Below are 64,905 nucleotides of genomic sequence, written 5' to 3'. Positions count from 1 at the left end.
CAGTGTTAGATTTTCCCAGAGGGAAGTTTTTCTAGCCTGTTACATCCAGATGATTACAATAGAATGAAATACTGCATGCTTATTATCATTCTAAACAGACAAGGAAAATTTGATTTAAAAAAAAAAAAAAATCATGTTATCAACTTTCTCAGGCAAAGCAGCACTCCTGATTTATCTGGAAAGTTTTTATACTAAAAGGCTAAAACTGTAAGAAAGGACTGTGATAATCTTTAATCTTTGTATCATTTTATAAACTAAAAAGAATACAAAGAAAAAAGCAACCTGTAAGCCACTCTAAAAGTTCTGCTAAAGCTTTGAATGCCCTTACTCAGGCTGACCTGAAGCATCATTTTCCTTACTTTAGGTATTTAACTTCCTATTCTAAGACACTGGTAGTGTTTCTCCCAATTCATTAATGCCAAAATAAGCACAATTGTTAAAGCAAAACATGTTTTGCAACAGCCATCGTTTGACACAGTTCAGTTCTCTTACATTCTCCTCTGCGCTGAAATGGAAGGTGCTGCTGGGTCAATCCATTTCCTACAGCTCTGCTCCCTGCTGGACACTCCCGTCCTCACACAGCTATGGACAAAGCGCAAGTCAAAAGCGATTTTTGCTCTCAGCACAAATCATTACACTGAAACAACACAAGCAGCAGGGCTGGCTGTTTCTTGAAGGAGACGCAGAGCCGAGTCAGGGGAGGAAGCAAGCTGGGAAGGTGGAAGGCAGCAGGAGCATCTAGAGAGGAAGGCACCACCTCATGCCCCTTTGGTGCTTTTTCCACTCTTGCACCTCCCGACTCCATGGCCCCCACATCACTGCTGACCTCCCACGACACAGCGGCTGCCTGCTCTGCCACCCCTCCTTGCCCCTTAGTGCTAGGGGAAGGGAAAGGGGAAGATGAAGAAAGCAAGCAGTGAAATCGGTGCACTTCTGGCAGGGGCAGGCCTGTCTGCCTGTCTTAAACCTGACCTGGGTCTGAGGCCACCTCAGATCCTCACCCCTCCAAGATGAGGGATCAGGCCCAGGGGCAACACTCAGTACAAGTGTACAGCTTCTTTCTGCAGGGCACCCTCTCTCCCTGCCAAAGTCCTACCAGCCACAGCATCCGCTGCTCCGCCACCTTCTCCCAGCAGCTCTGAAGCAGCGGGTCAGCTGGACATCTCCCTCTGTGTTTACAGGTCTCAAGTAAGAATGAGAGTGGCAGAGGGGAAGAAGGGAAGAAAGTTAAAAATGTTGGAAAATCAGAGACTTACTGGCTTCTATATTGACTAAAATTCTCTGAATTAAACGCTTCCCAAATTCTGCTTAAGCACATCTTTTGTATATCTGAAGATAATTTCATGAATGGCTGAAAAGCACCTTGAAAACATAATGCACTAAGCATTCTTATTTTTACAATGTGTGTTTTGAAAAATTGGCCAGACTCATATTAGTCTAGTAGATGGCAACTTTCCAGCCTGATAGTATTATAATGGGTATCTTGGCCTTTCAAGAGTCTTTTTTTAATCCCTCAGAGAATATATATCTGCAATTGCATGGAACTATCAGCCTCGGGAAGGAGGAAATCCCTCATTATATTTTGCTGCTAGCAAACTTCTTGTAATGAACGCACCAGGATCTTCATCCTCCCCATTCTGATTTTTCAGGGAAGTATTTTTGACAGGAGGCATGAAGAATCACCTCTGATTTTGTGTGTATTTTGCTCTCATAGTTTTGGAGGAAGTTAAAACACATGAAGAAAGAGATGCAACATTTCTTCTTTTGATAACAAGAAGGAAATCCAAATATTAACAGTTATCCATCAATGTAGCTTTCGTAATAGTTCTGGAATGACTTCCACTTGCATTCCACATGGAATAACTTTCACAAGCTAAATCCAAGCTTCAAAAGACAAAATTTTGCAGACTGTAATAGTGCACAAAGTCAACTTCAGTTTCTCTTTTACATGAGTTCTCCTACGGTGCGCTAGCAGCGCTGCACTAACAGATGACTCGAATGAGCTACGTTGTAGCAATTAGGGATTTCTCAAGCTTCGTTCCATACGAATCCTCCAAATAATCACTAAATACTTCTGTCATACTCCAAGCATGACTGCCAATAATTTTGACAGCGTCATCAGCAAGAAACAGCGTCACATATCTGCTAATCGGTAGTGCCAAACTTCAGCATCGCATGAATGAAGATATAGGTGTTCATATGGAGAGGACCAGAAACTTCATACTAGGCTGAAGCCCTTTGCTGATCTTCACATGTATTCCTCAGTGCAGTATACTGCAATGATCTAGGTGGAAGGGACCACAGGGATAGGCATGAAAGCTGTGTGAAGAACAGAGCTTTGGTTTCACAAAAGGTTCCGAGCTTTCAAACCTTCAGCTTTGTTCCAAATCTGAATGGAAATTCATGAGAGTTTCCCATAAAATTACTACAACTCAAACACAATGTCCGTTTTTCACTTCAGTTATATGCTATACATGAGAGAAAAATTAAAGCTTTAAAATGAAAAGCTGCTTTCAAATTAAAAACAAAAAAACCCCACACCTTTCAATTCCCAAAAGGTGAAATGGGAATAGCATCATCAGAATTTTTTTCCCCAATTTTCTTCCAAAACAATTTCCCAGCTAAATCAACCTAACTTGGCATGACATTTTGGTTCCTATGAATGAAAATGTTTTTTTAATCCCAGAAAAACATGCTTCTGTCAGAGTTTCAGACTAGCTTTGGCAGGCCTACCACTCCCCAGAAAGAAAGGATGATACACTACATTGAAAAATAGCACAGCTGTCAGTTACCAGATAGAAGAAACCATGTGAGCTGCATAAATCCAAACGAGCAGAAAGGAAGTAAAACAAGATCCTTCATCTAGAAGTTCAGTCCAGATATGATCACTGGCTGTGTAGCCCTGCCTTCTGACAGGGAAGCTTCTAACCACCTCAGTAAGAGGCAAAGAGACCTTGTTGTCCCAGGAACTATGCAATATTCAAGAATGCTGTAACATAAGGGCGTATCTCAGAAGAATAAAAACTTACTATGACCCTCAAAACTAATATTTTTGGCCCTGATCTTCTACTTAGAGATGGACTACAGCCTCTGATACTGTATGACCAAACCATTATCATTTTTCCCATCAGATATACAATAGGCACAATCTAGTTACTGTTTCCTGTTTCACCACATGAGGCAGAGAGTCTATCAAACTGTTGCTTAACAAAGGTCCCTGCCCTTTAGCTCACAAATACCAGCTTTCTAGAAACTGCTGCCAACTACGAAAGCACGTCAGATTGGCATCAACAGAGAAAAAGTATTCCCCCTCAGGATAGTGTTCTCAAACGCTCCCACCAAAAGCCTTTTTCTTCTGAAGGCTTCCTCTTAGGATGGAACAAGTCCTGTGCTTTGTCCCCTTTGAGCTGGCATTTAGCGCAAGACCAAATGAGCTCATATGAGGAGTTCTTTGATTACAGAAGAACAGTTGCAGTGCAGTCAGCATGGCACATGTGACCTTGCATATGCCTTGAGTAAGAAGGGAGCAACAGATGTGAGGTGAAGATCACTGCAAAATGGAAACAACCCTGTTTCTAGTCTGAATGTTCAGAAGGTGTCACAGTGCAGCTGTACACAGAGCTGGAAGAAAATTTTAAGTAAAATGTCTTTGTCATAAAGGATATTACTCCCCTGCAGTGCCAGATGGGTCCGGGGACATGCAATTTATCCAATATCAGAAGGTGAATATGGGGTTAGCAAAACCATTTTCTTGCTTTTGCTATCCCAAGCTAAGGCTCATGATTTCAGGGTTTTCCAGTACTGCAAGAATTTAAATCCTGAGCACGGGACAAGAAGGGAGGAACGACGTATGCTGAAGGATACTAACCGGAACTAGTGTTCTATTTTCAAAATAGAATCGTTAAGCAGAGCCCCTCTGCAAACACTCTTAGTGAAAACTAACATGGTATTAATTTACTTGGGAAGGGAACTCGAACAAATTTTAACCCTTTAATTCTGAGTAAATGACTAGATATGCATAAGCTGAACAGCACACAACTAGCAGCCAGCAAGGTGATGAAAGAGCATCCAGGGGAAGTGGGGGAGGCTTGTTTAGACACAGGGAGGAAGGCTTTATTTAGGACATGGCACACTCCTGCTCTCCGTGGAAGGAGTCCGTACCACTCAGTTTGCCTAGAGGAATCTAGCAACTCTAGGAGCACAGCAATAGGCATCTAGAGAGAATAGAGCTGCTGCTGATTGCCAACTGTCCCCTAAGACTCTGGTATCCAGTGCCTTCAGCTGAAACCATAAGCAGACATCTTATTCAGGTGTGAAAGAAAAAGATCCAGATGGGTTGTTTAAGCCAGCCAACATTACAGAATTGTGACCCACTCCTCAGGGCACAAAAACTGGCCATATCCTCTGCTTTGGGTGATTTAGGAAGACAGTGGGAGTTTGGAAACCTTCATGACAGTCAGAACTAGTAATTGAAGACCAGATCTCTGATCAAGTGGGACCCCTTCCTTAGCCAGACAATCCCCTCTCTATTATGTGATACAGTAGGTACAATTCCTTTACTGGAGTTTGTTTTGTCCAACTCAAGGGTTTATTATTTTCCAGAATTTGCAGAGGACAGAACACCCCATTTATGGGGAAGCATGAAGTGTCCACAGTATCAAAGTAAAGAACCTACACTCATCTGCAAGAAGAAAACACACTGAACATGGATCACATCAAGAACAGGGAAGAGAAGAGGAAAGAGACTTTCCCAGGACTTCCAGTATGGCAACACCACCACATCACCTACATTCCTCCTAGCCCAGCTCACTTTCCTGGCTCCTGAGAACCAAGTAGCTCAGCACCTTTTGCAAGCCCAAGAGTAATAGTCCTCCCCGTCCTGAACACGCTTCTAGAAGGTTAAGAGGAAAAAGTAAAACTTTCTGTCAGTTTGCAAACCGCCATACCTAAGAAAATCTACAAGCAGCAGCAGAGAAAACTTGGGAAGAGACTGCTGGGCCAGGCTGAGATTCTGCCCTCACCTGGAAGGTGATTCTGCAGGTCTAAGGAACAGATTTGTGTTGTTACAGAAAACATATTCAGTGCAAGTCAATGGCACTCATCCTAATAAATTTCCTACTTCTTGTTGATGGACAAAGTGTGTTTACCCCTAGTTATATTTCCTTTGTATCCCTGCAATTTTGGAAGAGCGGTAAGGATTTGGTTAACAGCAGGTTCAAGGCACGGTGCTCACAGATAGTCAGAAGAACTTCAGCAGTCTCCTGCCTAACCCAGTCCAGTTTTGTCAGCCACCACAGATACCTAATAAGTGCAAGGCCACATGCTATGGCTGGCCTTCCCCCCTTCTCTTCACCAATGGATATACTGCTCACGTACAGTAACAACACAAGGAGAAAGGCCAGAAAAAAAGGAGATAGCTAGGAGCAGGCTATCCCAGCTAAAGAGCCACTTCTTTTGCCTACAGACCGTTTCCAAGTTATCCTGGGAAACTAGCCAGATTAATTACCCCGGTGGACCACACACAGCCCATGGGTAAGCAGCTTTTGCCTTGAAGAACTGACTTGAATTATGAAACTCTCTTTCTTAAAAGCACTGTCAAAGATGCCAGGCTTGAAAAGTAATACTACACAACCCTACCCTTATTCAGATGCTGTATTTTGAGTTGTACTAGCTTAGCATTCAGCCTATTGCACCATGTTAGTAGACTGCTGTTTGGAGGGGGAGGGCAGGGCTGTAGGAGGGGAATTACTAAACTAACCAGATTCTAGCCTGTCAGCTGGAGGACTTCCAGAACACAGAGTCTGTTTTAATCACAGACACATGTATGCATTTCCCACTGTTTTTCAAATCTCCCTGCCAGAGCCACTCTTTTTTTTTTTTTTTTTTTTTTTTTTAAATCAATGAGTAAGGTATCAAAGCCAGCAAGAATCCTGCTTTCACAAGGTCCAGAAATGCAGGATCCTTGTGAATCTCAGATCCTGCCAGGTAAGAGAAGCCAAGGGACCACACAACGCACAGTAGATGGGGGCTGAGATCACTACCAACTCAATAGGCTGCAGCAGAGCCAAGCTTTTGTCAGTCACACATTTCAACGTTTCTTTGAGGAAGTAGCCTTTGAATTTCAGGCAAAAAGGACTGCAATTTGACTGCAATGCAAAGTCATACTTTCTTTGGGTTCCCAAAGTGCTAAAGGACCTTGCAAGTATCCAAAGTAGCCCAGCTGTGCTAGTGGGGCCTGCTGAGTGCCATGCTATTGCAGTGATCCTATGTCATAGGGCCACACTGGTTATACGCACCAACTGATTTGGTGAGCGCTGGAGCTGCTTTAAGGTGGACCTTACTGTTCCAACCCTCTTCTGACGGTACAGCTCACCGAAAAGCGCACACACCTTTGCCTGAAACACACTGACATGGATTAGCTTAATTTAAAAGTGCATTTGTTCTGTGCAAAAGAGAGGTGGTGTTCCATTACGCCAGCTCTGCTGCAGGGAAGGCAACCTCTAACAGAGGGACAGTGGCAGATCCCTGCAGGGTAATGCCATCTTAAACTGCTGTGGCCCTCTGTTCAGCGCACAGAAGTCAGAGCCGTTAGCCTTACCTGCACAAAGAGCAGTGGGGCTGATGACTCGGCAGTGGGCACTCAGGCCACAGAGCAAGACTGAATCCAGCCACCCTAAGAAAGATAAGTATTAAACAAAGCCAGGGGAATTTAGGGTCCAAGAAGCAGCTTGGATGAGAGCAGGAGATGTAGTCCAAGGCAGTACCCTGTGAGCCTGCATAACAGGAGGACTTAAGCATCTTCCAAGGTTCCCTTCTCAGACGTGGAAAATGCTTGCAGTCGGGGCTACTTGGACCACTTCCCGTCTTTGTCTTCCACAGCTTTCTGGAATGTTTGTCCTTTGTCTATCTGGAACTATTTTCACAAAGTAGCTGACAGCCTGACATAAGCCTGATATACTTTGTTTAGTTATTGCTAATTACACAACACCTCAGCAATAGATAGCACAGTACTCAAATAAATCCAGCAGGAATTTATCTCAGTACATAACTGTTTGAAGCAAGCCAATGAGTGAAACTCTAAATCAATGCTTATAATGCTTTTCTCACCACTAGTAACTATGCCTGTGAATTTAAGACTAACTTGTCACAACCAGAGCAATATCCACTGCCAAAAAGGAAGCTGAAAGGCAGGTGGAAAAAGGAGCTTTGTATATAAAAATGGCAGTAAGTGGTCTCCTGGCTAAGTACTATCAGAGGGTAGATGCTGGTTTAGTGGGACAAATACAAACTTCCTAGGAAGAGGTTTATAAAAAAGCAAAACCTTTTTGCATCTGCCTAGAAATCTTACTTAATAAACCGCTAATGTAGAGAAAGTCCCTACATCCTTCCTGAAGGGCAAAGTCATAAGTCATCAGGGAGAATCACCAGAAAACAGACTGCAGTAACTCTCAAGTGTCAAGACTTGAGTTTATATAGCTCTCTTCCACCTCAGAACTCGAGTAAAGGTTGAGAAAAATCTGTGCAAGTGGCAATCTGGCCAATACAGATCCTCTCTGGAATAAGACAAAGGAAAAAAATAAATGAACAAGAGAACTCAAAAAAAAAAAAAACCAAAAGCCAAAAAATCACTACCATATTAGAGAAGCCAAGCTAAGCAAGATGGCTCTGCTTCAACCCTAACAACAGCCAGACACAACTACTATCAACGCTGCACACCATGAACAATAACTGAAACAGTTGGCATCAACCTACCATGCAAGCAGCCCACTTCAACTGACCATAAGTGGAAACTCCAGAAGTAACAAAAAATATATACATATGTTTCTTGAACCTTCAGCCACAGACAAGACGAAGGCTATCATCTAAAGAAACCCAGTAAAAGGACCACTGAGGACAACAGTTCCAAAATAAGCTAAAGATACAGAATCATCTGGGTTGTTTGTAGAAGAACCTTTTTAAGAACAGAACAAGTCTTGATACTCAGAAATCTCCATCACATAAAAGCCTTTTTCTTGAAGTTTTTATATATGTGTGTACATATATATTGATAGAGAGAGAGATAGTCAGTCATACAGAGAGAAAGAGAGGCAGGCGAATTTATGTCTCATGCTGGATAATTTAGAAATAGGAAAGTCAATCAGAAATACATACAAGAAATCCTAATAGAAAGTGCACCTTAGAGTGATTAAGGGATGCCCAAAATACAGATCGGACAATGCAACATGTAACTTGAGAGTTCCTTACAAGGCTTTGCATGAGCACAACCACTGACTGTCTGCATCACATTGCAGGATAAAGGCTTATTTTAAGATTCCTAAGCAAAATACCCTGTAACAATTTCAGTCAGAAGTGAGATCAAACCAAATCTAGATTTGAATACTTTTAATACTTTTCTAGGCAGAGAAAAAGTCAGGACTCGGTTACTGCTCCAGACACAAGATATATTCGTACACACTAATGAAGTGAAAATGTGGTACATATCATGCCTCAGCTCCAGAATTGTAATCTCACAGTTAACATCTGAATCCACATTTCCAGTCTGAAATCACCTCTAATTACATACTGTTTGGAAGGATAAAGCCACCTTAGATCATTTTGGAGACTGACACCAGCAGTGAGTACAAATAGTTCCCTAGATTGCTTAGGCATCGATAGTTAATCTCTACTTCCTTCCTTTTTTCCCTTTCATTCTCTCAAATTTGGATGGACTTCAGAGGACACAAATGAGTCATTTAACAGGCTTTGGTGCCGTTCTCTCCACATCACATTAAAATAATAGTGTGTCAAGAAGTTAAAAGGAAATGTACAACAGAAAAAGAATGTTTATGCTTTACTGCTACATGTTCTCTTTCATGAGAAAGAGTGAACAGAAAAACACCTGCTGGGTAATCAGGTCTTTCCGCCCAGGTCAGAATTACTATTCACCAAATATTCTATTGATACAGCATTAGAGGTTATTCACCAAAGAGTCAACACTGTTTATAAAACACTGTAAATTTAGCTGGTGTTTCCAAATAAGAGAACACTGTAACATGCTTCTAAGTAAATGATGGTGCAATTGTAGTGCTCTGTATGTAGCATTTCAGAGGGACAATTTCAAACATGCAAGAGAAAACAGACCACCATTTACATTGCTTGTTACTTAGCTCACTGCCAAGCAGGCTAGCGCTTTCAACGCAAAAACAGCACAAAAGCTTTACAGCTGGTTTCCCCTGCCTGGGCGCTCAAGTCCCCCCAACCACAGGTCAGTTTAGGGCTTTTTAAACTTAGGTAAGACCTTGTAACAGAGTCAGACTATTTCTCAAACATATGCATCTACTATTTAGATAACTGAACGCACTAGTACCACTTCGCTCTTTGGTTCACCACTACAAAAGAAAGAAACTTGTCCATACGGCTAATGTAAACATTTACATAAGACACACTCTGTGGACAACAGAAACTGAACAAAATAATTCTCTGATACACAACTCATCAAGTCTGCATATGCTTTCAGAACAGGAGTCTATAGAGTATATGATGTTTTTGCTAGATTTAAAGAAACCAACAGCCATTCAACTATTACAATTTATATTACAAAGGAAAGGAAATGCAAACAAAGGAGAAGAATTACTTACCAGTACTACTGATCGCTTCTGCCTTAAAAATGAATGACCTTTAGGACCCAGAAAGGGTATCAGGCAAGTTTTGGCATGTATTCCACTGCATTAACTGGAATTAGCAATACTTAAACATCCACACCAAGAGCCAAATGGTTTTTTCCTTAAAGGTGAAATGTACCATTTAAACAAAACGCAACCCTATTTGACGTAACAGTACCGCTGCTGCTATTTCTGACACGAGTTTTTATCAGTTCTTACCCACTTACACCTAAAAGAATCCATAAGGTGACAGCAAGCTATGCGCTCCCTGGACATGTAATTAATAATGCCCTGGTGTTAGTTCATCTAAGTTACACATACAGATTGTAGAGGAAAAGAGAGAGAGAGAAAGTCAGAAAGAGAGAGAAAATTATAAATGCATCTAATTTGGCTATAATACAAGCTGCATATGTGAACTGAGAAGAGTCTGTGGCCCACAGTGTGTAAGCTGTCACCAAACTGCATTTTACTAATAATTCATATCTGCAGCCAACAAATTAAGTCAGCCAAACTGCCACCTACCCAGGTAGCTATGCCGACTATGTTTAGATATCAGTTAAACATCTACTGTTTGCTTTTGCTTAATATGGTTTCTCTTGAAATTTTGACAGCTGGCTCTAGTAGTTTTTAGCCAAATTATTGCAAGGTTTCAATTTCCATCTTAAACCCTGCAGATAGGCATGTAATCATATTATGCTAGCAAATAACCAGTGCTTTCAAGGTTAACAGAGGAAAGGGATCTAAAAATTGTACAAATCAAAAATATAAAGAAAAGTCTTAAGCATGTACTTAGCTCTAATTTATTTCACAATGATGCTCAACACTGTTGAGCAAATAAATGCTAGTTTGCTTTCATTTCTGCCATTCATTTTGATATCCTGAGGTACTGTCACCAGCAGGAGGAGAACATTAGTTGTGATTGAATATTTGCTTTCCAGAAACTCTTAAATTCCTCAGATAACTTGACTGCATATTTGGGTACATAATGGTAGATATATACTACCTGGAGTAAACAGAAACCTCAGGAAAACATCAGCTGATTTACATGCACAATCTTACTGCCTATTCATGCAAGCTGATTACTTGAGGGGGGAAAAAAAAATTTAAGAGCACCTGGCTGTGATTATTTGACTTTCAGAGTATTATGGCAACAAGTATCATTTACACGCATAGATTGCTACATCCATAATGACCTAGACTTAAATATTTTAGATTTTATCATGTCCCTCCAAAACTTCACACAACATCAGAGTATACTTCCCTCTGCGCTGCAAACGCACAGGACCTATCACTTCAGTTAAAAGTAGATGGTCTCGCTGTTGGAGTCTGACGTATAAAAGCAGTGCAAGATTCCACGCAAGAGAGGATAGCAATATTCCACACCAGTCAGCTGTGCTACCTGTGTGAATCCAGTGTGGTTAAACAGTCTAAGTTTTGTACTATATAGGCAAAAAAAGCATATCTACAAGTGTTCATGAGCATAGTTGCTGATTAATAACCACTCTGTTTGCACCTGAGATTCATCTGCAGTTGGATACTGCTACCAAGCATCTGGATCTACATTGGCAGCTGTAAGATTAGGAGCTGAAGGTTGCCAGGACTTGGTTGGTAAAATTTTCTCTCATGAAGTATTTTAATTATAGCATATCAAATTCAGTGCTGGAGAAGGAAACCAAAATTTGGTTCTTGAATGCCTGAATCTGAGCATCTTTTTGATGTACTACGTACATTTTATCTCTATCAAATATGTGTGTGTGTATGCACACATGCCTAAGTATATAGGCCTATCTATCATCTGAATTGCACACTGCAATTGTAAATACCCCAGTAGGAACAAAGAATGAGCATGTGATGGCAGCCAGCTCTAGGGAGTTAGGGTTACATCACTGATAAATCCACCTGGACTTCAACAGATGCCATCTCTCTGTCAAAGCTATTAGAGAACATTTGATCATTTTTTCCAGCTTTGTCTGTCATGTACAGCCTAGTTAAGAAGATGACTTCTCAAGTAACACCCATCTTTAGACCTTACAATTTTTCTGCCCCTACACAGAGCACCATCACTGTCCCCATTTTCAAGGCACAGAAATGGGAGGGATTTGCTAAACTCGCCCAACAGGGCATTACAGATCTTCAATATAGCAAACTCATTCCCTCTTCTGAAACCCACAGCGCAGTAAGTACAGTTACAAAAATACTCACCATACACTGTTGCTTTACCTGTTTTAAGTCTCTATTCCCACCACTGGATTTTAAAGACATTCTTAGCATGACTGCTCAACAAGATCAGGCTGTAGATCTTAACACACTCATTCTGCATGAATACCAGCTGAACAGAAACTGCGGTCAGAGCACTCAGTCAACCATGGATCTTCCCATCGCGCTGAGAGCTTGCTAGGTTAAAAAAGACAAGATTGCAATAACCTTGGGCCTTTCATACAACAAATACTAATCAACACATGACACCAGCAAGTCTTGCTTTCTAGTACAGCACTTTCATTTTAATATGTGTCATCTTGAGAGTCACCACTCTATTCCTATCATCATATTTTTAATTGCTTCATACACTGCAATGATGGTGCCCAGGACCCTTATCTTGATCTTGTAAATCAGTGGGGTCTTGTTATGCAATAATGGCATGAGGAGACACTTCTAACCATGGCTGAACACTATCTGCAGTACACCTGTCAGACGGGAAGATCATTTCAAATTTGTACACGAAGCAGGAACAAATTTATTGGGAAAAAGAGAAACGGTAGCACTTTATTGCTTCCGTAATCATTTTCAATTATCGGATTCTCTCCTTTTTTGTCTGCACACACAACTGTCTATAAACATTAAAGGGAAGTACATGACAACGGATGGAAAAATATAACCTTTGCTGATCTCCCCAATAGCTTTTAAAATATCCCTTCCTCGGCCTTAATTTTGGATGATCTGTGTGGACATAAGTTATTTGAAAACAGCTGTAGCCTTTACAGCGTCCTTCCAGCAAAGGACACTACTTAAACAGGTACAAAAATACATTGCTTAAATTAATTGATCTGAATCTCACAGGCCTCTGGTCTTCACCCCAACTTACCAACACCTTCCAACCTCATTTAACTAGTTTTCAGACCAATATGTGTTGATACCAGCAAACATAATAAAGAGGGCTGATGAAGCAATCAGTGACATTAATAGGACTTAGGGAATCATACTAAAACACAAAGAAAGCATGCTTGCTGATTCTATGATCAACAGTTTGCACCTAACCAAGAACACCTGGGTAAGAGATTTGCTCAACCCTGGAAAAAAAACAGACCACCAACAAAAAACAGCAGCATAAAAAACAGGGCAGATATTCTACGTATGTATTAGACAGTTTGACTTTTGCTTATCACAAGACACCAGACAAAGGTGGCATCAAAAATACATTAAAGTGTAGTCAGAAAAGGAAGGTGGTTGGCCTGTGTCACACACGTGCATGAGCAGTCAGACACTAGCTATGGAAGATGAAATTAAACACAGGACATTTGGAAAAAGCACACAGCTCACAGATGATACTCTACAGGCATCAGCATTACTGGGAGAATTATTGCCCAGTAGGTACCATTTCAGACTGGCAATATAGACGGCTATAAACCTCTCTCAAAACTAGATTTATCTTTTACTTCTCAATTCCAACACAAATAAAAATTACAGTGTTTTCTGTCACTGATGTGGATTTCACACAGGTCTAACGCTCCACGAGATGTGACAAAGTGGTGAACGTATCACTTTATGAATATTTTGCATAGCTCCATTTGATTGATTGAGACAGATAACTTGCCACAGGTAAGATCAAAGAGGGGTATTGGAAGAATCAGGCAGGAAAGAAAAACGAAGACTTAGATGAAGAGCATCCCAGCAAACATTCAAACTACAACAGACAGGCTATTAGCTGTGAAGAAATAGCCTGCCTGCAGCCAGAAAAGTTATATGGCTGCTTTTCCAAAGCTAAGGGGAGAGATAAAGGATAAATAAATAAAAAGTATAACAAAACATTGGCCTGTTAAAGGAAAGGATGAGCAGGGCCAACACACTAATACTTTCAGAGCGTGCTGCAGTCAGCAGCCAATCCACCCTGCAAGAGCCAGTCAAGTGGCATGCAAACACCACAAAGAAAGGTCAAAGATGTAGCAAGACTCACAGAAGCTCTTCCTTGGGTTACTTGGCACACTGTTTACTTTTGAGCAAAAGAATAAGCAAATACTTTAGGCTTTCCATGGAGAAATAACTTGTCTCACCCCCAACTGGGAACTGCTCGAGCAGTTGATCGACCACCAAATAGCACTTCAGCTAGGGATATGAGAAAGGTAGTCTTTGATACACCTTAAGCACATCAGCATTACAGATAGCATCATAAGGGAGCATTAGCAACCAGGCTTGAGACCTAGAGTCAGTCCAACCTGCAGGACTCAGCCAGAGCCAGCTAACATTACTTAGAAATACCGCCCTCCTCTGCTCCAAGACTAGACTGCGAACGCCAGTCGAAACCAGAGCATGTTCCACAAAAATCAGTCAGGAAGCAAACTGACCATGGGCATCCAGTTTGGTCCTTGTGTGTCTCTGCATACCAGCTGGAATAGTAAAGGGAGAGCAACATTCATCCCATTTCTTATCCACCTCCATGGAGGTGGCAAAAAGCATAGAGGTAGGGCTTTTATGCAAGGACCACTTTATGCCTCCCTTGGCACAGAAGCAACGTGATGTAATGATTGTGATCTGACCAACACTATCAGTCAAATATGTCCTTAAAATGCCCAGAGTGCCTCTCAGTGCAGTACAGATTGATTCTGCCCAGGACAGTCAAACGTTTGGCCAGTTGTATTTGTGTAGAAGCTTGCATAATACAACGTCTATAAAATGAGGATTTTTTTGCCCTCCCCAAGATATATGAAGCTCTACTGGAAGCACACATTCTTTGTCATGTACCTCCCTTACCGTGCTCTTTGCTGCTGGGCCCAGGACCAGAACAGGTCTGCTTTCCAGATTCCAGTCTTGCTTTCCTCCAGGTGAATACTGAAGTGAGTACACTGGCAAACACAGTGAAACTCTCTTTAGGAGGGATGAAGGTCATAGTATTGTGTGGCAGCAAGTTTCCTGTGCTGCCAGCGGTAGGAACAGCACTATGACATGTTCTGTATAGATAACAATTTCAGTTTATGTTCACATACTCAAGGTTGCAAACACTGCCCTGGTAACACGATGCAGCTCCTCTCAATGAGCTACACTTTGAAAGTTGTCTTCTCTGAGCAGCTGGAGGAATGTTGGTCTCCCAGTCCTCAGGCAGGCCGTAAAATTTAAGAACTACTGACAGCCTAATACAGGTACTACGCAACAGATGTAACTTCTTACAAGCCATTCCTAGCCCCATGTTGCAGAGAGATTTTTATGCTACCAACTTAATAACCCAATAAAAGGCAAAGGACAGCTTTAGTTGTAAGTATCAAAATATAAAATTTCATCACAGATAGTGCCAGGAAGATAAAGTCTACGCTCATAGACTAGAAGTGACAGCTTTGCATTAGAAAGTGGCAGTAGATACTCAAAAGCTCCAGGAAAACCTGGAGTAAAGGCACCAAAAATCAAAGTGCAGCTGCTCTTTTTACTGTTTAAATCATTATATATTAGCAACAAATCTTGTTGTTGGCCAACACTCAGAAATGGCATATGGCCAATAAAAGGTTCAGTGGAGTTTTCCATCTGTCACTGAAATCATCTATGGCTCCAGCTCATACATAGTAAGTTTAGTGTCATAATTTGTGTACTAGACGTCAACCATTCACTCTAACATAATCATTTGATTACATAATTTGCTAAATATACTACCCAATCGAAACACTGTTTAACCATGTATCTGAAATGCATGGATTGAGTTTCAGGATACAACGAATACACTTATACCATAGCACTAGCACTAACAAGAGGTGCGCATGTGAATAGAGCATGATCTCTTGCCACAAGGAGTTATGCAAATAGAAATACACCAAAGTATCCCCTGTGCGACAAATACAGTAAGAGGTAACTGTGTTTTTATTAAAACCAAAGATAAGTCAAAATTATGCAAGACAAGAAGTTGGTGAGCGGTCACCACATCCTTTTTTGCCTGCTTGTTCATTATGAATACTAAATGCATGGATTTACTTTGCAGTCTTTACTGTTCTGCCAGGGCAAGAAAGCGGACAGACAAAAGCTTTAAACTATTCCATTTCACTCGCTTCAGTAAATACCTTAGTAATAGGGTTCTTTGCATTTCTTTAAATTCTTCCCACAGTGTTTTCCATGAGTTTTTAGTACTGTCAAGCAATAACAACGATAATCTTTTCCCCTTCCTCCACAGCACTCCAGTATTACAAATACCGCACTGTTAGGTCTTTAGGACTGTGTTTCTACCTGGATCTCCACATACCTGGATTTGTGCTTCAATCGGCCAAGAGCCGCAGATCGTTTGGGCCCAGGTTTGGGTACAGACACAGCACCTTTCTATTTTCTGTTTCAATCAGAAGAACGCCTAACATTACCAAATGCAGAACTTTGTCAAAGTAAAAAGTTTTCAACTGTGCTAGAAGTCAAAGCAAGGGCAGAAAAATACTGGTTTATAGTTTGTTTGTGTGCGTTCACAACATTACTCTTTCTCTTCCTTGAGCCTCGCTGCTCTGCATCCGCTACGAGGGAACTGCCAGAGAACTTCAGAGCTACTGGATCAGGCTTGTGACTGGTTCTCAGTATAGGACACCTGTGTGGTGAGGAGCATAGGTAAAGAGGGATGCAGGAATTCACCAAAACGTTTTTAAATATTAAATGATCCCTTTGTGGTTTGGTCTGAGCTGGCACAACTTCCTAGCAATGAGCTGATTTGCACAGAAATGGGCTTATGACTCCAACAGATTATAGCAATTCACAGGGACAGTCTTCTGCTGCAAACAGGGTCCTATACATAATGTTCTTTTGCTTATCAGAAGAGGGAGGAAAGTGGGAACAGATTATCCTTATTTATTAAACTCAAATATTGACAATAACATAAGTGCTCGATTCCGATGCCTAAACTTTGGTTATCTTGATTGGTACTGGATCCTTAGAGCATGTATGGCATTCATGTGAGACTAGCTAATATAGCAGGACCTATTCCAGGGCAGCAACTGGAAGGCAAGTGAGATACCTTCAAGAATCTAAAGGGCAAACACCTATAGCTAAGTAACAGAATAGGAGCCTATAGCGCATTCAAACTCTTAAACAGCAGGTATTCCATTAAGCAGAACTAGCAATCAGCATCTCACTGACAATTAAATTGAACTTTTTTTTTTTCTTTTAAGTCTGTTTAAATTTGCATCATCTTCTCTATTACTTCTGTACATTTGACAGAAATGTTTAAATCGGAAAACATATGAGAAAAACAATTCCAAGCAGGGCTTTTTAAAGCCTTGAGTCCTATTCTTCTAATTGTTTGTCCTGTTTTGAAGGTTAAAGACCGTGCAATATCTCTCATCAAAAGCATGAACTCACTGCACGGAAGAGATGAAACCAGAAAGAATTCAAGGAAGTCCTTCAGAAGACAGCTCTAAATAGACCTCAGAAAGGAACTGATTAATACACAATACATGCTGTGAGGACAGTTTCCCCTCACTTTAGCTAGAAGGATCTTTAAATCTAGGAACTGTTTAACTGAGTGGAAGAATTACAGCAGGCACATTCACTTCATGGTCACTTCAAGGGAAAAGAAAAGAGTCCAAACACTTCACTCTTATTTTCATAAAATGTAAGTAAATACAGTGCACCACCAGGGAATCAACATAAGCATAGTAGGGAGGGAGAAGACGATGACAAAAAAGTTGCATTTTCCACTACCTAGAAAATGATCAATTTTGGGACAACATATTGCCAAATATTCTGCTACACTTGATTCATCAGCAGAATTTAGACCTGTGCTGCTAAAACCCCAGAGAGCACAGAGGTATACATTCAACACTTCACTTAAACAGAAGACACAGTCTCATCCTTCACATTGACCAGAGGGTTATATTTGGTCTCTCTGGAATTTCATAGGAAAACACAAGTACCCATCTAAAGCCACTCCTTGATTCTGAGTGATTTTGCCTTGGCTCCAGTGGGTGTAAGCACCAGAAAAGCACAGTGAGAGGCTCCACATAGTCTTGGAAAGAGCTTCAGCTGTTGGTTGAATATGATGTAATCCCAGCTAATGGAAACATAGTTGGAGGAAACTATGGAGATACATCACAAAGCTGAGGCTGTCACCACTGCTTCTCCTCAAACAGACAGGAAATGATTGTGAAAAAATCTGTCACTTTGACTAAAAATTTCTCAAAGTGGCAGATGAAATTCAGCAGCAATGTACTTGAGAAAAGAAAATTCTAGCTCTACATTTACAATGACCTCCAAACCAGCTATTCTTACTCAAGAACGAGACTGTAAAGCTACAAAAGGTAATTCAATGAAAACCATCAGCTGAATGCATAGCAGCAGCCGAAAAAGCAAATCAAATATTGGGAGTTATTAGAAACAGAACAGAAGATATCTTTATGCTATTGTATAATTCCATGGAGTACCTACATCTTGAATATCATGTTCAATTCTGAGCTCCTTTTCCCAGGGGATATGGTGGATTCAGAAAAGGTATAAAGGCCAATAAGGACATCTAAAGGAATGAAATGACTTCTACACAAGATACAATTACATGCACTCTGCAAAACAGATGGCTGAGGGGGAAATACGATAGAAGCTGAATGATGCGGAGAAGGAGAGCAGGGAACAACTGCTCAATGTGTACTGTAATAAAGGGAGAAGAAGGGACAACAAATAAAGCAATGAGAGGGCAGGTTGAAAATCCACAAAGGAAGTTGTTGCTTCATGCTACGTGTAGCCAGTCTGTGGAACTCACTGCCTCAGGGTGCTACAGATAAAAAGAGTTTCCAAGTGCTCAGAAGTGAATACACAAGCTGACATAAGAAAAATCCATCAAAAAAACATCTACTAAACACAAAAATACCAATCCTGGGCTGCAGCTGAAGACTGAAAGAATAAACTAGTAATATATGCAAACATGCTTGCCCCCTGCTTACGCTCTTTGTTAGAGATCCACAGTTGCTGTTGCCAGAAACAGAACTGGACTGAACGGAGCTATGATCTGGGCTATTAAATCTGTTCTTGTGTGAACAAAGCATCTGCAAAAACATCTAAAGGGACATGGGATTTTGAGATGAAACTGTTAACCCAGGACATGCTGGAACAGCTTTCTGTGCTGCATGCACCCTCATCACAGAGGGTCACCTACTGCATAAGGCTGACCGCTGTCTAGCCCTTTGGCTCTGTCAAGTACTCGGGCCACAGAGTAAAGCAAGCTCACCGCTTGCTCCGGATCAGTTTTGTTAGCTTTGCTTGGTAAGCAGAACCACTATCAGCAGTGGATGGGGAAGGGGTGAGTTATCAGGATTTTTTCTTTCCCTGCCAGAAAGCTTTGTCTCCTCCAGCACAGACAAAACGATGATTTGTCACTCAGTGCAGCTGACAGTGCAGAGGGTCAGGGTGGACACAAGAGACTGGAGCACAAGCTTCCTAAAGCAGGTCCACTCGCTTCACCAGTTGCCATCAACAGAGCGTCTATTCCGTTGTCGGCTGAATCAGCTATTTATTCAATCAAGCTCTGAGAAATCTTGGCAACAGAAACCTTTAAAAACAACCCAGGAAAAAGTAAGCTGAGAATTTTATCAGTAAACCAGCTGGCACTGAAATAGCCTTCCTGTAAAGCTGTCACAGGACAGCCGCGGAAGACCTGTTTGCCACTCCAGTCACCTGATTTCAAGGAGAACAGTCCACAGAGGAAGCAGTATTAACTTGCATATACCGTGTACTTCATCTGTGTGGTTGCTGTTTATGTTTATTAGTGATAAGTCATCACTAAGAAATGATACTTCCAGTGGCCAGGGAACAGATGCGCAAGCTAGATGCTTTTAAAACGGATGAGAAGACCCTAAATTATGTAGCGGCTATGATACCTGAGAATGCGACAAACAAGTTTTAGTGACATAAGGATATAATAATTGTTCTATCCTGAGGGGCAAAAAAGTTTCAGCCCTACCACATCAGTTCATCTGTAACCGCAGTACGCATCTTTTGAAAGATGCGGTATTATCTGTATATTGTGTGCTGTGATTAAGTCATCAATATCTTCATTATTTTAAGGCCTGATAAAAACTGTAAAGCTGCCCTACAAAATTAAAAATGTTATGTTCCAGCATTTATAGCAATAACAAAATTCCTCTGGAATGTGTAAGGTTTTACGTAACTTTGGAAAGCTCCACTGTGAAATGGAAGTCCACACTGGAAGGAATTATTGGAAGGAATAATCAGTAGTAACTGGCCAGAAGTTTGTGAGCTAGGGAGAAATGAAGTTCTCAGACAAAACACAGTCTGCCTGTCTGGTGATGAGACACCTCATGAGGAAGCAGTGGGGGACTGCACCAGAGCTCTCCAAAGAGCCACGTTTCTCAGAGCTTGCAAGAATTTCATGCTTCAGTTGCCCGCACAGCTCCATTTGAACAGTGATAGTTCCGTCATCTCCCTGACAGAGGCACAGAACTGATTTTGTGCCTTCATCTTCATGTAAAGCTCAGAGTGTTTGCAGAGGAAAGACAGGCATCTGCACACACGTGTAACTTGTACATTAGGCCGGATATAATTTACATGAACTCTACACACAATATAAACCAGGAGAACAAATTTTTTCAAGAAGCTGCAGCTGAATTTCAGCCAGTGTTCATAAACTCCATGTTCACGGAGCTATCTATCTAGACCACCTTTCTGGCACGCAGCCATATCAGCTGTATTTTACCTGAAGTTTCTGCTCCTCAATTTGTTGCCCTCCCTCTCCACTGCAGAGGATACAACAGGCTTACGCTGCGTTGTCTAGCCAGGCTGCCACGAAGCCCCCTGCTCCGGCTCCTCCGAAAACCGTCCCCACTCCCCTCCTTGCCCCTCTGAAGGAAAGGCACAGCCGTAAGGCAACCAAGCGGCTTCTTTCCCTGCTGGCCTCAGCCCTGAGGCTGCGCGAGGGGAGGAAAAGAGAATTTCCACAAGGATATCACAACACGCACAGTCAAAGTAAAGAAGATCAGCATCACAGATTCTGCACCAAAATCTGAAGGTATTTTAAAAGGCAAGGACTCTCCTTTAGGCTGACACACAGTAACATAAACCAACATACACAAGTAATAGTTCTGCAACACACTGTATTTTACCAATCAATTTCTGAAACACAGGAACTCCCTCAAATCAGCAACACCTAGTACACTGTAAACAATGCTAGTACACGCAATGTTATCCGGTGAAACAACTTGGCAGCCTATAAAATAGAATTAAGTGCGTCTCTTCTCTAGCATGTCAGTAATTATTATTCTAATGCTTGTTCAGTTATATGAATACGTGAAAAGAAGCTATCGCACGGAAGAAAACACTATCTGATGCTGTTGATACACAGACGCTTATTTACTGAGAGTTTGTTTCATCTCCAGAGATACCCGCTGCGGTAACCGAACTTGCAGGAAACAACCACGAGAACAACAGTTCCCATTTTATTTATGTAAAATGTAAATCCCTGAGCGTTTACGAACTCAAGGTCAACCGGAAGCTGCCAGAGAAGCTACACTTTCATCAGCAACATACACGCACAGAAAATCCAAAACAAAAACAAAATAAAACAAAAACCAAACCCAGTAGACTCCCAAAAACTGCAGAGGCTGTGACCAGCTTCACGACACAGCTCTTGATCTCCAGAACAGTACAAGGGAAGCGTGCTGAAAGGATGGCAGGCAGTGGATGAAGCCAAGCCCCAAGACAGCCCAAGCGCAGAGCTAAAGTAAAAAAGCCACAGAAAATAGACTCGAGAAAGTGGGGAAAACAAGCATATACCCCAGCGTAAGTACAAGCACAAGCGTTGTTAAAGTGCCTGTGTGAACAGGAAGAGGAAAAAAACAAAACAAAAACAAAACAAAAAACCCACAGAACACCACCACCACCACGCAGAAAACATAAGTGGAAGCCCTCTTGAGAGGGGCCAGAACTCAGTGCACGGAACCGGCAAGAAAAGACAGGCTTAGAAATTGCAAGCAAGGAAGCAGTTTCCTGTTCTTGGTCCAGGGAAACAAGACTTTGCATATTCAAGCAAAAAAACCCAAGCTTGTATCAAAGAAACAGCTGACTCATTTATTGATAGTATCTACTCCCCCCGCACCGTGTTTGGTGGTATATTTACCTGCCCTGCTGACATACCAGTGTATCAGCAACAGAAAAGGTGGAGGTGTACTTGTTATATACACATACTGATGGGGTGACAGGGATGGAACAGAGCACCCCAAGTGGTCGTGGTGCATTGTTACTTTTACCCATACAGCTTCCACATAAACCTCAACGCTTTGCTTCAGTTCTTGACCATCCTGTACCCAAACACCTGACTTGCATGCTTCAAGTATTCTGGCTCTCTTTGCAGAGCATCCAAAATATTTTATCCTTTTTAGACTAAGTGCAGCCTTCAGAGTTTCACAGTCTTAAAATAGTCTAAAGGCACTAGATCAAGATTTCAAGATATCAAACAAGAACTGTATATAGAAGCTTCTCTACAGAGCTTCTTATAATAAGTTACATTACTTGGTAGCAACAGCCCTGCTTTCCTGGTAGTAGTTGTGTTGCTGAAAGAGGACTGCAATATAAATAGGATTATCTAGCCTTTGAGATAAGGTTTTCTGATGTGATCAATCTAGGCAGTCAACCAGCATCAGCCATTCAATTTCATGATACCGAACGCACCGACGTTTGTAACGCATTCCAACTGTCCTAATGAGGGCTTTTAACCAAAGGAAAGCACTTAACATGGAGGAGCGTTAAAGACACTACTGGAGGAGCTCCTCTTAAGCATTCCTAGGATTTAGGTCAATCTGGAGCATGTCTAATTTTCAGTTTGAGAGATTCTTTGGATGTCCTTAACAGATTATCATACCAATCAGTGAGCAAGCCAAGACCATGATAACTACAGCAGAACTTCACCAAAGAAACAGCAGATAAAGTGAGAAAGGTCTTCGGGCCTGAAAACAGGAGACATAATTTTGTATTCTTGAATCACTGGAAAAATAAAAATCCACAGGCACCAAAAATGAATCGATTCTATCTTCTCCGCTTGATTGTGCTACATTCTCCTTTCAAAAGGCATTCATTTGAGAACAAGCAACCAAGCAAAAAACATACCAAGCAGTTTCTAGCTTTTTTGACATTGTAGGCAGCCTTAACTAAGTCAGGCAGGCTATGCCATTGTCAGGCTAGGAACACAAGCGAGGCCTGCAAGGTAAGTGAAATCCACGCTACTGCAGGGATTGACTGTACTCCATTTCAAAGCTTACATGAAAAATATTTCACAACTGCAGTCCCCAGAGAAGAGAGTAGTCCCAAATGACTTCTCACCACAGCTACTCACCCTTGACTACGTAGTCTGCATGCTTCCACAGTCTGTCTGCCAGTAAGTTACCTCTTCACTCACTCTTAGTGACTGAAGCACAGTTGGAGGCAGTCAGACAGCACAAGTGAAAAGCTGGAGGCTTCCTGCATTTAGCTTACTGACATATTAGCATTGAAGTCTAATTATGAACCACCTAAAAACATACACTGCTCACGACTTCACAGCTTAGAGTCAATAAAGAAACATTCACCTCACATGCAGGCCCAGAATACAAAGGCCAAGAGTTGTTAACTTCACATCAGCTCTAGAAGAGATCTGAGTCACGCAGGCTTGTGTTGCCTACCACATGCTAGTCCTTCACAGCTCAACAGCTTTGCTAGTTGTCACCAGAGACTGCAGTTTGTGTCTTACCGTGATTTTCATAGGTAGTAACAGCAGAACATTTGGCCCCTTGTGTATCTCAGGGAGCTGAGGGTTAGAAATCCGATCCGATTCATTGTTCTAAAACCATGAATTAACCCCATCACCTCTTACTCAAAGTCATGAGACTAGCTTGAGAATAATATTTTAATTGTCATGTGAATCTGAAGTTCTAATGCTCGGAGGGAAATAAACGCATTTTTAAGCTTTCTCCGAAACTATTCATTTGAAAGAAAGGAAAAAGAAAGCTAGGATTCTTGTGTGGCTAACATACATCAAGAAGCTGATGCTTTAAGAAAAGCAGCAACCGTCATGAGAGTTGGCAACTTTCAAATCGCTGGTTATTGAGGAAAGAATATTAAATAGCTATCATCAATCTATCTAAGCCCAGAAAGTGAGCCGTGAAACATTGACAAAGGGGAATATCTGGGCTGACAATTATGGCATATTTATCTTTTAAATAAAGAATAATGGAGTTACATGGAGGAGACTTATTTTAACTCCAAAACAGTAAAGTATCTGTCTAGGTACTTAAATATCCCTTATCACCTTAAGGTGATATTCGAGCACCTCAGGGTAGGAGAGAGAATTTATTCAACCAGCTCTTTTAGGGACCACCATTCCACCTACATGTTCTTACGGAGGCTAGAGTAACTAACACTAGTATCATGAACAGAAGAAAGGGAGTTTAGAAACCAACCTTCTGAATCTTCTGTGTCCTAGCACAGCCTCCCAATGCAACAGTAGACCAGTCATTTCCCTTTTCATCCTTGGCTTCTTTTCTGCCAAAGAGAGAAAATATCAGATTATCACAAGAATAGCTTTTTTGAGGAAGAAAACATTTTCACTTATTTTGCTTCCCAGCACATGTCATAAGGCCTAATATCTGGAGGATCACTTGCACAGAGGATCACATGAGAAAGGCATGTCTATGCACAAGGTCACATACTGGGACAGGAGCCATAACACTAGGGCACCATTAACAGCAAGCTGCATTCCTGCCAGCCCTGGGGCTGACTGAGCAGCGCACCTCTAGTACCCATTCAACCCTAAACTGGAGTGTTTTTACACAGACCATAGCAAAAACAAAAACAAAACAAACAAACAAACCCACTAGCTTTCTGCCAGCTGAAACAGCCTACCACAATACAGACAGGTACAGGAGACCTTGCACTGGAGAAGGAGAAGAGAGGAAAAGTCAGTGCCCAAACCTTGACCTGATGTGAGACTGAAACAGTAGGCCACTGTTTGAATTAGAAGAAAAATTACAAGTACAGAGACAGCTCAAGGAAATCAGGTAGTATCAGAGCCCAGTGCACAGCTACATACTACCATCTATACCTACCCGCTACAGATATCTAACTAGGAAGCTTGGTCAGTTGAATCCACATACCTGCACCTCCTTTCCCCCAACTCCAGTAAGGGCCCAGTCCTCACAAAAATCACTTTTGCTGTTGAGAGTTAGTCATGGACTCAGTATCCTATCCCCATATCTTTTTTTCATCTGAGCACTAGAACCTGGCCAAGGTACTGTCCTGGATCCTACCAGCAAGGACTCCTATTTGCCTTATACTCTGATAAACTCACCTGCTTTTTTCCCCCCAACATCCACATCTTGCCTGCTGACATTATGAAAAAAGCAAATACACCTCGAAAGACCCTAACCAAACTCACAGCAAAACCCTGTTTCTGTGCCTTGTAAAGAAGTACTGAAGTCCTACCCCACCCGCAAGAAAACAAGCACCTGCTGTCTGAGGGCACACAGCTGATCCCAATACACTTTTTCTCCTACCTCTTCCAGTTGCCCCATCAGCTTTCCCTTCACACTCTGCCTCCTATATGCACCCAGGCGGAGTCAGGCAATCTCCTCTTGCTTTAAGCCCTAACAAAAACAATTCTCAGTCCTCCCTTGAGTGGGGTCTTTCAGATGTATGATACCCAGTTTACACCTGAATGAGGACACTGAGAAAGGAGCCATGGCTCCTGCAGTCCCATGCTACCTCACCCTTTAAGAGGTGTGTGCTTCCACAGCCCTCGAAGGTTGTGGCACGTCCTAGTTGGTGGCAGAACATTAGCGTTAGAAGCCTGACGAGCAAATGCTGCCCTTCTCTCTCCTTTACAAGCTCCGAAGAATTTATTCTTTTTTGTTTTACCATTAAGGGTTTGGACTTTATCTTAACAGCAGCGAAAAAAAAATGCAGCAGCACACAATAAATCTGCTCTACTAGTTGACTCACCTCCGCTTTGCAGAGTACCCTCGCAGACTGAAATAGCCCAGACCAGGCAGCCAGGAGCCATGCTGAGGCCAAAACACAGTCTGGCTGTCAGTATTTTTGCACTGGGTCAAGCACGCAGATAAGTATCCCAGGGTTCCTCGTGCTGGGAAGCTCTCTTTTTTTTCTATTTGTTGCTCTCTCCGGGGTGTCCTTTGCAAGGAAGGCAGGAGCGCAGCGATCACGCTTACAACTTCTTGACAAAATAAGTAGGCTTCAGCCTTCACTAAAATCAAAACTCTGGCTTTTGCTTCAGCTATGCACAGAGAGGGGGGTGCCTGCAGAAGGGAATTAGAGCTTGAACAGAGAGCAAAAACAGACCATAGTGAAACCTCCAAATCCTGAAACCACATGACTAAGCTTTCCTAACTACATAGTAGGCACTATGCTGTTCCAGAGAACTCATGCTCATCCAAACGCATGGCTTGTATGTAATTTAAACCTGTAGAAGACAAGTATGCCATCAAAAACGTCTAAATTGAAATGAAAGAGCAGATATCAGAAAACCGTGCTGGCACTTTAAGAGTGGACAAATGATAACCCTAAGCTTTGTGGAAGAAATTCAGGCAACGGCAAGGAAGCGTCTTACCTTCATAATGAAACGCTTTCTGTTGGCCAACGTAAGGGAAACAGACGCCAGTAATTTAATCAGGACTCTGGAAATTCCTATTGTTTTATGCTGGTGGAGAATGAGATTCAGAAGAAAATCCTTAAATCTTTCAAGAGCAGAATTACTTATTTCCTCCTCTAAAGCAGGAGAAGCAGCAGCTGCCACAACTCTGCTTCAGTCTGCTTTTCAGAAAGCACGGAGAACTCATTCTCTGAAAGTTAGCTGTCATCCCCAAAATCTTGACCCTTAAAATTACTCTTACTCTAGTAAAAAGCATTCTAGGTCACAGGAGGATCAGAAATAGGCAATAGCAATTGCTGCAGAACCTGTTGTTCCAGAATATTTTTTATGGGAGCTGGTGTTCATATTCTAATAGTGGCTGTACAATATTTTATTGATTCAATCCATTCTATTACAGAGGAAAATTATTCATCCACTTTTTCACCTTACCTCAGCTCTTACATACTACAGTGAGGTAGATCACTTATTAGGCAACATGGATTTAGGGAACAAGAAGTGTTCAGAGGGATTAGGTGCAACGAAGCAAAACAATGTTCTCCAATTTGCACTTTTTTCTCACAAAATGGGATCATTAGCCCTGTACCGGATCAATGATTAGTAATAACACTGGCACTTCAAAATGTGACTTTGCATAACGGTATTGGAAATGTTTAGGGAGGTAAGTTTATAAGTAATTCACTGGAAACGTAACTCTTTGTTTCCTTCCCAGTAACCAGTGTTGGGGGGCAGGGGGAGGTTACAAAGCCAACTTGCTAAAAGACTGTATTTTACTATTTAATCCTCAATCACACACATGACTTCACGGTGGAAAGGGCATCAGACACAGAAGTTCAGTTGACTGGGTCTGAAGCGGAGGCTTGTGCGGCTGGTCTCCGCGGTGCTCTTGCTGAACAGCGTACCTAAGCAGCGCCAACAGCTCTTCTGCCTCGGGCGGGGAAGCTCGGTGCTCGTGCGGCCGCGAGCCGGGGTTGTGGCAGACCCTTATTCTGCGGGAGCAAACTCTGAAGTTCTCACAGCAGACAGACACAGCCTTCGCCAAAACAGGGGAGTAAGCTTAAACTAATCTGTTACCCCTTCAAGCATTTGCACCGTAGGCGGCCAAAACACCGTACCCCCCCAACCCCCGCAAACGTAAAAAGGGCGGCGGTAATTACCGCGGCCTGAACGCGGTGCCCTCACCGGCTCCCTCCACGCAGGCCCTCGACGTCGCCCGGCCTCCGCAGGCACCAGGCTCTGCCCGCACCTGCCCGAGGCGCGAAACCCCCGGGGCTCCCGGCCACCCCGGCTGCCCCACGCGCCCGCCTTGGCCGGCCGCAGCCCACGGAGGGGGCCCACGCGTGGCGGCTCCCCGCCGGCGCCCCTCCGCCCCGCTCCGTGGGCTCCGGCCCCGCAGGCCGCGGGCTCCCTCCCCTTCGCGGGGCGGCGCCGGGGGGCTTCGGCGGCGCCGCCGAGGCCCGGCCCGGCCCGCTCCCCCCCCGCGCTCCCCTCTGCGGCGGGGGCCGGGGCCCGGCTGCCCCCGGGCCGGAGGCGGAGGGAGGTCCGCGGCCGGCCCTCACATGACCCTGCCGGCCCCTAAGCCCCTGCTGCCTCCGCCCCGGCCGCTCAGTGCTGCTCGGGGCCGCCGAGATGCAGGCGGGCGGCGGCGGGCGGCGGCGGCGGGCGCTGCTGCTGGTGGCGCTGGCGGCGCTGGCGACCTGGCAGCCGCCGCCGCGCACCGCGCGGGCCCAGCGCCTCGGCGCAGACGCAGGTAGGGAGGGAGATGGCGGGGGGCAGCGGGGTGCCGGTGCGTGCTTCGCCATCTGATGAGAGCGGCCCCTTCCCTGGCCCTGAAGCCGCCGCCAGGGCTGAGGCCAGCTGGCATCAGCCGATCCGCGAGGTTCCCCCTTGCTGCCTCTTTATCGGTACTGCCGCAGCTAGGCTCGTCCCTCAATCAAAAATGCGTCTATTTAAAAGAAATCCGCTGAAGGCCATCCTCCGTTTGGAGCGATAAGCCGCCGAAGTCCTACCGCCTGAAGAATAAAAAAAGGTGTTAGCTGGGATGCGTAACACCGCTGTTCTCGCTTTTCAGGCAACAGCACGAGCTGCGTCCCCTCCTCTTCATCGGAGTTTCCTGAAGGGTTTTTTACACCACAGGAGAGGAAGGACGGAGGAATCGTTATCTATTTCATAATTATACTTTACATGTTTTTGGCGGTGTCTATTGTATGCGATGACTACTTCCTGCCTTCTCTAGAGATCATTAGCGAATGTAAGTGCATGTCCTGATGCTCCCGTCCAACCAACCGCTCGCGCAGCGCCTTCTCCGGGGCGAGCTGCGGGGCCGGAGCAGGCAGCGCTAGCCGGCCTCCAGCCTCTCCGCGCAGACTTAGGCTCACCGATACACTATTTAAACTGATGCAACATATCTGTACAGTATTTAAAAAGAAACTCTAATTGCATTCCAAGTTAAGCACTTATTTAACAAATGCTTTCCTTATGCCTGCAAAAACAAACCTTAAAACGTCCTCAGTATTAACTAAGCTGACAACATAACGGGGTGAGCAGTATTATGTCTAGGTTACTAACAAAGTTCCCCCCCCCCCCCCCCCCCGACCACAAAAGCCTAAGAAACCCAAACTCTTCCTGTATTAAAACATGGGAAATACTTTCCTTACTAAAGTTTCTGTATTTCTCCCAAAAAAGTTGAACAAGTATCATCATGAGCTACCGTATACATATTGAAGGTACAACGCAGGAAGAGAAGAAATTCTACAGTTGCAATAGCTTGGTGGATTGTAATCGGCCTGTAATAACTGCCCGGCTCCAGCAGGCTATATTGAAATATGACTGAATTGAAATGTCACTGAACTGAAAAGAAGATGGCCTTAGCCACCGTCAAGCAAACAAACAAAAGCTAGGGAACCACATCCTTGAACACCGGAAAACATTCTCCAGGATCAGAACATTTACAGGAATTGTAAGCTTAAACATTGCTGTGGAGCTGATATATCGTTTTATTGATGATAAATAAGCATTTTTCAGACTGGTTTTCCACAGTTAGCCACACTGCTCTTCACTGTGAGCTTAATCCAAAAAGTGATAGGTATGCTTCAGAAATAGCTTCAGAACAAAAATCTCATTTCATTCAAACAAGACACAGGCTCTTACACTGTCCATAGAAAGTGAATATTGGACTGTAAGATCCAAGCAGCACTGGTCTGAATTTAACTCTTATGTCTGGTACATGAAGACATAGTAGCATGGATTTCCCTGCAAGATGGATAAACTCGATGGGGATCGGGTAGCCATACCACACTATAGTCCAAGGAAATCTCCTTGCAACTGTTATCCATATGAAGTAGAATTAAAGCCTAAATAAGTACATCTATTTTAATACAAGAGATTTGGGCATGATCTTAGCTGTAGTTCTTTTTCATTAAACTAATTTTTGTAATAAATTTACAAATAAGTCAGCCCAAGCCTATCTGCCAACAAACAAGGCTGTTTTCAATGTATTATTTTACTAATTTCAAATAAATATATGCAAACTGCATAGAAGTAAGCAAAGTTAATTCTATTTATATTAAAATATAGTAACTTCTAACATATACAGACTGATGTGAATAATGGCTACAGACTACTGAAGTATATGATTTTTTTTTTAGCAATTCTTTTACTCTATCCTCAGGCCTTGGCCTCTCTCAGGACGTTGCTGGAGCAACTTTTATGGCTGCTGGAAGCTCTGCTCCAGAGCTTGTCACTGCTTTTCTAGGTAAGAGACATGTTTTGACTCCTCAGAATCTAAAATTCTCTTTTCCTTGCATGCCAGACTGGAACATAACCAGAAAGAGTGACTTTCCTTACAGGAGTCTTCGTCACAAAGGGAGATATCGGTGTTAGCACCATCCTTGGATCAGCAGTCTATAATCTTCTTGGTATTTGTGCAGCTTGTGGGCTCTTTTCTAGTGTGGTATGTATCGTCTTTGATAGTTATGCTGCTCAGGGACAAATTGATTATCTTTTCTGATTTACTGACAAAAGCCAAGAGAGACTTACTATGACAACTGTCAAGTTTATTATTTAGTAGCAAAACCAGCATGTAATCAGTTTTAAGATAACTTGCTATGAAAGTTTTTAAAAACACTAACTTATTAAATATCATACTTAAGTCATTCCTAAGAATCATAAGTTTTTACACAATATAGAAACAACATATTGATGCAGCATTTACAGCACTTAGTGAAAGTATAACAGACAAGTTTAAAAAAAAAAGTAAATGAATGTGTTCTGCAGGTTTCGAGGCTATCCTGTTGGCCGCTGTTTAGAGACTGTCTGGCGTATACAGTTAGTGTAGTGGCGGTCCTTGTGATGATATCTGACAACAGAATTTACTGGTAAGAGCACAAGTAGTGTTGATTTCATGTTGACTGGAGACTAGTGAGACTATTTAAAAACAAACAAACAAAAAACAACTCCAAAATTCAAGTAGCCTGAATTGCCATTCACTAACAGAAATGAGCATCCTGCTGGCTTTAAAAATGTAGAAAGTCACGACGCTTGTGAAAATTATTACAGAAACATTCAAACCCTGCATATTTATAGTCTGATCTGCATAGGTTTCTCTCTACAGACTTCACAATTTGTATCAGAACTCTTTTAGCATAGCATTTAGTCTTCCTAGTTTACTCATTTCAAGCCTCTCCTTGAACAGCATCACTCTTACGAGAAACAGTTGTCTGCCAGAAGCAGATCATAAGCTTCTGATGTTAACTCCCTTCAGTCAACACTGAAATTCCTGTAGTCTTAGCAAGTGAGACAGGTCCAGCACTAGCTCTCTGAAGTTTGACTCAAGACACCACATACTATCCCTCCCTTTAACCATCGCATGAAGACTCAATTTTTGAAAACGAGAGTTAAGTCAGTAAGTTCCCCTAGAACACATGCAGCTATGCAACACACAACAAAGACTCAGCAGAGTAGGGGAGTTAAGGAGACGCTCATGAACTTTCATGATACTGCCCGTGCAAGTGCAAATAGATGCTTTCATGTGTTCTCCTTTTACTATGCAAACAAATTAGTTCTTTCCCCTTACCACAGCCCTTTTAATGAGTTAAAGAATTTTTTTTCCTTAATAACACATCATGTAAAATCCATTTCTTATCCTAGGTATGAAAGTGCTTCCTTATTATTTATATATGGATGTTATATTCTGGTACTGTGTTTTGACATTAAAATCAATCAATACATCATGAAGAAGTTCAGTCCCTGCTGTACATGTTTTGCAAAAGCTATGGAAGAGGATGCTGAGCAGCAGCCGCTAGTTGGATGGAGGGAAGAGAGTGGACCTCTAATTCGTCAACAGTCAAGAACAGATAGTGGAATTTTTCAGGATGAACTGAACTACTCACAACTTTCAACAAGTTTGCATGGGCTTGATGAAATCTCTGAAGGTATAAGTATTATTACAGTTGTCGCTATGTGCCTCATGCAGGCACTCTGCATGCCTGTCTAAATCAATTTTAATAAAGAGTAGGTTTTAAGATGTTCTTAATAGAGTATGAGTGACTTCAGCAATAACTGCTATGTTATCTTCTACTGGATACTGTTATCTTATGACAATGGCAGGTTCATAGCCCAAAATATGTATAACAGAGGTAAAGGAATAGCTATGACGTGGCTACAGATCATCAGTTTCCTCTTCACTTAGGTTAAAAAAAAAAAAAAAACAACACAGCAGTTCATGCTTATTCTCAATAAGCATTTTGTGTAAACCTACATAGAAAAGTTCATTTTTAATCTACCTTAGTTCTCCTAGTGACATGGTAATAAAGTAAGTTTAATTTCAGAGTTTAGTCCAGTTTGATGTAGGTAGTAATAAGGCTACAGTTAGAACTTGAGGAAGAATTTCTTTTACCTTTTTCCAGTATTTTCACAAGTAGAGGCATGTTGTATGATCGTATGCTAACACTTTAAACTTAATGCTACAGTTTAAGACAAGTTACTTTTTCTTCAACAGATCATCCAAGCGTCTTTACCATGCCTGAAGCAGATATGAAGAGAATTCTGTGGGTGTTATCCCTTCCTATTATTACACTGCTCTTTTTGACTATACCAGATTGCAGAAGACAATTTTGGAGGAACTGGTTCATGGTGACATTTTTATTTTCAGCAGCATGGATTTCTGCAATGACTTATGTTCTTGTATGGATGATAACAATAGCAGGTAGGTACCCAAACTGTTGTTGCTATACAGAATCAACCAATCAAGAATCATTGAAAAAGAGCAGTTTTCTCCCTATGAAGAGTTTTCTTTCCCACAACTGATAGTCAGAGCTTAGCAGTGTATACTTCACTGTGCAAAAAAAACAAAAACAAAACCACCAAAAGTTATATTTCAGACTCTTTAGTTTACTTTCTTCCTCCCTCTGATGAAAACCACTTTAGAGTTTAGCTGCTTCAAACTGCTTACCGTGAACGAGAACTTGTTCACACAGCTCCAAAAAATAGCCTACGTTTAAAGAGACAGATAGCTTCATTAAACTGCTTCGTGAAGTGCAACAATTGATATATAGTGTTAAACTTGTCAAGCTGGAGCCTGACAAACATAGAATCCACCAAGACTGGAATTAACGGTTCAAGTTTTCATAAAAGATCCATTACTTATAGACTTATAGTTTCCTTGAACACTTTAACAAGAGATGTGCCATTAAACTAACTGCCAAAAGAGAACCCCATATTTGTGTACCACTCTATTTGAACTAGTGTCACGTGTTCATTAACCATTCTTGTTGTGCATGTATTTATGTATCTCTTACAAATCTGCATCATAAAGTGAAGCAGTAAAAGCATTACATTTAAGTCTTCCTACCAGTGAGAAAAAGGGTACAAACTTGCATAAAAAAGCAAATAATTCCTTTAATACCTCAAGGTTTTTCCTGTCTCCACATTTCATTGTTTCTCTAGCCAGATTGTGAAAAATCAGGTTTTTAATTTTAAGAACAAGCAAAAAACAGAAATCTCCAAACAAGGAAAAAAAAAAAAAAGTACAAAGCTTGCCAGCTTGCCATTTGCACATTATAGCTCACTAATCCTCCTCAAGTATTCTGCTGGTTCAGCATCTTAAACTTGTTTTCAAGTAAGTTCAATGAATAACTCCTTATTAAGTGCAGAAAAAGACTCATACATTCGGTAGACCTTTAAGAAATTAATAATAGATTGCCAGATGTAACACCCACCAGGTTCACTCCCTGGTCAAATAATTCTCCACTTGTATTTAAACAGCAATGGTTTACTGTCTGAATGCTAGAAGCCTTTGAAACAGAATTCCCATGATTTAATTAACGTTATTGCTGTTCTACTAGACAAAGCACTAATTCATATGAAAGCAGGTACGCTGGAGTTTCAAATAGTGTATTAGTCCACTTTGAAAAGTCATCACAAGCAGCACTAGGGTCTTTGTCCCACTACATCTAGATCAAATATGTTCTATTTACACATTAAAACTCTACAAATTACATTTTATATATATATATATTTTATATATATATTCTCAAATCCAGGTTTTTTCATGAAGGATAATTCAAAAAGGTGCTGTAGTTGCATAAACTGCCGATCAGGATGTCATAAAGGTACCAAAGCTGGGGACTAAATTTTGATGGTCAAGAATGAATCTGATTTAGTACACCAACTTTTTGTCACTAGCAAAGAAGTTCTGATTACTAGCAAGATATTGCTACTAATACACAAAATGAACTAAAGGTTAGAAAAATAAGACCATTCTCTCTTCATGGTCAATTGCCAGAAAAAAAAATTACCCTCTAATTAGAAGATAAATCTAATAAAAAAGAAAAATTGGATTCACCTGAGTTTAGGTTTTCACAGGGCTATAAACTAGTGCTTGGTGCATATGGTTAGCTAATTAATATTTCAACTTGGTTTGCTTGGCATGAACCATTATTTTCCAGCCTGGATGGTTTGCAAGCTGAACTTTTTGGTCCCTCAACCTATAAATCTCTTACTTTAGGAGTGATGGAAGAATAAGTACCACTATAAATTCTACACAGGATCATATTCAGTCCCTTTGAACAGACAAGCAGCTTCGAACACAGATTTACTGGACCTACCTAGACTAAGCTAACATGTGCTAAGCAATCATTGCTGGCCTAGCTTACAGTGCACTGCTTCTTATTTTAAGAAAACTGTGCTTATTATTGTCAAACCATTATAAGTGAAAATTCAAAATTGGAGCAAAAAAGCTATATAGTTTTTAGTCACCGAAAGTTGAGAACAACCTGTAATTATTTAATAGTTTCAACAGAGGTATCAAGGTATCAAGTACTTCAGCATAGTCGATCCTCAGGAATGCTACATTAGGAGAACTAACGGTTGCTTTGAAGAGGACCCGAATCCCTGTTTTAAGGGAGAAAGTTATACACTTCCAGAACATGAAGGGCTAAACATACAGTGGGACAGAAAAGATCTGCTGTTTTAGTAATAATTTAAAACTTTTTCTAATTTAAACCAGTATTTACTTAAAGGAAATTGATACTTCTAAAGGATTATTTGCACTTACGAGTTATTTAACAATTATTCCTTTTTCAGTCTTCTGAATCCAACAAGGAACTCAAAAACTTCAGTTTTCTAATTGAATTGAAATGTTAAAGCCATGTAGTTGAAGTATTGTAGTAATGATCTTAATGACCTTCCTCCTTAAGAAAATTCATGAGCTTTTTTCTCCCCCTTTAAAAAGCAGATAATTATAAGAGTTATTGCTTCATGCGACTTTTGCGCACTAACACAGAGATGCCCAAAATATAGAAGATGACTATATGTTTCAAAAGTGGAGAGGGGGAAAAAAAATAAATATATTTAAATTTTTACTGTATCTGAAAGAGCAGTTCATAATTGGCATTCTCTCGAGGACTGGAAACCTTGCACTCAAGTCTTTTAAAAGCTTATGAAATAAGATGGTTATTATACTATAGTTCCTTTTTTTCCTCTCTCTCTCTCTTTTTTTCTTTTACTCTGAAGAACAAGAACAGGGTGATTAATTTTTTTTTTTAAACTACTTTATACTTCAAAGTTTATATTTAGTCAAGATTCCTTTTGGAATTACCATATGATTACTAATAGTTGCTCCAGTAGATAAAGTCCAAAGCAATTTCTTTGGATGAAACTTAAGCTAACAACATAACAGCATTTTCTACCTTTATGTACCAACTGCAGGTGAAACACTGGGAGTTCCAGAGTCAATAATGGGCCTCACATTACTAGCAGCAGGAACAAGTGTACCAGATACAGTTGCAAGTGTGCTGGTGGCTCAAAAAGGTAAAGATTTTGGTATACAGGCTCATTCCATTGAATGTGTTTAAAAGGAACTATGGGAAAAATTCTTGTCAATATCTCCAGTACTTCAAGGAGCAACTTTAAATTGTCATTACCGATTCTAGAGCTTAAATTTACTAATACTAAATAAAGTAGCTGTGGCTCAGCTGCTTAAAAGCTCTAGAGTATCTCAGACAAGAATTCCAGTAGTTTGATTTGCTGTTGAGCAAGTGTTATAATTTTACTTCAAAACACAACTATAGGTCATGGTATTTTAAACATGACTGGATTTTATAATTGCCTGGCTAACATATTTTAAGTGCAACTGTGCAGATGCTGGTGATCTAGGGAGACGATTCTTTTTCTGCCTGTAGTACCTAAAAACCATGCTCTGCATAATCATGTCTATAGTTTTTTCAGCTGAAAGTCTGAGAATGGTGCACTGTGAGAAATTGAGTCTGTTCCTCCAAAAAAGTTTGACAATTTTATACGATACAATCAGGCAGGGTCATTTATCTTTTTTTTTTTTTTTTTTGCAGGAAATGGAGATATGGCTATGTCTAACATTGTAGGATCCAACGTATTTGATATGCTGTGCTTGGGAATACCCTGGTTTATAAAAACTGCCTTCATAAATACATCAGGACCCATAGAAGTGAACAGCAGTGGTTTGACATACACAGCCATTTCTCTTATCTGCTCTGTTGTTTTTATTTTTCTGGCAGTTCACCTGAACGGCTGGAAAATAGATAAAAAATTGGGAGCAATCTGTCTTGTACTGTACTTAGTATTTACTATATTATCAATTTTATATGAACTTGGTATCATAGGGAACAATCCTACAAGGGTCTGTGGTAACTAGTTTTAATCAGTGATTATACTGAAGAAAAAATAAAAGCAAGAGAGAACGATCAGTTTCTTCATTTAGTCAGAAAAAAAAAAATCCAAAACTCCCACTGGGCTCTAAATCTTATTTACAGAACGGAGTCATGGCATTAAAGTAATATTAAGTAGAACAAAAACATCACAGCCTACTTGGAGCCCTTTCTTTTAAAGTCAAGAATTACAGTATGACTACAATGCACATATAAAACCAAAATTTTGAAAAAAAAGAGACATCCAATTTTTACATTATAATGTTGATACAGGGTAGGGCGGGGGGGAGGAAGAAAAAAAAAAAATCAGAAAAAAAAAAACAAATCCCACTATGCAATCTTGAGATTAACAGAGAAAATGGCTTATTTTATTAAAAACAGTATAACCATTCATTTAAACTGAATGACTAGAGACACTTGGCCTAATTTTCCAAAGGCACTGAGCATCCAGAGCTCCCACCGTCTAATGGAACCTGCAGGTGGGCTCAGTGCCTCTAAAAAAACAAACAAAAGAACAAAAACAAAAATCAGGCAAATTGTCTTTAAAAACCAAACATAGTAAGATTCAGTTAACAAGTATCACAGTATATTAAACACTATACTGTTAAAGGCTGGTGGGATTTAAAAGTTCGTTTTTACAGCTTTTGTAAGCATACAATGTTACTAAAAATGACTTACTAGGATAGAGAAGCTAAACAGACATAGGAATGTTCCTGAACATATAGTTTTAAATTATGCATTGCGATCCAAGCGTACATCAATTTCTCTGCCACTGATTTTTATGCCGTTCATTATCCTACAGGCTTTTTCAGCAGATTCTGGTGAGTCAAATCTGACTGTTCCACAGCCTTTTGATTTTCCATTCTCCATTTTTATTTCTGCAAACATTACATGACCTGAGTAAATAAGTTAAACAACAGTTATTTTAAGTCTTCAGTGCACTAACAACTTAAAGAACTAATAAAAAAGGCATTTTACAATATAATCTACGGAGACATATAAAATTAGTACTTTCAGACTGATGACCATTCAGAGAAGTTGACGTGGGTCAAAAGAACAGTGAAGAATCCAAATCAAGACCCACTGTTTCAAGTCTTTCCTAGTATGATGAAGTATGGCTATACTTAACCTCAAGCTTGAAAAAAAGTATCCTATTAAGCCAAGTTTTGCATTTCGTTCAGCTACCCTGCCAAAATGTGACTATTAAGATCCATTAGCTGAATTATTCAGTCCAATCCGCCATGTTCACTACAGTATGACAACCACAGTAACATACCAAGTAATCACAGCAATCAAGTAATTTTGTCAGGAAGTTGCACACCAAGGTTACAGACTGAAAAATAGTAAAGTTACCATTGAAGCGTGGGGGAGAAGTAGCAGGCAAAGTCCAATTCCTTCTCTGTTCTCTCAGGGATGGACACTACTTACTCATGACACAACATTTTCATACAGACACCTTCAAATCTCAGAGAACATTCAGTGCTTGGAGCTAATGACTTTTTACTGAAGACACTTTGTAGCACACCACCCCACGCCCTAACAGGCTAGTAAGAACATGGAAGTCTCCCTAGAATACATACAGTTTAAAAGTCAAATAATAGAAGATTGGCCATTCACTGAAAGAAATTGAACATATGGAGAGATATTCTTTATAGTCCATTATGATACTGACATGAAAACAATCTGTTACTTATATTTGTGGTTGTTATTAAGAATTATTTAACATAATTACTACCTCTGTTAGTTGCTGATAATTAAAAAAAATCTGGACTCCAAAGGCTGTCTATACAATTTAAACTGTGTAGCCTATGTAGCTATATCTATTTCTAGAAAACAATAACCCCTCATTATAAATGTAAGTATATTATGAAAAACTTGGGGTTAACAAGATATCCATAACTTTACAAAAATGCAGATATTGAACATAAAATCACTTGATGCTACAACTGTATTTGCACAAGCAGTTGTACTTCTTTAAGAAAGTATTTTAAATACTTTTTAGCCAAAAAATGGCAAAGAACTGTTTAATAGCTCTGAATAAAGATGTTTATTTTCACATGTCTATCCATATTAAGGGAGAAGGTGGAAGGCAGGGAAAAAGAACAGGCAGAATAACTTATGAAGATTTCTGAAGCAAAATCAAAGATGAACAATGTCTTGTTGGTTTCACAGTGAGCTTGTTAATCAAGATTAGATAACCATGAGTTTAAATACTGAAAATGAATTAGTAGCCAGACTTTTACTGGGGGGGGCGAGGGGGGGAAAATAGGGTTTATGCAGTGCTTGACTCAAGTGGAATCCTTAGCATGAGATCAGGATATGGACCTGAAACTCCCAGGAATTACATCAACAGCAACATAGCCCTGAAGGCAGTAAAAGGGGAAATTTCCACTCTGAAAAGATGGTGCACTAGATTTGGCTGTAATTCAGCAACAAAAGCTTCGAGTGCTTGAATGCATGCATACTTTGAGCCCCTCCAGCTACAAAACATTTGAACACCTGAAAGCCAGTGTAGTTCAACTGCAAGTTCTAACTTATACCAAATCTGCAAATGGCTGTGTGAAGACTGTCTTCGCTATCAGATATCAGTACTATGTTTTAAATTATTTCTCTTTCCTGTCTTTCCAAAATAAACAAAGCTGTCCTGTAAGCCAGTTAAAGCTTTCCATTCTGAAAGTGAGTTTTGAAAAGAAGAAAACAGTCATTTATTTCTACATCCAAGCTTAACTTCTCATTCAGTTCTGTAGAAAGACAAAGTTTTTCTAAATTAGAGAACTACTGGATATTCAAGAAATCTTGTATCTTACATAAAAAGGGCTTTTATTTTTTAAGGAAAAAGCAAGCATTACAGCCTGCAAATATGCTAATCAGGATCGTTTACCTTCATAAAAATATATTTGCCATTTTGGCAAAACTACTAACTGCCTCAATGCAGTGCCCTTTCTGCAAGGGATGCCTAACCTTGATGAGGCCCATACCCCTGCAGGCATTCATCTCAAAATAAGTGCTTTGTTATAGACAATGTATCAGCCAAAGTATACATAATACCTGCTTCAAAAAAAAAACAAAAAACAAAAAACAAACAAACAAAAAAACACCTCAAAGCGAGATTTTATTAATGGAATGGATTAAAGTTTATAACAGCTGAGCACTCAGAGCCAAGATAAGTCATATTGTACCTTGGCCTCGTGTTGTAGAATCACGTCTAAGACATGCTTAAAAATTATATAAATAATTCTCAGGAAAGCAAGAAAGATTAGGCTGGCCAGACTCTTCTTTAGGATAAGGCAACAACCTCATCCTATTGCCCTTGTCTAATACACATCATGTAGACCATGAAGTTAGTGGAGCTTAGCAGAGATGAGATTCACATACATACCACATTGACTGAATTTCTCCTTTAGCTTCTGCCAAGTCAAGTCAAAAGGAAGCTAGAATAAAAAGGGGTATTAATAACATTAAATATTACATAGAGAGGAAAAGCATGTAATCAAACATGCACACAAAATAAGCTACTGGTTTCTATGTATCCAAACGCTTACATTTCTGACAAATATCTGGTTGCCTTTAGAGCCTAATCTCTCTCTCATGCCTCCCATTGGGCCAGCCACAAATCCTCGATCCATATCGATGTTCCTGTCCAGGCCTCCACCCATAGCTGGTCCTATTCGCTCAAAACCAGAACTCATCCGATCCATCCCCATTCCCATTCCGCCAGGCATACCGCTCATACCACCCATTCCACCACCTACACAGAGAAAGAAAAGGAGAGGAAAAAAAAAAAAAAGTTAATTTAAGTACACAAATACATTGTAAAAGTTAAAACTTATTTTGTCAGGAGAAAAAAAACAATCTTAATAAAACTGATGCCATACAGAGCGTGACTTCATACATGCAGTGATTCATGCAGTAACATGCCTAATAATTTAACAGTGTTAGAATTTACAAAGTGTCAATTCTAAAATAAAAATAAAAACCAAACTGCATCAAGCTGTTAGTCTTACCATCTAGCATAGTAAATGTTGAACACCACAGGTAAGAAATTGAGACTTAAAGGCTGTCCAGTTTCTTTAACAAAAATCTTATACATCACACCAAAAACAGATTAAGTAAATAACCATGGAAATACCAAGAAATAGATAACGACCATATATATCACTGTGAATGCAGGAAGCAAAATAAACGTTCAGCTTTACTGAATGCAGCTATGCCCACACTTAACATAACCACAGTCTTCTAAAGAAAGCATACTCTGCAAAGAAGAGATGCTACTGTGAATAGCAGAGACTTTCCTTCAATACATGCAATATATTAATACATAAAAAACAAGATTAATAGCATTCAAATAACCCATTATTTTTTAATTATGAACCTAAAAAGCTTTCAATGCAAGGCAAAACTACCAAGACCATCCATGAGGGATCTTAAGCAGTATGCCTCTTAAGATAGCCACTAGCAAGCTCTTAGTTTCTCATCTGCTCTAGCTTGAAGAATTCAAACGTTTGCCATGTCAAACTCAGTACTGGAGCTTTGCACAAAATTAAACTGAGCAATAACCTGAAACTCAAGCTCTCATTGCATACGTCAATAATTTCTCATCATTGAAACAAATAAGTTCTGCTTTATGAAGTTCACGCAAATAAACCTGCCTTTTTTCCTGGAACACAAGTTAACTTGAAATACTTCTTCAACATAAAGGACAACAGATGTCCAAATCATTTCAAAGCTAAGATTAAGGGAAAGACTGTATTAATGCATTTTCCTCTGATCTTTTACCTCACAAAACAGCTTCATAAACTGTCAGACTTGCAGTCACAAGAGACAGAATTCTACTTCTTTCATCACTGACAAGACGGTACACCAGAACAAAGTCCTCCATGTACAGGTTCACTGTATCATCACATTACCTACACATTTACATTCTATTGGAACAAGTCAACCTACTCATTCCAGATCTCACTGGGCCCATGCTAGATGCTCCCATTCCTCCTGCAAAAACATCAACCATTGCATCACCTAAACAGAAAAAAAATAATAAAACAACAACAAAGCACACACTGGTTAAGAGCACTGATCTCAATGTTATCTGACAATTTTTTTTTCTATGGAACACTTTCACCTGTGCCTTACTTTATTCTTCAAACAAGGTAGGAAGCATCCAGTAAGAAAAACTAGTTCCTCCTTCTCTATAACAGGTTTTAAGCTACTCCAATGTTCTTTCCAGCTACAACTTTCTCTCCTCTGATCATCTGCCAGCAGCACAGACAACTTTAAATAAGCCATTTCCCACTTTGGGAAGAACAACCTCATTCTCAAGGTTGAAGGGTTGATCTTATTTGTACTTCATCAGCTAGAAATGCCCTAGTTTCCCTCATTTTAAAGAGACCAGTGCAAAAGATAGGAGTAGCTCTCTGTATTTCCTTCAGTACCGAATATATAGAGTCAGTAGAGTTTAGTAGGGAAAAGGAAAACGGAAGAGAAGAGATGCTTATTAAAGGCTGCCTCACAGGAGCATGGAACCTCCAGAATGGTATCACAGACAATGATTCGAGAGTGTGGATTAAAAGAAATAATTAAAAAAAAAAAAAAAAAACACACACTAACCCTTTCATGGAAGTGCTAAGGTTCAGAAAAAATATCCCAAGGGAGCTTCTACAATTGTAGAAACTACATTTCTGTGAGGGCAGAACAGAACAAGGCCTGTACAGAATCTGTAACAAGCATATCCACTTGCTCTAGAGAAAAAAAATAGGCAAAATTCATTCCAATTAACCTAGCCTCTATTAAAAAAAAAAAAAAAAAAAAGAGCACTCTAACAACAGAAGAGGTGTAACAGCAGTTCTGGACTGACAAAAGATAGGTTCTTACAATAATGGGCAAAATTCTCAGACTATAGGTAATGTAATCCCTGCTATTAACCTATATCAAAGGAAGCAGTAATTTACAGATAAGTCTAGAACTCAACTACTACATTATCTTGCTTGATTTTCATCCTTAAGAGGAACAGCTCAGTTTTCACTTATGCCAAAATAGATTAATAACTGGCTTCTTTAGGCTATACACTAGTCTTTCAATATTTAAAAAGGATTGCTTCTCATAGAGATTTATTTTCCACACGACCAGACTTCCACCATATTTGTTTTCTCCATACAGTTCAGAAAAACAACAATTATTCTCTGCCAGTCTCGTGTGAAAAGAACATTTGCCTTCTTCAGACAAGATGCTGTCATAGCAATACCCAGACCTCAAAAAACAGACTAACCTGTTCAAGAGGCTATGGTTGTTCAGCACCAGCAGAATTATTCCCAGTACTTCAGCCAACAGTTTATTATGAGCAAGCTCTTAACACTTATTCATTAGGGTCTTGCACTGAAACACCGAGCCAAACTTTGAGTTTGCTGCCAACAGGACTGTATTTCCCCGTCTAAATGGGGTTGGGGGAGGGGAATCCTACTTTTCCAGAGATAAAAAAGAAAAATTCAGTTGTTTACCCACTCTCTTTTAAAAGAAAGATATATATTATATACACACACACACCGATAACAGCGTCTAAGATGCAATAAAAGTAAGAAAAAACCTCAGGTAATCCTACCAAGCAAACATTCAGCAGTTTCTGAAACATCCTCTCCCTGTCATTTTTGCCAGCTGGCTTTTTACAAATGAGAAAGACTGAGCTCAGAGATCCACCAGGAAACAAACTTTGATTTCTGAATATTTCAGAGTTTTAGCGGTTTAAATAAAGAGTTCCAAAGATTCTGCTGCAAATTAAACACCCTCATTTTTATTAATTGAGGCCATAGCCCAATCAAACGCTGTCTTACGTTGCCCTCCCTGAAACCGGCAGAGAGCTGAAGCTGAATGCACTCTTAACACTCTCCTTTACTAAGATGTCATTAACCTAAATACTGAGATGGGAGCACAGGTCTTCCCTGACTAAACATGGCATTTGTTAACTGTTGTGTTTAAAAACTTAAAATTTCCATTCACTAATTACAGATAAATTGGAAAACTCTTATGTTTGTTCTCTACAATCCATAAAGTTGCACAGCCCCAAAAGAACTATTTCCAAACATAGCAGTATGCAAGATTGCTGAGAAGTTGTAAGCTGAAGCTTGCTCAGACTCAGATCTACAAAATGAATGATTCAGCATATCCAGTTTTTCACAGTGACTATGTTTATGCCTTTCAATACCAGTCTCAGTATGACCTGTGTGTCGCTAGAAGACTTAGAGGTCTATAGCTTGCACGAGCATTTATAACTAAAGTGACTTTAGATTTTCATCAAGAAACAGATGAGATGCTTATACTATGTTGCAAGAACAGTGAAAGCATATCCTTGATTTCTATGACATTAATACTAACTGATCTAGCAACTGTACTACATTTTCACCACTTCTGCACAGTTGCAGGTGTTTGAGAAGAAGCACACAAGAGTTTTTTTTTTTAAATTAGGATAAGTCATAGCAAAAGCTAAAAAATAAAAAAAACAAAGAGTTCAACTTTTTTTAAAGTAGATGAACCTCACATTCTAATTACAGCTCTCTGCTTTTGTAGTGAGGAACTAAAGGAGGGGGGAGAGGAAATGGAAAAACAAAACAAACAAGAAAACAAAGAAAACGCCTTTCTCTAATGCATTCATCCTGGTAAGAGTAGAGTAACAAACCACAAGAAGGCTCTATGCCCGGGCACTTCCAGGCCTCTTACGCTCTATTCAGACAGAAGAGTGTCTTTTTTGAAGGGACCCAAAAATAGCAAAATGAAATTTAGTCAACAACACATCATCCATAAACTAAACAAAGCTAGCCCAGCTTCAGAAGAGGTCAATAAAACCCATTCTGAGTTGCATGAGAAAAAGTAGGAAGAATCTCGCATCTGCAAAATAAAAAGGACAGGGGAAAAATATCTAGCGGGCACCAGAATTTACCATTCCCATCCTTTACTACCTGATTTGCAATAAGAACAATTTTTCTAGCATGCCTTTGCAAAAGCAGGCTCCCGCAAGTTACAAGCTTAATACATGGACAGCTTGTTCAGGATTCCCAAAAGTACGCTTTAATACCCAAACTATGCAAAATCTGATAAAGTTAACCGTATGAAGCTAAATACTTCATTCAAATCGCTATTTTACAGAGAAAGAAAAACAACACACTTTAACCCCCATCTTCAGAGATGGGGGTAATAAACATTCCGATTACATCCTTATAGTACGGAGAGGAAAGGGATAGGGAAAGATAACCAAATGAAACTAGGGGTCTTCTTGGTTTGTCTCCTAGTAAAGCTCTTCCAATATTACGTTGCGATCTGCCACAGGAAATTTAATAGTTTTCATACCCATCCTTCCAAAAGAATCTCCGAAACCACGGTTCAATGCCATGTCACTACGCCCAAAATCTCTGTCCATATTTCCTCCCATTCCCCCACGGAACATTTCTGTAGGGAACAGAGCACAAAAGGAAAATAGTCTGTTAGGTATATTTAAGCTGATGTTCACAAGACACTTGTTTCACAGCTACTTGCTGAAAGAGAAGCGAGTTTAAAGCACAAGTCAGAGGCACTTACTAATACCTCCCATGCCAGCTGCCATACTCCCATGCCAGCTTTTATGTCACCACTCATGCCACCACCCATGTTTCCTCTGACATCATCTACATTACCCATCCCTATAAAGGGCAAGGGGTTCTGATAAGGCTCATAGATTAGCAGTAAGAAGTGAATAGGAACAATGTTCACCTACCTCCCATTCGGCTGACTCCAAATCCTCCCATGTTAGCCATTCCTTCCATTCCACCAAAGCCAACAAGCCCTGTGTAATAAGGAAAAGTGTTTTCTATATAATACTAAAAACCCACTTAATACAGAGAACTTCACTGCACATACCGCCTCCTATTCTGCTCATTCCACCAAATCCTGGACCATCCATTCCCATACCTTTAAAACAAGAAGACAAAAACCATTTAGAAGATAGTTAAGTTCCTGCTAGATTTAATAAATGCAGAGATGGTTAACATTTCAAAGGCACACTACACAAGACATGCTTTGATAGGAGTGTATCATTCCTCCAAACACAGAAACAATTATAACTTAAAGTTCTGTAACTTAGAAACTAAGAACACAGATTTACCTCCTGGACCCATACTGCCCATTCCACCACCCATGCTCAATTGTGTTGCACTGATGGGCTGTCCACCTGGTCCAAGTCCCATACCAATGCCACCAAGACCACCTTGAAAAAAGTCAAAGTAAGTATCATCAGAAAAAGAAGAACTTCTGTATCATAAGGAGACCACACAGCTATTCATACAAGTAAACACAAAGTAGTACCAAAACTGTTCCAAGACTCCATCCCCCCTTGCACTTTACTGTTATAGAGGGGGAGAAACACACCTCTCCCCCCACCCTACCCAAAAGGGAAAAGAATCTATACTCACGAGGTAACTGTGGAGTTTTGCTATCTGCAACACGGAAGTCTTCATGAGGAATTGATTTGTCATCCTGATTAAAAAAAAAGAGCAAGGATATTATGCTAAAATCCTTTCAATGTTTTAGCAGAGATATGTAACATAGAAATAAATGTAAACAACTTACCATTTTGACATGCATGGGTCTATCAAACAAGAACTGTCCATTGAACATAGCTGAAGAAATGCAAGTCAAGGAATTTAACTGCAAAAGACAACTCATTTTAGATAAATCATTGTAGAAATGCATTTCTCCCACAACTTCTAGCAGCCCTATCTTAAATCGTCTAATCTGTAAAATGCCAAAAGTCACTACGTTTCACTTTAAAAGCTTACTCTTACCAGTGACTTAAAGCTGTGGTAGACAAGATTATATAAACTATAAGGAACATGACATGTATGAAACAAGCTGTCATGTTCCATATTTTAAGCTTGTTCAACGTTATCAGAAACACCTTTTTAGACTTTAGCAGTAAATTCAGTAACTAATAAAAAAATCTGAAAAATATTATACTTGTCCCCATATAGCAGCTACAATGCAAATACGCACCACCTGTAAAACTACACTATTAAAAGCCATTAAACCAAGGTTAATCCATGTATGACCAACTATTTTTTCAAAATCAAGGATACATATTGCTTGAACAGCTTCAATTGCTTGTTCAAATGTAACTGTTCCCATTCCTCGACTCTTGCCATCTTTGTCTTCTTTGATATCTGCACGTTTTACTGTTCCGGCAATGCTGAATACCTCCTTTAGTTTCTTCCAGCCAACTTTGAAGTCAAGCTTACACATAAAAATACATGCATACTTTTAGTGCACATTTCTGTTCCGCCATTAAATTTCAAAGAGATTTTCTATCTTGTAGTAACTCTTCAGGTTCCCAAAATGCTTGATATTCATAAATTGCTACAATTTTATAACATGCACACACTGTAACCAAGCCGAACAAAAACTTTAACTTAGTTAAAAACAACAATTTATACTACGCATATCTATTTTACTTCTTGAATTAACATACTAAAATTGAGAGAAGGACAGGTTCTTTTCAAGAACAGCTGTACCCAATGTGTCCCCCGTTAGGTACATTATAGTCTATTTCTTAAATTTGTGCATATAAAGAACCAATGAAGTGAGCATCCCCATCAAATATAACTAAGTTAATCTAAAGTAATCAGCAAAATAACCTGAAGTGTATATTGAATTTAAAAACAGTATAACAAAGAAATAGAGCTGTAAATACATAGTGAAAAGATGTGCAATCATCTGTTGATCAAAATATTTTATACAACAATTAAAAATGTATGTCAATTTTGAGAGTTTAACGTATCTTTCACATCCAAAAGCTGTCTATATATCCTGTTTTTCAGCCGAATACACTAATTGTGAACTAACGCTTCTCATTTCCTCTTCATATTAAAACGGAATTATGCAGGAATATATATTGTCAGGAAAATCAAATACCACAGTTTTAAAATTGATACTTAAAACTTACATTAGCAACAAAAATAGTAGACCCAAGCCTGCCTGCCTGCAAGTTACTGATAACCTCAGGAGGAATGTTTGGATTATTGAGAATAGAAGGTGGTAAATTCATTAATCCAGGTGTCATATCAGGTCCATGTCCTCCTGGAAACTGTCCTCCTACACGATGTAGTGCCCTACGAGCATGTTCGCCATCAGGATCCTGCAACACGTGCAAAAATAAAGCTAGCTTAATCATCAATAGCAGGACTGGTAACCAAAAAAAGGTACTATTTGAAATTCTACATAAACCCATCAAAATTATCAACTAGTATCCTTGTCCATGTCAGAGGGATCAAGAACTGTATTAGCATGGAGACCTAATTCCCTCACCTCTAGAGGTGGGTCCTTTCAGATGAGGGTTGAGGCATATTGGCAAAGCACTTGTTGAGGAAGCGTGCACTGCCACTTCACATGCTGTACCTAGCCTATGGACAAGTAGAAAAGATTTCAATCTAAAGGACTGTCAGTCTAGTACCTTCTTCCAAGAACTGAATTAATTTAATTAAGTTTTCTCTGACGTGTTAATATCATTATTAAAGTTATAAATGGACATAAAGAACTGCATCAGACACCATTATATGCTACAACACTACAATAAAAATGTTGACAGTAATTTCACTTCCCAATCCACACAAGTACCCTACTCCCAACCCCCTTTTTTAAAGTATTTAATATTCTGATACTAAGCTTGTTCTGCCCAAAATCAAATTTTGAAACAAGTAAATAATCCGAACGTAACAGCAGCAGACACCACTCAGGTAAGAGTATGAGGTTAAAGAATAGAATGTTTTAAAGAAAGATAGCGTTTGATTATTTTGACCTTAAGATACAGTATTTTTGTCAGTTCACTTGACATAGTATCAAGACTTTCTACAAGCCAGCAGGCACTTTAGCCCATTAAGAAAATATCATAAAAATAATTAAACTGGAAATTACACAAATGAGACACTCAGAAACACAACATTGTCATTCCAGTATTTAGAGTGTCTTCACTACTTCAATTTAAGAACAGCAGCAATATTCATACCTCTTTAATATTCAGGGGTCTTCCACTAAGATCATATTTGTTCATAGTCTCTAATGCTTTCTTAACAAATTCTTCATCTTTGAATTCAACCACACTTAGGGGGAACAAAATATTTGGAGCATTAAAACAAAGTTTAAAATGTAAAAATTAACAGAATATTTGGATAGTAATGTGTCTCTATACACATAGAAAAATAAACTTACCCACAACCCTACATCCACGATGATTTGTCATCATATGTAAAGAGAAAAAAAAAAAAAAAAAAGTCAGTCAGCACATATAATAGAGTATTTAAGATTCCAGTTAAAGATCCCAGTTCACTGTTAAGTAACTATTCACCAAGTTATTTTCAGCTTCAGAATTCACAATACATGTTCTTTACATGTAGCCAAGCTGAATTTCTCCTATTCTTTTAATATACATACCATTGAAATGCAAGAGACTACATTATATTACATTTTATTGTCTTTGAGCCAAGCCAGAATTGGACAACAGAAAAGTGCCACACAGATCCATGTAAGGACAACCGGGGGGGGGGAGGGGAGGGAGGAGAGAGGAAGGGGACAGGGACAGGAAAAAAAACCCACAACATAACCAAAAACTGATCAAGACACTCATTGTGTCATTAGAGCTGACCAGTGACTACAGTATTCAAATCCACATACATCATATACACCAGTACGATGAGCAAGGAGTCTGCATACCTCTTCAGTACTGCTAGCATATTTGACAGATTACTTTGTAAGAATATAACTTTGACTGCACCAAAATCCCTCCAATAAAGCAAAGAGTTTAGGACTGCTTTAAGTAAAGCAAAACTGAAAGCAGGTTTTAGTTTTAACAAGCATTGAGGAGAGTCATTTACAACAATTGTTACAGCTTCAGTTAAGACTCAAACCTGCATTCTCACGTTCTCACTGCAGGTTCGAGCTGCCATCGGCCAAACTTTTGACTATTTTTAAGAAGACAAAGGAGCTTTAACCAATCTTCACTCTTAGTGCCTCATTGCTGGCACTCCATTGGCTACCAACCGTCTCCATCCATTTAGTTTAAGAAAAGAAGGAAAAAAAAAGCAATTAATCCAGTGTTCAGAGTTCCAACCCTGCAAAGCTGTCAAATCAGGCACTTCAGATAGTATATTCTTAACTAAAATTTTTATACTTACTTGCCTCAAGAAGAGAGTACTACCCTAACAAAATTTAAATCTAATCAGTGGTTTATTGAACATCCTTTATATGAAACAGATTTGTAACAAAATAAACATGTTGGCTAAAAAGAAGAATTAAGTAAATGCCATTTGTTAACGTTTACAAAGTATTGTCCTTTACAGCCAGCTAGTTTGAGTTGCATGAAAGTGTCACACTAATTCTAATACAAAACCCTCAAGGCTATCATAATGAAAATCAGTATAAAAAAATGAAACTTACTTTCCAATAACTGGTACAGGTATTATACAAAAATAAAACTGCTGAGGAACTTTTAAACCTCTAGCAGATTGTTGCCCACGGCACTTACCCTTGATTTTCCTTCAGCATCCTTAAACAGCTCCACGTATGTAACCTCACCAACTACATAAGACATACAAAGGGAAAATACCAAGAGACAATGCATTTAAACACCAGTATCTTTCTTTACTGTGCCCCTGTGCACAACTCTACAGAGAAGCACCTATTATTCACCAACAATCAAAACCAGACCAACATACCTCCTGTCAATGGCTATAAAATTTAGCTAATTTTCAGAAATATTCAGCAGCCACATTCTCAAAAACTAAAGACAAACAACTATATTTAACCTAATTCATACTACAGATCATATTTTGGCCAGTATGATATAGTTGGTGAACAAATTCAGAAATACACACAGTCCCTTAACCTAACAAAAGAAACGTCAACGTTCACTGAAAAGTGTTACATTTATCATCCTACTCACAACACCTGTTTTAAGGTGACTTTCTACCTCAGTGTCTTCAATCATAAGTTTGCCTTCAAGAATAACCAAATTTACACAGCAAATATTTCACAGCAAGCCACTCACTTTTCTAAAGTAGGAAGTTTCAGTAAATAAACCAATCAAATAGTCATGTCACCTTACAACAGATACACCAGCAGTGACAAAAGGGTTTTTTGGCATTTTTCACAGCCTAGAATCCAAGTGTGCTTTGCATTACTTTTGAAGAATCAATATATTCGAGAAAAATATAGGACTAACTTTTTATGGAATTCTTATATTAGGATTACTTTCCCCAAACTTAAAAATATGAACTTTGGGGTATTAAGATTACTCTCTCAGAACTGCAACAATAGTAACAAGCTTTTAATATAAGTCTCCAGACAAGCAGTCATGGCAGTAGTGACAATGCAGACAAAAGTTAATTCCACAGCCAGATTCCACCAAAGAAATACAAAACAACTTTTGAAAGACATCCTATATTATTCATATGTTAACACACTATATGTGTTGCTTAAATACAATAGCCCTTAAAAAAAAAAACTACAAAGACTACAACTAGACAAAACACAGTCCCTTTAAAAAGTCATGCATATACTCTCTACTGTCACACTAGAATGGCAGAAGATCGTAAACACTTCATTTACCCATCCTATCCTGCAATGCAATTGTCTCAGATGAAAGAGGGGGAAGGAAGATAGATGTACCAAGTAAAGGCCCAAAAATAAATAAATAAATAAATAAATAGAAAACAAATCTGTGTGGCTGAAAGGACATATATATATATATATATACACACACACACGTATGCAAGTTCTTCCCCTTTCTATAATAAAGGGCATTATCAGGAATAAGTTACCTTTCTCTCTCATAAGATCTTTAATAGCTTGCCATTTCATGTCATACGGGATGTTGCTAATGAAAACTCTACTACGATTAATAGTCTTCTTCTCTCCAGTGCCCACGTTCTTGTCCTTTGAATAGGGATGGAATCTATTCTTGTTTCCAAGAGAAGGGATTGCCTTCGGTTTTGGAACATGCTTCTCTTTCACAGGTGCTTTCTCTTCTTTTGCTGTCTCATCATTATCCCTACATTTCCCCCCCCCCCAAAAAAAAAAAATTAGTTTCGCATTGGATAATTAGACTATTACACTAGGCTCTATACTTCCTATGTTATTAGAACTCCCACAATGCCAAATCCTGCTTTTCAAATTGGGAGAAGTTATTTCATTTTTACCAGTCTTATTTCAAAACATGGTGCTGTATTTGGAAAAAAAATGGGTGACATAAAAGATTTATTCAATACTGTAATTACAGACATCATATCTCAATGCTTCAGTTACATTCGACTCCTGTTACGCCTATCAAGATTCAGCAAGACAATATTATGAAACTACTATGAACATTAAAATACCACTGGCACATTTCAGCTGAAAAATAAGCCATGACAGCCATACTTTGGTGCTTCAATAGCTTTCACATTAGACTTGGCTAAGTTGCACAATATTCACCACAGAAGTGAGAGCTGAAACAGTCTAATTCACAGAAGAGCTTGGTATATTTCATTCAACATAATAAATATATAAAAGTTAACTCTAATAGGCAAATTACATTTTGTTTACCACATAAATAATTTTTATTCATAATTTGTGCCAGACCACTTTTAGACAGAAATTAAAATTCAATTAAGCAGCACAAATGCACATTTGTTTTTATTGGTTAACAAAGCTGTAATTTGAAAATATGCCAAATGCATAGGAAATAGGTCTAGTAAGACACACTCTGCATCTCTGGCTAATGAAGTCATCATGTATTATCCACTAAAAATAAACAAAAAAAATTCTGGTCCTTGATCTTTCAAAAATTTAGAAAGAACAGCAGTTTTTCTTTCAAAATATATTTATGTTTACACGAAAAATGCCAGAACGTTTTTTTAAAGCATCCCATTTCTCAACTTTAATAAAATCATATTCTTTGAGCAGAATTAGATGAAACATCCAAAACAGAAGCCAAATCTCTTCAGCACTCTTGAAAGGGTTACTATCAAAAGGTGATTTAGTATGCTAACAGAGGATCAAGGGGCCTGACTTGCTACTTTAAGAGAGCTGAACCACTGAACTGAAAGGCTCCAGCGATAAAGCCACATAAATGTGATCTGTTAAACATATGCCACTTACATATAGACCAATGTCTCCTTCAAATCTCATTGCAACATTAAGGGAAACTTAAAAAGGACTTCTACACAATCTTTAATTTTTAAAAGTCAGCGTTAACCACTTCAGTTAGAACAACTAACTATTCAAGTGTCCTACAGGACTGTCAAAGAGACTGATTGTGAGCCCTCTTTCTTAAATTACATTACTATCTTCACAATTTTTCCCATATTTCAGAAGGCTGAGGGAACCTAAAGTTTTTAGCTAGCTTTGACACTTCAGGATGTATCTGGGTGTAAAATAAGCCAAAAGAAGTATTTCAGTTTTACAACTACAGTATCTGGCTAGATTGTTGATTTTAATTTATTGAAATGAGTATTTCCAGCTCTCTTTGCAAAGTTATTAATAAAATAGTGAGTGGCAGTCTTACACTCAGAGCACGTGCATATTACCTTCCATGTTGCTAAATTTGTTATCTACTCAGACTTGGGCACTTTTCAGGGAGAAATAACTAAATACATCACTTTTCTCCCATGATTTTGTCCCCAGTTATAAAGTACTCATATGATATGAACTTCACGGTCTGTATGTTTACAATTGGATTAACAGGACTGTCTACTGAGATATGTGTGGACACTCCTCTGGGTTAAGTATCTGTAAAATTTAAAATATTCAAAGTCAACAACACATTATCACGTTCAAGCATCCTCCAAGCTCCATCTGCATCATCCCTCCTCCATACCATCCTGTCTGTTGTGACAATATAGCTGTTGTGTGGCTGCATAATGAAGTGAAATAGTGGGGGGAAACAATGCAGACGAAAAATAACTGGAGGTGAATTGGGGGAGAACAGGGAGTAGAGAGGGTAGAATGTATCTGTTTTCCAGTCAGATCAGTTCCATCTGTGAATGCAGAACTTCTGTCCATTGACACCCCTAGCAAAATCTGAATTCTTCCTTAAGTTTTCGGATTAGATCCATGAATTCCCATTAGCCTTTTAAGCTCTTTCCTGTTTAAAGGATTATGAAGCAGCACCCGGGTGCTCAGTGTAATGCACAGGAAAAGCTAGGTCTCCAAAGATAAAATCCTCAGGATCTACAGGTGGCTGTATTAGCCAGTAGAAGGCACAGAGGAGATGAATCCAGCACAAACTCTAATTTTTAAAGAAAATTAGACTCTTAAATCTGGGAAACAAGACGACGCTTCACTCGGTCCAAGCATCATAGCCACAAGCTTTCCTGAAGTTAGGGAATTAAAAAAAAAAAAGAAAAAGAAAAAAAAGAGAAATCTTTCACCAAAATCATCTACCAAAACCATCCAGACAGTGACCACTCTGGAGACAGGGACTCTTTCAACTAGTTGTATTTAAGCTGCACTATTTCTTAAAGAACTTCAGTTAGAGCCTCAGCAAATAAAAACTGTCTAGGTGGTCAAAATCCTCTTGTGGATCTAGCCCTTACTCTCCCATCTGAATAATACTTTCAATTGAAGAATACATTCAAAGTAATGTTGCCTTAGTCACTTGTAGACCACTTAAGAGCCTCAAAATACTATGAATTGCCCTTCCTCAAAACAATAGTAATTTCTACTTTTAATCTTTTTTATGAATTAATAATTTTATACAGGAATCTGTCTTAATATTTGCCTGTAAAACCACTAGCAGATTTCTAGGGTTGAAAAAAGAGGTCTATAGTGATTTCTTATCCCCCTCCCCAAAAAAATCCTCACTGATTAAATCACTGATTAAAATGAAGAATTTTAACTTTCTAAATAATGGCTTTAAACTTCCAAAAGTGTTTTGGAAATCAAAGGCAAACCTTCCATTTATAAACATAAAACTAGAAGCCCCCAAAATGTTAAGCACAAGATAAATCACTCTGAAAACCACGGAGAGGTGATTTTTTCTACAATTCTCTGCTCACAAGGGGCCCTAAAAACTGTAAGAGCAGTGAAGAGAGAATTACAGAAATTCCACAGCTGCACGTGTGATTCTGAAGCACATACATCAGCTTATCTTTGTTGTGCTGAACAGTTCTGTTGCTCAATACAACAAATTCAGGGAAGTGCAAGTTGAGAGCAAAACTCCTATCCAATTTAAATCGGGTGTTAAACAAACCTGGTTACTAAAATTAGGTAGTAAATTTTACCTCCACACTGACACCTTAATCCTTTGCATAGCTGTTTTGGGGAGGATTGGCAACTGTAATGAAAGAATAAGATTTGAAACCCTGTCACTAAGTCTGCGTTATTTTCAAACTTAAGGTTATGATTTCTATTACACAGAACGGCTTGGATTTTTCATTTACTTCAGTTACTAGAGAAAAGTAATGACAGAGGTAGGGATACAGAGAAATAAAGTCATTGTTTTAACAGTAACAACCCAAAAAGGCAGTGAAATACTACGTGCCTTGAAGATGTGAAAGGGTAACAATCTTCATATGAAAACACAAACTATAATTTGTGTAGCATGGAGGCTGTGGGCCAAGCCCAGAAAAAAATAAGATGCCGTCTTGTCCTAACGTAAGATTTACAACATACGAACTATATGCATTTTACAGGAAGTCAAGTAAAGGCATAAAATATGCCTTTATTCCTTCAGATCCATATAGAACTTAATCCCGTATGTGTTTTTAACATAACGGTATCAGACTTCAGCTGCTTCTAACATGTCAAAACATCACAGATCTCAACAGCCTTGAGGTACTGCCATAGTAAGTCTGCCACAAAACATATTTTCCCTCCAAGATGTGAATGAGATAAGAAGAGAAGCTGAAATTCCAGCAACATGAGACCAAAACCTAGTTCGGCCAGAGAACCTTGGAAGCCTGACATCAAGAACAACAAAAACTTTTAAAAGGCCATTCACTGAATTCTTCCGAGAGGTAACATTTCAGGCTCCCTCACAATAAATTCCTTATAGATAAGGCATAGCTTACATAATCCATATAAGACAGCTGTACTACTTAGAGAAAAAGTTTGCGCATGCAGTGTTTTAAGTAAGCGCCTAAAGGGCTTTCTCACCATTCCCATGTAAACAACGATTAATAACAACGCTTTACAAAACACACCAGTAGAGTAAGAAGTGGAAGCGTAAACAACGGGGGGAAAAAAACAATCCCGAACACTTCTTGGCACAGGATCCTGTGAGTGGCGGCCTACCCGGGGCACATCACAGCACCCGGCGGCGAACCAGCCGAGCGGAAGCCGCCGCAGGGTCTGCGGGCTGCCTCCCGCCCCCCCCGACCCCGCAGCACCTGCTGTCCGCCCGGCCCGCGGCCCCCGCCGCCGCCCACCGGGCCGCGAGACACCTCCCCCGGGCACGCCGCCCGCCCACACGCCCCGCCGCCCGGCTCCCGGCGGGGGCGGAGCCCGGCCGCGGCGGGGGCGGAGAAGGCAGGCCGCCTGCTCCCGCCGCGGCCTAGGCGGCCCCCGCGCCCCCCGCCCCCCACCACCGCCCCCGGCCCTACACACACATTTTGACGCCATTAGCGCTGCCCCCGCCGCTCTCGGTGGCTGTCGCCGTCGCCTCGTCCTGCGGCGGTTGTTGTTGTGGCGGCTGCTGTTGTGGCGGCGGCGGTTGTTGTTGCTGTTGTTGTTGTTGTTGTTGTTGCGGCGGCGGCTGGCTGGCGGCGGCATCCTCGGCGCCCCGCGGCGGCGGCGGCACGGCCGCCGCAGCCTCCGGCTTGTCGTTCTCCGCCATTTCCCCGCCGGGCTGCTGCCCCCGCTGCCGCTGGGTTTGAAAAGGGCCCGGAGCGCCCCGGCCTCAGCGCGCCGGCCCGGCCAAGTCTCGCGAGAACGGGCTGCGCGGCGGCGGCGGGGGGAGGGGACGCGAGGGCTGCGGGTTACCATGGCGACGCCGGTGGGCTGCGGTGTCCATAGCAGCCGCCCCCCCCCCCACCCTCGACCCACCTCCGCGGGGGCCGGGCGGGCCCTGCCCGCCTCCCGGAGCCGCTGGGAGCCCGGCCGTTATCCGCCCGCCACAACCCCCGCAGGGTGGGCTCGGGGCCGCCGCCTCCCGCCGGCCGCCCCGGCGGTGTGTAACGCCGCCGGGGCCGCGGCCTGTCCGCTCGCAGCCCTCCCGCCTCGGCCGCCGGGGCTGCCCGCCAGCAGCTCCTCCCCGAGGCTCGGTCCCACTCGTGCTAGCAGTTCTCCCCCCGGCGAGGACCTCTCTCCCTAAACCGCCCGCGTTACTTGCCCTGTGCAAGTTCCCCGTACTGGAAATAGCTCTTTCTTGCCCTGCCCAGGGTGAGGCCGGGCCCCCCGGGCCTGGCCGGCCGCCCTCATTCCGGCCGGCGCCAGCCGCGCCGCTGGCGGGCACCTTCTGCAGCCAGCCGTGGAAGGGGAATGCCATCTTCCTAGGCTTAGGAACGCCTGCGAAGCTCTGTGGCGCTAATAATGAATACGCCATTGCGCATTTTCAGCTCTTCACCCTTACATTTCTAGTAATACCATCCACTCAAACGGCTGCTTGACCCTTGGTTTAACGGAAGTGGATTGCACCCGCTGTTTGGTGACTGTTTGCATCCAAAGCAAGACGCTGTGGTCATTGCTTTTTCTGTAATTCATTATACAAACTTCATGCTATAAATACTGAATGAATCAAAGTCATGATCTCTTAAAATAAATTTTGCCTTGCATTTTTCCTGCGTTTATAGCCTACTCGTTCCTTCAAACGTAGTCAAACAAAATTACTGTACTCCTCCTGCCTCTAAGATGTTGCATGGTCTTTTTCCATAAACTTTTCAGTACCTCCAACATTTAAGGTGATTCTCACATTCATGAGGAAATGTAGGTGCCTGAACATCATGGACCCAAACCACCCCCTAGCCCGCGCTGAGGCAGCTCACACACAAATATAGGAACAACCCATATACCTAATCTACTTAGGCATGCTGTGTCACTCTTCTAGCACTGGCTTAAAACAAACAACAACAAAAATCAGCTTGCACCGAAATTCTTCACCCACTGCAGATATTTGTCTGTCTTGTGGGTCATTTAGTAGCCACAGCACAGAAACATCCTGGCCACTTCTTGCCGTGCCTGCTGAGGCGAGACCTACATGTCCTACATGACCTACATGCAGGTATGTGCTGCAGTGACCATGAATGCCAGTGTCCGAACAAATTCCTTTATCTCTTTTTCTGTACCACCAAACAAGACATATATTTCTTCTCTTCTTTGAGAAGAGACTACCTTAATCCACAGCTTCAGGACATTTCTGTATATCCTCTCACAACCCGCTTTCTTGAGAGGACTGTTACAATAATGTTATCTTGATCCACGAGTTTGAAATCTTTGCCTCCTTCCCAGGACTGATAACTTAATAATTATGCACTGCCATAAAACACTAACAGACTTAGATTATCTAATCTTAATACACACACATATATATGTGAGCATAACAAATATAAACATATAAGCCTAGCGGGTAGGTTTAAGCCCATGTTCAACTATAGGTAAGGCATTACAAGCTCCTATAAGGGCTACAGAGGCTCCACATCTCTATTGGAATTTGTTTCTAGCCAGAGACGGTTAAGAATCACTGATCTGGAAAGAATGGATTTTTGAACCACGTTATTTTTGAGCTGCTGGAACTCTGTTTTGTCCCTCTATCCTCATAACTGTCCCACCAAGCAGCGTTGGTAACGCCTCAGACTTTGGAGGAAGCTCTAGACACTCTGAAACACCCTAATAACCTACATCCCAGATAAAGGTTAGAAAAGCAGGTACAGAGGTCAGATGAGAGGAGTGATGGTTTCTGTTCACACATTAACCACAATTAGATAACTAATTTGGCATTTGTGATAATCATCACTGAAATAGTTAATGTTTACTTTATATTGCTGTCATTACATTTTACAGCTCTCACTTCTACATGATGACAGGAAGCAATTCACACGTTCAGGTTACTAAGCCCTGTTCCTGAGTCTGCTGCTTAATCGTGCTTTGCACAGCGGACTGTAAGTTTTGAAGAAAAGGGAATCCCATATTCCCTAACCCAATATTATGGCACCAAGCAGCTGAAGCTGAATTCTCCTGCCTATGGGCCCATGGCTACTAGTGACAGGAAGGGTCACTGAATTTCTTACTACGCATTTGGTCTACTCGCTCTGGATATTCCACTGGCTATTTCGACTGCTGCCTCCTGCAGCACTAACTAACGTTTGTATGCCTCTCTGGATCAGCCTACACATAGCGTTGCACCAGTAAAATTAGCTCAGTTACCCAACGTCTTTTCTAATAAGTATCAATAAGAGTACAACCTATACACTGATACACATCTATAAATGTAGATGTGTTGTGTACTAGAATTGCATAGGGGCATAGCTTAGTTCTAGTCTGGAAGAGGGCTATTAACTTTGCGCTGTCCCTCTCACACCACAGCTCCTACTTACAGCGTTCTATTTACCTCAAATGCCAGTTTTGGGCCTTTTATGGGAGTTTTATGTCCTTTTCTAGAAGTGTCACACATAATCGCTCAGTATGTCTGGCTCCGAAGGACAATAATAAAAATGAGAGAACAATGCCACAAGGAGCTGTTAGGGAGCTGACAGACATGAATTAAGATTAAAATGTGAGATTTCTTTGGTCTACAAAACTGTGTTGAAAAAAAAAAGTCAAAGATTTGCCCTAGAAAATTTTCTATGAATAAAATGATTGAAATAAAAGTAATAAAATCTTCTTGGCACAGTAAGTGGAAAAAAAGGAAAAACGGTATATTTCTATACATTGTATTTGTGCTGAGAACGTCTTCATTGTTACAGTCTAACAGTCCTTCCTGAGAATAAAAAAATTATCTTTTGTTATGCAGACTGCCAGCATCTCTTCTACCTGTGTTTATGTCCTTACAGGAGACATAAGAGGTGTCTGAGGAACGCTCCTATTAACAAAAAGATCCCTCATATAGTACAAAACTGCTAAGTGTTCTTCGTCTGCTGACCTAATAAATTCCTCTCATTTTCCCCCACTGTAAATAGTGTTTATTAGTTATGGGTAGCGTGTATGGCATTATGGGTATATATTATTGGCAAGCAGAGAGCTAACAGCACTGATTTGCACAAAGAATCAAAGATAATGGAATATTAGTAGTAGTCTGATGTGTATATGTACATATAAGCATCTGTACTTGAAGCACTCTTGGAAGTTTCTTGCATAGGAAGTACTTATGGAGTTAAAGTAATTAATTATTTTAACACAATAGCTGCAAGTCTTAATTGACAAACAAATTGACAAATAGACACCGCTCCCAACTTACCAACAACGAAATACAAATCACCATCCTTTTAGGAAGGATCATTTAATGGGTCTTCTGTTTATTTCCATACTTTGTAACTTTGTGTTTAGTTAACTCATGATCAAATGCAGTCCATCAACATCCACGTCAGGTGGCACTTGTCAAAATGTTCCATCTTACTGAAAGTCAACTAGTTTGTATGTCACTTTTGAGCATGGGGCTTTTGAGCTTCATACATTTTCAATCCACTGACATTTTTTCTGTAGATTGTTTTCAGTCAGATATTGCTTCCACCTTTATGATGCCTGCCTGGTGAATATGTGTGGCACATATCATTACTTGTCTTAGTTGTTTGCTATGGCACCTAAACATGCCTAGCATTTTCTAAGCTGTCCCTTCTCTAGAAAGCCCTGTTTACAGCTGGAAAAGGGTTGCTTTAACAACAGATTTGCTTAGTAAATCACTTGACTTTTGCAGCTCATGTAAAGATTCCTTTCTGCGCTGCCACAATGATTTCCAAACCGGTCTGCCTTGCCTAAGGCTGCACCAAACCTACACTGTTTTACTCTATGTATTAAAAAAAATAATAACTCTACTCTGCAAGTAGGCACCCTTTTTTTGCATAGGCATAACGGACCTGAAGTAAGGCAAATAGTATCTTCCCCAAACCCTCTCATTGCAATTAAACATCACCTCTCCAGCCTGAGAAAATGTATTGTTGTGTTTTAACTTTGGAAAACAAAACGTTTTACACTTCAAAGGGACAAACTATCAAATGCAACAGCCTGTCTGCCTGCAGACATCTCCCAGACACACTGCAGTGGTAGCACAGCCATTTCACGACTAGAGCCCACCTACTGCACAGATCTTCACACCTGCAGCTGAGGTGCTGATTGCTTCTCCCCCTCGCTCCCCCATCCCTTCAGCATCTTCCCAGCTTGCCTTCTCTGTCTTCCTCTCCCTCCCCCATCCAGAATAAGCCATCGACAGCACTGACTTGTTCAGACCCCCCCCCCCCCCCCCCCCCAGAAAAAAGATTATACAGATGCCTGGTACAGGATTAGTTCTGTGCATCACATATTTACAACCAAAAAAGCTGTGCAGCATCCTATACCCACAATGTGGTATCAGCCATACCGGAGACCAGCTCTACTTGATCTGCAGCGATCTAACCTCTTCCCTCCTCCCCCACAGGCTTAAATCTCCCTAATCCTCATCAAAATCTTCTTCAGCGTTATGCAACCCTTAAACACGGTTTAAGAGCCTATAACTGAATGCCATATTTTTTACCCCTAAGAGTAAAAGGCTGGGTAACAACGTGAGACTTTGCCTGCTAGAATTTCTACTACTCTTATATTGAGACAATTTATATCACCCTCTCTCCCCCCATATCATTACTGTAGTTGATGAAGTGACCAAGGAAAAAACTTGAGCAACCCTTCTGGTCCTTCCTTCCACAATGTCTGTGGCCTCTTCTGGTGGGCTCTGCACCACCAGAACCACCACCTTCCCTTCTCACACTGAGACAGCAAGTACCTACCACCTGCAGGTCTAAAGAGAGCCCATCAGAAGCCCTCTGCCCTCTCTCTGCTGCCCCGAGGCTTTCTCCAGTCCCCGACATCTGGGGACACTTCCCACCGCCTCCTCCTGGACCAACCCACCTGCCCCACTCACACCAGGTGGCACTGGCTGTTTTCACTACCTGCACACTTCCACCTTCCCAGACGATAACACTGGCTTGTGCTAGACTGAAAGTAGAGATCTGCAACCATCTCCAGTTCCTGAATCGCTCAATATTTCTTAGTAGAGGTGTGGGGCTACTCAGGTATTTAACATATGTAGATTGCTGTGCGTGCAGAACTTGTTTTTCTCACTCATGCTTGGCAGTCACCTGAGAAGTGCCCTATGGATCTCCAGGACTTTATAGGCTACAACTTTAAACTACTGGTGAAGTCACTACCCGCTAAAAGCACAGTCCTTGAAAGAGCACAAAGAGAGGTTCTGATTTTTTAAGAATTACAGAAATAGGCATGATAAAACAGAACTGTTTATCCTTGTTAAAACTTTAAATAACCTGAAGTAAAATATACAAAACAATTCCCACTTATAACTCAGATCAATATATACCTTTATATATAATCCTCTGTCTTTCATTATGTCCCCCCCCGACTTTATTACTCCTTGCATCTCACTCCCTGCCTTCTGTTGGTGCATGTTCTCATAAATTTGCTTAGGTTTGTAGGAAGGCTTGCAGATATGTTTCATAAGATGCTTCTGAGCACAATCTTCTTTGCTGACTTTACTCTTATCAGCTCATTTAAAACTCCTAGCAAGTGAAGGCTGGGCTTATTTGTTTGTGAAGGAGGAACAGTCAAAAAGCTATTTTAAGCTAAATTTAAAAGCAAGTTACGATGCAGTCAGTTAACCCTCAAAATAGTTACATTTCTTGACCCTTCTGCCACTTCAGTGATCCTCAAGCATTAACAAATCTCAAAGAGCTAATAACTCTAAGAGTTCCCTATTGCCATTCACTCACTGGCACCCACTTGGCTGTACGTGTCTTGCCGAACCTTAAATTAGGCCAGTTCAATTTGCAGAGGTCAACGTACCAAATTACTCGATGATTATGAAATTTCTATTTCTGTTCAAGGCTTCTCCTTTGAGGCCACGCTTAACCCTCCATAAGATAAGGATCAAATCAATGGCAAAAATGATTGAAGTCAGATGGAAGTGATAGTTATTGTTCTACTCAACAAAAAGAGGATGGAACCTGATAAAGAACCAAAAAGTGAAATGTCCATGCATCCAGAATGGCCACACATACACTGTTATGCCATTTGCCTTACAAAAAACCTCTGTTCCTGTGCAAGGACAAAACTAGTGACTTGCAAATGAAAAAGCAATGAAATACAGGAATAAATTAAGTAATTTCATTGCTTTTCCATTTTAAAATTTAACACCTTCAGCAGTATTACTTGTGTGTTGACAGCCAGCGGCTGAAGAGGGAGTAGGAGTCTCATTCCCAGCTGCTGGCTGTCAGTTTCTTTTCCAGCTTCATTTCCATGAAAAGTGGATCTCCAACACACAAAAACATCATAAAGAAGAGTCTTTAAAATTGGACAGTGAGTGTCAGGTTCATAAAAATAGTTGCATGACTTCAGCATCCTCTCTGCTGCGACAGTACAAGAGGGGCGATTAATTCACCTTTTTAAAAAAAAATCTCAACATTCATTCCTACAAGAATAAGAGGAAAGAATGATATGATATGATATGATATGATAACCTTAAGGAGGAAGATCCCACAAATATGCCTTTCTCAGGGAAAGTTATAATTGAAGACCCAGTGTCCATGCCCAGAACCTGACAGAAGAGACGAGACGTATGCTCTCAGAGGTTATGTATTTCCACTCCCAACACCGCCCTTTATCTCCAGCCAGAGCAGATAAAGTGGCCCTGGCTGCTCCCAAGACCTACTTAAAAGAAAGTGTGGAGACACTCCTCCAAGTATAGAGACACTCAATGATTACCAGAAAAGGCTGGATTTATGTCACTCTCCCCAAAAAGGTTGTGCTAGATTCATTGGGGAACACCATGAAAATCTGAGCCCTTGTGTTTTTGCTCATCTGAAACCATAGCTGTTCCTCTTTAGTGAGAGACCTTCAGAGGGCCCCCATCAAATCAGAGACAGGACTGAAAAAGAAAACTAGGGCCCCTTAGGAACATAAGAGGCTCCTTTCAAATATATATTCTGAAAGCACAGTATTATACTATTTAAAAATCTATTTATAAAGTCTTCATGATCTTTAACTATGAGAGGCACTTCAAAAATTAGCTTGAGCTATAATTTCAGCAGCAGACATTGTTCATCACATGACTGACACTGCAACATTAGAGGATCAAACTAATAACCATTAGCACATAGTAGCATAGGCATTAACCATTAGTTCTACTAGCAGCAGAGAACATTTTTTTATGAGAATACTACGTGCTTAGAAGCCCATTGCAGACATAGTAGAGGGATCGGGCATTAGCATGGCAAGCAGTACAAAACCCTTCCCCCCAGCCTGCCTTAGGAAGAAAAAGGTTTAACCTGTCATAGTGTTATTGTACGTTACAAGAAACGGTTGTGGGGTTTTAAAATTATTTTTCAATGAACAAATTCTACTAGTAGCTCCACAGCAGCTTTCAAAAATGTCATCACGCACGGCACTATGACGCACGCCTGTTTCACTGACCCGTCCGTGCGCTTCCAGGGGTGTATTCGCCGTGGTGGCATACAAGCATGGAATCACTATCATTTAAAACAGATTTGCTTTTTTATTAGTGCAATATAGAGATCCAGCTTTGGGAAAAGAAATCCTATTCCCTTATCCACCTTAAACACCTGCTGCTGTGGCAAATGCAAGGCTCTTTAATATACAAGCAGCACCAGCAAAATATAGCTGATGAAAGGATAAAGCGAGACCTGTGCTTCGGCAGAACAGAGCCCCCAGCCATATGTTGCCACATGTTCTATGCTTGAGTCGTTATTATCATTAAAGCTGCTGGGAGGAACCGAGACCTCACTGCAAGATGCAGGTGCGATGTAAGAGGCTCTCTGCGCTCGCCCCGCAGGGCGACCGCGCACCGGCGTGTGACACCTTGCCCGTCCTCCCCTCGCCCCGGCCGCTGTTTCGGGGCCGGCGGAGCGGCCCGGGGGCGCTTAACGCGGCTCCACAGGTCCCGCCGGCGCTGCGCGGCGTGCCGAGGGGGCACCGGCTCCATCCCGGCAGTGGCCACCGCCCTGCAAGGCCCCATCCAGCGGGTGAGTGGCGGGGAGCGGAGCAGGAGCAGGAGGAGGAGGAGGAGGAGGGCGGCCCTCGCCGTCGCTCCCGCCGGGGCGCCCCGCGGGCCGGGCCGGGCGCGGGGGGGCGGCGGAGCAGCGCGCTT

General features: G+C 40.8%; 2 protein-coding genes across 2 annotated transcripts; one reads left to right on the top strand and one right to left on the bottom strand.

The window, feature by feature from the left end:
* Positions 1–25,781: 25,781 nt before the first annotated feature.
* Positions 25,782–56,525, bottom strand: MYEF2 (myelin expression factor 2). The gene is made up of 17 exons (XM_068958267.1): positions 56,216–56,525; positions 51,449–51,678; positions 50,155–50,207; positions 48,843–48,850; positions 48,640–48,733; positions 47,581–47,772; positions 46,718–46,871; positions 46,212–46,261; positions 46,055–46,118; positions 45,748–45,849; positions 45,504–45,554; positions 45,361–45,429; positions 44,958–45,056; positions 40,169–40,374; positions 40,006–40,057; positions 35,000–37,522; positions 25,782–26,095 (listed from the first exon to the last, which is right to left on the bottom strand). The coding sequence occupies exons 1-16, from the start codon at positions 56,440–56,442 to the stop codon at positions 37,359–37,361; spliced, it is 1,815 nt and encodes a 604-aa protein (XP_068814368.1). The 5' UTR covers positions 56,443–56,525; the 3' UTR covers positions 25,782–26,095; positions 35,000–37,358.
* SLC24A5 (solute carrier family 24 member 5) lies at positions 28,060–36,613 on the top strand. Its single transcript, XM_068958266.1, has 9 exons — positions 28,060–28,195; positions 28,517–28,696; positions 30,116–30,199; positions 30,294–30,397; positions 30,721–30,821; positions 31,594–31,877; positions 32,444–32,650; positions 35,653–35,754; positions 36,291–36,613. Exons 1-9 carry the CDS (start codon positions 28,075–28,077, stop codon positions 36,611–36,613), a joined length of 1,506 nt encoding a protein of 501 aa, XP_068814367.1. The 5' UTR covers positions 28,060–28,074.
* Positions 56,526–64,905: the final 8,380 nt, after the last annotated feature.

This window comes from Struthio camelus, chromosome 12 (genome assembly GCF_040807025.1).
Source record: "Struthio camelus isolate bStrCam1 chromosome 12, bStrCam1.hap1, whole genome shotgun sequence".
NCBI classification, from domain to species: Eukaryota; Metazoa; Chordata; class Aves; order Struthioniformes; family Struthionidae; genus Struthio; species Struthio camelus.
This window is presented reverse-complemented; position numbering and strand designations above follow the sequence as displayed.

Excerpts from the sequence above, each read along its gene's own strand:
- SLC24A5 (XM_068958266.1), top strand. The coding sequence starts at position 28,075 with ATGCAGGCGGGCGGCGGCGGGCGGCGGCGGCGGGCGCTGCTGCTGGTG. Across the intron at positions 30,200-30,293 it reads GCTTGTCACTGCTTTTCTAG|GAGTCTTCGTCACAAAGGGA; the intron begins GTAAGAGACATG and ends CTTTCCTTACAG. Across the intron at positions 30,398-30,720 it reads GTGGGCTCTTTTCTAGTGTG|GTTTCGAGGCTATCCTGTTG; the intron begins GTATGTATCGTC and ends TGTGTTCTGCAG.
- MYEF2 (XM_068958267.1), bottom strand. The coding sequence starts at position 56,442 with ATGGCGGAGAACGACAAGCCGGAGGCTGCGGCGGCCGTGCCGCCGCCG. Across the intron at positions 46,872-47,580 it reads CTACTATTTTTGTTGCTAAT|CTTGACTTCAAAGTTGGCTG; the intron begins GTAAGTTTTAAG and ends TTTATGTGTAAG. Across the intron at positions 45,555-45,747 it reads GGGCAGTATGGGTCCAGGAG|GTATGGGAATGGATGGTCCA; the intron begins GTAAATCTGTGT and ends CTTGTTTTAAAG.